At 52.4% G+C, this 69,429-nt stretch overlaps 2 protein-coding genes across 2 annotated transcripts; one reads left to right on the top strand and one right to left on the bottom strand.

Annotated features, from left to right (window-relative positions):
• The first annotated feature begins 9,950 nt into the window (after positions 1-9,950).
• Positions 9,951-36,595, top strand: SLCO2A1 (solute carrier organic anion transporter family member 2A1). Its single transcript, XM_041486802.1, has 14 exons — positions 9,951-10,166; positions 20,623-20,760; positions 22,627-22,789; positions 24,279-24,494; positions 25,576-25,674; positions 27,250-27,377; positions 28,400-28,481; positions 29,377-29,541; positions 29,848-30,037; positions 31,039-31,198; positions 31,535-31,698; positions 31,851-31,915; positions 32,016-32,139; positions 32,235-36,595. The coding sequence occupies exons 1-14, from the start codon at positions 10,077-10,079 to the stop codon at positions 32,353-32,355; spliced, it is 1,905 nt and encodes a 634-aa protein (XP_041342736.1). The 5' UTR covers positions 9,951-10,076; the 3' UTR covers positions 32,356-36,595.
• LOC121363982 (ovotransferrin-like) lies at positions 35,240-57,156 on the bottom strand. Its single transcript, XM_041486790.1, has 25 exons — positions 56,999-57,156; positions 54,843-55,006; positions 54,556-54,664; positions 52,932-53,123; positions 52,614-52,749; positions 51,991-52,046; positions 50,792-50,961; positions 50,485-50,671; positions 49,399-49,553; positions 49,181-49,274; positions 48,496-48,525; positions 47,687-47,845; positions 46,440-46,584; positions 45,911-45,975; positions 45,615-45,799; positions 44,733-44,919; positions 44,297-44,330; positions 43,670-43,724; positions 41,675-41,885; positions 41,452-41,546; positions 40,554-40,631; positions 39,421-39,503; positions 38,754-38,890; positions 37,832-37,886; positions 35,240-37,093 (listed from the first exon to the last, which is right to left on the bottom strand). Exons 1-25 carry the CDS (start codon positions 57,039-57,041, stop codon positions 36,877-36,879), a joined length of 3,042 nt encoding a protein of 1,013 aa, XP_041342724.1. The 5' UTR covers positions 57,042-57,156; the 3' UTR covers positions 35,240-36,876.
• Positions 57,157-69,429: the final 12,273 nt, after the last annotated feature.

Raw genomic sequence — 69,429 nt, 5'->3', positions numbered from 1 at the left:
GGGAAAACAGGCAGCTTGCTCCATGAGCTGGCAGCTCTTGAAATGATTGATTTTGGGAGAGCTTCAGGGAACCACCACTGACCACATCCTTTTTACACTGGGATGTATCTCCCCTTACAGCTCTGTGCTGGCACGTCAAAGAGAGCTGGAGAGGGGTCTCTGTCCAATGTAGATCCAGCTGGTGGGATCTCAGCTGTGCCTTTTGCTCTGGAATTCAAACCTTTTGACAGATCCTTCATCTGACTGCCAGCGGTCAGATACAGATGAGGAACACAATGTTCCTGACTCAAAACAGTTTCTAAGGTAAGTAAAGTCAAGCCCATCAGGAAGACATTTGTTCAGAGGAGTTCTTCTGGGTGGGAGTGCTCCACCATGGCTGTCAGAACAATTTACTGATTTCCCTGTAGAAATAAACATCTGCCTCATTTTTTAGGGTGAGGCTGAGCAGCCGTGGCAGAGGCTGAGGAGTCACTCAGTCACTCTCTCACTCACCTGGCGGGTGGCTCTGAAGTGGCTCAGGTGGAGTGTGAAGGCAAAATGTGTGTCACGGGAGCTGGCAGCTCCTCACCACACCTGCTGCTTGCTCCAGGCTCACTCCCTTGTGTGACCCGGGTCCTTGCTGTCCTTGGAGCAATGGGAACAGTCAGGTTCCCGTGCTGGCACTGCAGTGCTGACACCCCAAGCAGGGACGGTGTGGGCTGGGCTGGCCCAGGGATGTGGCTCCTTCCACCAGCCCATCCCAGCAGTCAGGGGGACACAAGGTGTGGGGTGGTCTGGGAGCTGAAGCACCATCTCCATCAGGATGTTGGATCATGGAATCACACAATGTTTGGGAAGGGACATTGAAGCCATCCAGCTCCACCCCTGCCAAGGGCAGGGACTCCTTCCGCTATCCCAGGTTGCTCCAAGCCCTGTCCAGCCTGGCCTTGGGCACTTCCAGGGATCCAGGGGCAGCCACAGCTTCTCTGGGAAATCTGTGCAGGAGCCTCAGCAGCCTCACGGGGAAGGATTTCTCCCCAGTATCTCATCTAGCCCTGCCCTCTCTCAGTTCCAAGCTGTTCCCGCTTGTCTCATCTCCTAAAGGAGAAGAGGAAAGAAAGGATCCTCTTTCCAACACGTTTGACAGGAATACTTTGATTTTTTTCCGTTTGTGTTAAAAATTGTTTCAGAAGAGGAAGGGAAAAAGGGGCACCTTTTGTTTCAAACCCAAAGCTTTTCACAATCATTTAGAATGTGGGGGAGGGGGGATGAGGGGAGGAAGATGTTTCAGAGTCCTCAGCCCATTTTTGAGAGGAAACAGCGGCAGATTATTTTGCTCAGAAATGATTGTTTAGGAATTTGACCTAATCACATAGTGCTAAAAAAGGCATGATCTAAAGGAAATGTTTTGAAATTGTGGAAGGGCAATGCTGCAGCCAACCTGAGACTGCAACTTTCTTCTGCTGATGAAGCTTTTCAAGAACAGAGTTTTTGTCTGGATTGGAGATGGGAGGGGTGGGAGGTTCCTTGAGTCCTCCAGGTATGAGAAACCTGAGACTGCAACAAAGCAGCACTGATTTCTCAGCTGTTACCTGTTTTCCTTCCATTTCTCTATGGAAAACTGACAAAACTGGGGTTTTGGCTTCTCTCCAGGGCTCCTCCTGTGCCCTGGATGTGGGTGCACAGGGACTTGCTCCCACCCAGCCCACAGAGGAGATGCAAAGAGGCCTCCTCCTCCTGTCAGGTAGAAATCAAGAGCTTTAAAAACCATCCCCAGGTTTACCTATTCTGTGATATGTCACATTTCAGAGCTGTTTTGTCCTAATTTGTTGGCCTTCCCCCAAGGTCTTATGGCTCCTCAGTCCAGAACACATCCCACTGTCTTGCCCTCCATTTTCCACATTAAAAGAGATGTTTCCATGAGCTGTGCCCACAGGGACTGCTTGGATGGCTCTCCATCTCCCTGGATGGGGTGGTTGGATGGCTCTCCTCTGCTCCTGCATGTGGCTCCATGGATCCCTCCTGCTGAAGTGGGAAGGGTCAGAGAAGGATGGAAACTGTGATGGGACGACTCCTGTGTTTATCAGCAGAAAAAAAAAAATGTCATTTCCATTGGAAAATATTTCAAGGTGTTGCAGCCTTTCAAGATGAAACTAAATCTTTCCTTGTGAGATGTCGATTCCAGCCATTGTTCCAGTTGGACTTGCCTGTTCCAAGGAAAACAAATTTCACTCGCAATGGCTCATGCCGATAGCAGCTCAAAATCGGCTCTTCCCTGCCCGCACTCAGGGCTTGGAGAGGCTCTTGTGATCCAAAAAACCTTTTCACTGTTTTGATCCCAGCTTCTCCAAACAGAAAGTTTCCAGCGCCTTTTGGACGACGGACATTGCAGTTTTCCATCCTGCCCTGGGCGACGCCCGCGCTCTCCTCTCGGAATGACGCCCGGGATGGAGCCAGAGCTGCCAGCACCAAGGTATGGCCAAACCTTCACCCTAATTTCGAGATCTGAGCTGCTAAATCTCAGTGCTGGAGGGAAGCCCACGAGAAGAGACACCCTCCAAAGGTGTTTTGTGTGGGGATGTAAAGACCTCCTAGCAGCGGCCAGTTTTTCCTCCTTGGAAAACCTCAGAGGAGGAATAAAGAGATCCAGCTGCTCTGGGCATTCAGGAATGGGTCTGTCCAACCCCACTGCCAGCTGGGCTCCACTAAACCCGTGTCAGCAGGGCTCGGTGGCTGCCAAACCTCGGTGCTTGCTCGGGGCCAAGCAAAGCAGGTTGAATGGCTTGGTCCTGGGGCGTGCTGGTGAGTTTGCTGCCTGAAATCCAGCCTGGCTGATGCAGGGGGTGACCCTTCCCTGGTGACAGCCAAACCATGCGGTGACACCCCACAGCGTCGGGGGGATCTGCAAGATTTCGAGCCAAACAAGGAGTTTGTGTGAAACTTCTGAGCAGTTGAACAACAAAATGGAAAAAAACATAAAATTAAAAAAAAAAAAGAGATGATTGCACAACTTTGTTGGCACTCCTGTTGCCATCATCATTAAATAAGTCAATATATACTATAATAAAAATATTTTGCTGCCTATTAGTGGAGACTGAAGCATTTTCCTTGCAAACACATAACTCTCATTCCATATTTAACAATGCCCAGAGCTTCAGGACTTGCAGCAGTGTGAGTGCAGAGCCAGAGATATTAGGAATGAGATGTGCTGAATTCACTCTCGCTTATCCTCTTTTTATTGAATTTAACCTTTTTTTCCAGAGGGAAGCCTACAAGCATCTAAAGTTTGTGGTTTTACTGTCCTTAGAATGGCTTCAGGAGGGATCAGATCAGAGCTGTGATCTTTGCACAGTGCTTGGACCAGCTTCTGTCATGTAATGGGGTAAGAACCATTAAAGCTTTTGGATATTTTTCTTTTTTTTAGTTTAATTTCCATTCAGTGGTGGCTGCCAGAGCACTTGGAGATCTTTTAAAGGAGGCAAAGCAGCTAAAGAAAATAATTTCCAAGTTTAAGGGCCATAGAAGCTGTGGTTGCCCCATCCCTGCAAGGCCAGGTTGAACAGACCTTGGAGCAACCTGGGATAGTGGGAGGTGTCCCTGCCCATGGCAGGGGGTGGAATTGAGTGGGCTTTAAGGCCCCTCCCAACCCAGACCACGCTGTAATTCCATGATATCCCCAACCAGGATCAGCTCCTGGAGGAAGTGAAGGTTTGCAGTGGGATGTGACCAATGTGGGCGCTCGGGAGTCCCATGTCCGAAACCACAGAGACCCTCCCACCCTTCTGGCCCTTCCTGGGGTGTCTGTGGGGACTCTGTGCTCACGTCAGTCCCTCGTGTGTCAGAGAGCACACACTCCTCACCCACAGTGAATTAGAGGGTGTCACACGGTGACACATCTCACACAGGGATGTGTCACCTGCCAGGCCTTCCCAAGGGAAGAAGGAGGCTGACACCTGAGCTCTCCGTCTTCTCCTGGGATGGCCAGTGCAGCTGGGTCACAGCCAGCTGGGAGCAGGTGATGCTGGCATGTCACCACCTCCTTCCCTGGGCTGGGATGAGCCCCTTGCCGTGGGGAGTCCCTCTGGATAGAACCCTCCTCTGCAGTCCCACACCTCAGCCCTCGCAGCTCTGCAGCCCTGCAGGGATTCAGGATGCTCCTCCAAGCAACTGCAGGACTTGGTGCTGCTGGATGCACCAGCTTTGCCCTGCAACCCATTCTGAGGCAGAGGAGAGCCTGGAAAAGTCTGTGTCTCCAGGGTGTGAGTCCATGGAGGTGTGGAGGTTAGGGAATTTTACATAAATATTTGACTCTACCTTTCAGGCAGCAGAACCCTCGCTTAGGGGCACTGTTCCTGAAATATTTACCAACTGTGCAGTTTATTGGCAGTGGGCAGAAGTAATTTAGATTGTCTCATCGTGATCACTCGAAGCAATCTCAAGGAAATGCAATCCTGCTTTGAATGGCTCTGTCAGATCCTTGTCTGCCTCCTTTAATTGCTTTTCCTACAGGATACTGATGCTTTAGATTGCAAATCCTCCGAGGCAAAGACTGTCTCTTTGTTCTGGAGTGCAGAACACATCCTGCAGGGAAGGCCGGGGCTCTGCCTTGGCTACAGACATCTGGCTGTTTGAAATGCTGTGCTCAGGGAGTGCCAGGAGGGTGTGAGGGCTGGGGGGGCTGTGGGTGCCCTGTGGGTGCCGGGTGACCCCTGGCACTCACAGCACCCCCACGGCACCGAGGGATGCGCGTCAGCGCCCGTCCTTCCAACTGCCCTTGTGTATGGCACAACACAGGGGGGCAGGGCGTGGGGTAAATTATCTTAATTCCAACCTCCCACCTCCTCCTTTAACCAGCCAGAAGAGTTTCTCCTCTGGAATGTCCTGAGCTGAAGGCCCCACATGTGACACCTTGGGGCTGGCATCTCCAAAAGTTCTTGGGGAGAAAGGAGAGGTGGGAAAGGTGTCAAGGAGAACGGAGAGTTTGTCCTCCCACCAAAATAATCCACCTCTCAGGTCATCTCCAGTTTTACTGAAGAGCCTCTGTTGTTGTTGTTGTTGTTGTTATATTTATATTTATATTATAAATATTTAACTGAAGAGCTTCATGGCATTGTCATAGCTGATGGTGAAACTCAAGTGGCCTCAGAATAAACAAGAGTTGCTTGAAACAGAAAAGGCAGAGGAAAAGAAAGTGGTTGTTTTATGAGACACAAAGCACAACCAGGGCTCTTTTAAAAGCATTTTCTCCATTGCCCTGTTGGCTCTTAAAAGTGGAGGAGCTTCTGCCGTCCTCTCTGCTCTTCCTAAAATCTCAGCCTCCCAAAATCACAGCCTCCCAGTTTCCATCCTGCAGTCACAGCCTGGCAAAACCTGCCTTCCCATTTATTCCTCCAGAATGCAGCTTGCTTCTGCTGCTGCCCTGCAAGAAGTTTGCCTGCCTGGCTTTGGATTCGGGCTGGAGCTGCTTGACGTATTCCTTAGTCAGCCCCACGGGAGGGAAGGTCCAACCCTGACACGCAGCTCCCGAGGAGCTCCCTGCCTCCATCCCACCTGGCCTCACTCCCAATCCCGGGCGTAGCTCTGGCTGCCCTGCAGTGCTGGTGGTGGCCTCGGATGGAGGACAGGCAGTGTCACCTCCTGCTCTGGGGCTCAGCCGTCGCTTGTCCCAAAAGCAAATCCCCTATGGCCTCTCCAGCGTGGGGACAGCAGTGTCCCCTCCGCAGGGATGGACACCCCCGGGGGAGCTGGTGGATCACCTGCCCCTCACTCTCCGTGCCCAGGACAGTCGGGCTGTGAGCCAGCCAAGCCTGTTCTTCAGGTGCAGCTGTGCACTTCCCCTGAGCAGTATTCCTGCTCCAAACACACGGTGCTGCCAGACCAGACCCAGCTCTGTCATTCCCAACCACGGGCACTGGCAGGAACCACTGATGCCACTCCGGTCCTTGTTCCCCCTGTGCCACACCACCAGCCCTGGAGAATAAATGGGGGCTCAGGGGGGGGTTGTGTGCTGCTCTGCACCCCCAGGGGCTGGCTCTGGTGACCTGGAGGGGGTTCTAAATGCACATTCCCAGCACAATGTTTGTACTTGCAGACGTGAAACCTCCTGGAAGCCCAGGGGGCTCTGTGTTTGCTTTCCCAGCAAATTAATTTTCATTCAATGGCAGCTGTCAGAGCACTCTGAGGTCTTCTAGAGGCAGCAGAACAGCTAAAGAAAATAATTTCTAAGTTTAAAGTTCAGAGCAGCAGTGGCTGCCCCTTCCCTGGAAGTGTCCAAGTCCAGGTTGGAGGGGACTTGCAGCAAGCTGGTGCAGTGGAAGGTGTCCCTGCCCACGGCAGGGGATGGAACAGGATGAGTCTTGAGGTACTTCCAACCCAAACCTTTCCATGATTTCTGTGTTTTTAAAGCCCAGTTGGCAACAAATAATTGAGCAGGACAGGTTGGAGATACCACAGAGGAAAAGTGAGGTGCTTCAGTCCCTGCCAGACTGAAGGTGGGTGGTGAAGCAGAGTGAGCCTTGTCCTCAAACAAGGATCAGCCCACCACTCGGTGGAAACTGAGGAGGGGGATGTGGCCAAAGAGTCTTCTCTTCACTCATGTAGAAGCAATTTGACCCAACCACCTCCCCAGCAGAAGGAAAGTGGCTTCAGAGGGTTCTGATGTTCTGTGAATAAGGTGAGCACCCCACAGAGGGACTTGTCTTAGCTCCTGCACTGCTGCACCAGTGAAAGTTCACCCTGGCCATTGGAAACATGCTGCAAGGTGGGCATGTTTCACATGGAGACAAACCATTCCACTTGTTCTGGATGAGGGAAGGGGCTGGGTTGGAGGGTGAGCTACTGGGTACGTGGAGAGCTGTGGGCTGAATTAGCTGATTCCCTGTCAGCAGCATGAGGGTTCTCCTTCCCCTGATTCCTTGCCAGGGGAGCATGACCACTGGAGGAGGAGCATGAAGCACAGCCCAGGAACCCTGTAAAACAAAGCAAACCCTGTAAAACAAACCAAACCCTGCCATGGGGGATCTCTCCTGCCAGGCACTTTAACATCAACCCTATCACCCTGACCAAGCACCATGAGAAGAATGTGAAACCCAGCTCTCCACCATAAATCCTTCCCTCCTGTGCACTCATCTTCAGGATGAGCCACTGCTTGCCAAGAAAGTGAAATTCAGTAGAGAAGCCTCAAAAAGAGGCAAGAGATCCCCATTTTCTCACCTGCAGCTCATTTTGTTAACTCCTGTTGCACAATCTCAAGCCTGTGATTTAAAAGCAGTGTTGGTGAAGGAAAGCTGGAGATGAACCTGTGTCCAAGGGCTGGAGTTTCTCTTCCGGCACGATAAAAGTTTGGGAAATGTCAGCAGTGCTCTCTGATGGTCAGAGATGACTGGACTTTAAACTCAGACTGTCAGCTTTTATTGTGTCACTATGGCTATTTAAGCTGCCATGGCTTGGGCAGTGCTCCCTGCTTGGGAAAAACTGGGAGCTCTTCCTGGAGCACAGGCTGGGATGGCCTGGGAGCTCTTCCTGGAGCACAGACCAGGTGGGTCAGCAGGGCGTGCAGCCCCGGGGGGTCCCAGTGCAGTCTGTGCTCATGGCTGGGCATGAACCAGCTGTTTTCTTGCCTTGCCTGTTGCAAGAGCTGCACATTGAGAAATACAACGGCAGCATGCTTTGCCAGCATCATTTCTCCCTGCCCTCCAGCAAACTGGCCCCGCTGGGGCGCTCCCCATGCCTGAGACCCAGCAGGGGCTTGCTGGGGGTGCCCAGACCCGGGCAGGACAGTGGTGCCTGGGGGGACAGGTCCTGTGCTGCCCAGCACAGCTGAGGCTGCTCCAGCCACTGAGGGGGCGTGTGGTCAGTTCCCACCAAGGATCTGCATCCATGAAGAGTCTGGAGCACCAGGAGTGGCTGAGGGAGCTGGGAAAGGGGCTCAGCCTGGAGAAAAGGAGGCTCAGGAGGGACCTTCTGGCTCTGCACAACTCCCTGACAGGAGGGGACAACCATGGGGGTTGGGCTCTGCACCCAGGGAACAGGGACAGGATGAGAGGGAACAGCCTCAAGCTGTGCCAGGAGAGGTTTAGATTGGATATTGGGAAAATTCCTTCCCAGAAGGGGTGGTCAGGCATTGGAAGGCACTGCTCAGGGCAGTGGTGGAGTCCCCATTCCTGAAGGGATTTACTGAGGTGTGGACGTGGCACTTGAAGACTTGGGTTAGTGCTGGACTTGCAGTGCTGGGGGAACAGCTGGACTCCATGGTCTTAGAGGGCTTTTCCAATCTAAACAATTCCAGTGGGGCAGCAACATCCAGCCCCCACAGGGGCTCACCAGAGGCAGATCCAGAGGGTCCCGATGCCTTTTTGACCCACCAGAGCCTTTTGCCTCCCCTTGTGGGGGTCACCATGCCCCCTCCACGGGGTGTCCAACCCTTTCCATGTCATGGGCCATCAGGGCAGGGATGTTTCCCTGCTGCCAGGCGGGGCTCAGACTTGTCAGGCATCTTCCCCACTCTGTTTTGCTTTGTAGAGACAAATTTGTAGGGAAAAGCTGGAGTCAGTGGCCAGAACAGCTGCTACGTGAAGGGGTTGTTATGACAAAGTGAGCCTCACAGCTGCTGCAAAATAAACCCAATGGGGAGCGGGTCAGGCACTGCCTGAAAAATTAGGTCAGTGGCACGCTGGGCTCCCAGGGAGGATGGGAGAGGAGCAGAGATGTTGGTTTGCTCAAGCTTTTCTCTTGGTGAGGCTGAAACTTCCACGTCTTGCCACAGAATGTTGGCTAAAAGGGCTTGGCTAACTCTGACAGGGAATAAAGGGTCTCTTCATGCCATGTCCTGGCCCCAGATCTGGCAAATTCAGAGATGGAAGCTGAAAAAGAAAGCTGGAAAACAAGGATGCTTCTTTTGCCACCCCAAAGCCAGTGATACCCACCCGTCCTGGGACAGGCTTCAGAAACTGGGAAGCTGGCAGCCCAAATGAGCCCTTTTCATCTTAGCAGCGCTGACTGTCACACTGGCCCAGGCAGGTCACATCCCGAGGGTCCTCACCGGGGGTCGGGCGGCGGAGAGAGGGAGGGAGGGAGGGAGGGAGGCAGTGCCCGGGAAGCCGCTTCCCGCGGGCTCCAGGCACCCTCTCGTGGTGATCACCCACGGCCGGGTGCCACCGAGGGGGGCTCGGTCCTTGGCACCGCACAGGAACCCCCCAGCCCTCCCGGGAAACCCTCCCGGGAGCTGGGATTTATTTCTCCAGCCTCAGGACAGCGCAGGGTGGGCCCCACTCTTTGGCGTGGGGTCCCCCTGCTTTACACAGGGAAGCGGTAAGGAGGACAGAGCACCTGAAGCTGGTTTCTCCTCCGGCTGGATCAACCTGCCCTGCTCCTTCTGACGCGTTTCCCCCTGTCAGGAGCTTGCAAAATAAATCAGTGCTTTGCATAAACAAAGCCCCGAGAGGTGTTGGTGAAAAAAAACAGAGCTCATGAGCTTCACGAATGCAGCTTTTCCTGTAAAAACAAACACCGAAGTTTCTTTTTTCCCTCCAAAACCCCACGGCCCGGGGAAGGATTTCTCCATCTGTCCGCCCGGTTTCCCCCTCCCACCATCTAGGAGCCAAAGCTCAGCTGCTGAAAGGTGCCTCCCTTTCTCCTCGCCCCTTCAGGGGACCTTTGGATTAAAATCCCAGTCGTTTTCCTCGCGGCAAGGCTCCACTGCCGGCGCGGTTTCCTTGTCCAGCCACGTCCTGCAGCCGGGCACAGGAGCCCAGAGGCGGCTCGGGGCGCTGGGTGTCCCCGCGGGTGGGTGTCACTGTCACCCGGCACAGCCCGCACTCCCCAGGTGTCCTCGCCCCTCGCTGCTCCATGCTCGCTGCCTTTGTTTCCTGCGACTTTAAAGTTCCCTCGGCGCTCAAAGCGAAAGAGGGAGGAGAAAGCGTTTCATCATCGCTCCCGGGAGCCGACTTATAAGAACTTGGCGCTGCCGCTGCCGGGCTCACTCGCAGCCTCGCAGGGATCCCGGCACAGTCCGTGCGGCCGGCGGGACGGGCCGGGCCGGACAGCGGCGGAGCCCACGAGCAGCCCAAAAATCCCGGGCTCCCCGGCAAGCCCTCGCCATGGGAGTCCGCCCCGAAGTTGGCAAATCCCCGGTTGACATCCCCAAGAGCTCCAGCACCTGCTCCAGGAGTTTTTTCTGCAACATCAAAGTAAGGATGGGGCAGGGATGCTGGCGGGGAGGGAGGGGGGTTCCTGCCCGGAGAGGGAGCCCAGCCCACCCCAGGCATCCCCGTGTTCCTCGTACGCACCGCGGGTGAAACGAGGGGTGTTTGATGATGCAGAATTTGAACATCAGCTCCTGGGGCAGTCCTGGGGAATCCTGCCTGGGCAGGGCCGGGGGGCTCTGCGGGTTCGCAGTGATGCCCTGCACGGCACGGGGGTGTTTCACCCCATGGAGCAGCTCTCCGTGAGCTTCCCCACGGCGTCTCGTACACGGTGTGCTGCTGCCTGGGGAATGATTAACCACATCCTGGTGTGAAAAGAAAGCCCTGCCTTAGAATAGCACGCGCTTGCTTTAAAAAAACGTGTGTGAGCAGAGGTTTTGAGTGGCAGAAACAAAAGCTCGGTGGGCTGAGGTGGTTTCCCGGTGCTGCCTGCCCAGTTCCTCACCTGCTGCCCCGAGAGCCGGCCCCTGCCCGAGCTCCAGGCTCCCGAGCTCGCTGCCGGGGGAGGACACACCGCTCCCCCCGGCCGTGTGTCACCTTTCCCATCCTGCCTTCACACCAGCCCTCACCTGGCTTTCCCCCCGCCCCGCTCTTTGGTTTTTGGATGCGCACCGAGGCTGCTGCACGTGCTGGTCCCTGTCCCCGGGAGATCCGCCGGGATGTCCCTGGAATGGGGGATTTCCGCGCCTCCCTTAGCAGCGCCTCCTCGCACGGGCACTGGAGCAGCCGGGCGCGGTGTTTGGGAGCGGCTCCGGGGATGTGCGGGGCAGGACCCTCCGTGCCGGCGCTGCCGGGGCTGCCAGGGCCGGGCCGTGCTTTCCCACCGCTGCTCCTGCTCTGCTGTGTCCGCGCCTCCCAGCCCGGGGTTCTCAGGATGCGCGGCCGTGGAGAAGGTGTCGCGGTCGGGATGGGTTTGGGGTTTGTTTTTTGTTTGTTTGGGGTTTGTTTGCCATCACGCTTCCCTCGCCCTGTCTGGAGGACGGTGCTGCCCGCTGCTCCCTGGGCTGCGCTGGAGTGCTGTGGGAATGCTGTAGGGTACCACGGGGCTGCTCCTCCTCACAGCTCCCAGGGCTGGAGGCATGATCCCAAATGATGCCTCCCAGTCCCATATACCCCTGAAGGTCCCCACTGCCTAGGCTGGGCTATTCCAGCAGGTGACTTGATGACACTTTTTGGCTGCGGGCTTCAGGAGAAAGAGCTTGAGATTACCCTGGGTGATTTCTGGGCTACACTGATGTTCCTCTGCAGGGGACTGCTGACCTGTCCTCTGCTCTGCTGGAGGTGCAAAACTTGCCCCCAGCCCCCTCCAGGCTGCTGTAGTACTAACCCTGAGTTGGGGTGAGTAAAGTCACCCAAAAACCGAGCCCTTCCTGCAGTTCATGCTCTATTCTGGCAACTGGCAGCAAGCATAAACAGCCTGGAGTGAAAAAAACATTGCCAAGCCCTCTTGCAGGATGTCAAACTTTCGGATTAAAGAACAAAAGCCCCAACAAAATAAATGCTAGTCCATCTGTACACCCCAGAGGCAGCCGCAGGGTGCCCCACAGTCAGGCTGGGTGCTCAGCACCCCACATGCCCCAGGGCACTTGCATGGGACCTTCTAGGGGCAGATGACTCGGGAGTGTCACTTTGCTAGTGGCAGGAAAACCATTGCCTGAAGAAAAGCTTTAAAACTGCTTTTTCAAGTTTTTGTTTCAAAACTTCTAGTTCAGAATTGTTTCTGGTTTAGCAGTCTGGCAGTGGCACCGTGCAAGCGCGTGAAGGAACAGTTTGAGCCCTACCCAAAAGAGCTCCTTGGCATCAGAGGGATGATGTGCTCCATCTCGGATAGTGGGCAGTCAGGACGCACATCCCTTAGAGAAATATTCACTCTTTTAAGAAAAAATGTATAAACTGACAGGCAACAAGATCCCCCACCCTTTCTTGACCTATTCACTCTTCCTGTCCTGTGACAGCTGCATTAAAAACCTACACATTAACAAAAGAACTGCTTCAGGGTCAGAAAGGATTAGCCTGTGTGCAGTGTCAGTGCCCTCATCCCCCAAAAATGAGTAGGATGTCAAAGGGCCCCAGTGGAATTTCCAGGTTTGGGGAGTTTTGGAGTGAATGGTCATCAAAGTATCACAGTGGAATTTCCAGGTTTGGGGAGTTTTGGAGTGTGGTCAACATCTGGCTTTGAAAGGGTTTGTAGCTCTTATTTGTACAAGAAGCCACCGGTGCTATGAATGATGGATTATAAAAAAGCCTCATCCAGCCCCAAATTTTATGGGAAGCTGCAGGCATCACCCTCCCCAGAGCCGTCAGACACAACATCCTCACACAGACAATGACAGGTTCTGATGGGGACAGTATTTCCAACACAACAAAATTCCCTACATTTAGCAGGCTTGGAAGGACACAATTAAGACATGGAAGAGTTAATCACAAAGCTCATATTTAATCCCCAAAACCCATGTGATGGGATCATATCCAGGGTGTCTTTTGCAGGGCTGGGGCCGAAATAACAAATTATTTTTCCATGTAAACCATCTTTCCCCTCCATGATCCCTGTGACAGGGACCACCACCCCCTGCAGCAGACCCCATCCCTCCCAGGGTGTTTTCCAGAACTGGAGCCACCTTTGGAGGTGTGGGAACACAGTGGTGCCAGGGATGGGCATCAGGGAGGGAGAAGTCCTGGTGGAAAGGGGCAGTTTGAGGGATTCCATGGGATGGGGTTGGAGTCCTGGGGACACGGCTGGGGATGCAGGAACACTTCAGGAAGCAATTCCCTGTGGATGCGGCCGTGGGCTCGGACAGGCGCGGTTCCAGCTGCTCGCCGTTCCCTGTGGAGCCCGGCTGTGACAGTTCCGTGTGGAGCTGCGAGTCACCGCCGGTCACACGCGGGTCTGCGAGGGCTGAGGCAGTGACACACAGCGGGCTCGGTCCGCGCTGATACCGCGGGCTCCGCCTGGCCCGGCCCCAGCCTGCCTGCCGTGCCTCCCAGCTGGAACCAGCCCAGCCACTGCTTCTGGTTGGGGTGCAGGGCTGCCGAGCCCTCTGCCCACCGCTCCCACCCTCATCCCCACAGAGGAGACAAAGCAGAACGCAAAACTCCTTCAGGTTTCGGGGCTGGGAGGTTTTGGGGCTGCTGAGCTCTGACCTCGGCCAGAGACCTGGAGCATCCCGGTAACCCCGCAGCACTGCTGGGGATGGGGGTGATGATGAGATATTTAGATGGGATATTGGGGAGAAATTCTTTGCTGTCAGGGTGCTGAGGCCCTGGCACAGGTTGTCCAGAGAAGCTGTGGCTGCTCCATCCCTGGAAGTGTCCAAGGCCAGGCTGGATGGGGCTTGGAGCAGCCTGGAACAGAGGAAGTTGTCCCTGCCATGGCAGGGCGGAACAGGATGGGCTTCAAGCTCCCTTCCCACCCAAAACTTTCCATGATTTCTCTGATGAGCAGGGACATCCCCCTGCCTGGACGCTCACCAGAGCTGCCAGGGCTGTGCTGACTGGCACGGGGCTTTGGGGACGTGCAGCTGTGCTGCTCTGCAAGAGCAGCATGAGCCCAACCTTCAGGTGGATGCCAGCACCTGGTGGCACTGGGGACACCGGGAAACTCACAGCCTAAAGGATTGAAACAGGTTTAAAAGGTTGGTCCTTTTGATACCCACACATGGCCAGAGACCCCATCAGTGTCCCCCAGTCCAGAGCCCCAACCATGTGGTTTAAGCTCATCTTGGGCTTGATGATCTTGGAGGTCTTTTCCAACCTTAATGAGGCTATGATTCTATGTCCATTTTCTGCTCCCAGACAACCACTGGAGAAGGATTATTTCACAGGAATTCTCTGTTTACAGAGCCTCAGATATTTTGGCTTCTTCGCCTTTACTGTCTCATTCGTGGTTTTGAACTATTTTAATTGATTTTGGGATCCCCAGAAAGATGACAAGGAGGAGAGCTTTATAAATATCTTTTGATTTAGAGGAGCTGGACTGGTTTCAGCTGGAAGCTGGAGAGCACAGAGGAGCAGTGTGAAAGTGTTGAGAGTGCAGGCAGAGGGAGGCCTTTTTTTCCATGCCTGCAGACCGCCTGGCATGGAAAAGGCAACAGGAGGACAACAGAGAATTATTCTCATTTATCAGCCGGAGGTGATCCAGAGAGAGATTTAAAAGCCTTAGGAGAGGTTTAAATTGGGTGTTGTACTGGGGCAAGGAGAGGGAGGGAATGGAGGAGGGTAGGAGAGGGGACAACAAGGTCAGGAGGAGACTGTGGGCTCTCAGAGTGTGATAAGGCTTGGAAGCATCCTGGGGTGAAGGTGTTGGGAGCACACAGGGAGCAGTGAGCAGGAGCAGGGAGCTCTCCTCCCTGGGGAGTCTGGATGCCTCCTGCAGAGGAAACGGAGCCGGGCCTTGGGGTCTGAGGTCCCAACAGCAGCAGGGCAAGTTTTTTGTCCCTTCCTTCCAAGGGACTAAAGGAATTTGCTGAGGAGTGTATTCTAGAAGCCTGGAGATGTACCAGTTGTGCTCTCATATCCTGTTGGAAAAGATTATTTATTGCTTTGTTTAGCCAGAACAGGAGATTTATCAAGTCACAGATCTGGAGGCAGTGTGGCTGTAGGTTTGGAGAGGGAAACGCGGAAAGGAGAAAGTCATGGCTGATTAGAGCCATTGATTTAAGCAGGAAAATCAAAGCAGTATTGCAGTTCTGGGCACTGTGCAGGCAGGCACGGCGGGCTGGAAGAGTGTTTGTGGCAAAGACACAAGGAGGGTCCTTAGTGACATGAGAAGAAGGACCAGGATCTTCCAGCATTTGTGGTGATGCTGCTGGCACCAGACAGCACAGGTTGGGTTTGGATGGTCCAGCACCGCTTTGGTGGGATCAGGCTCCAGAAGGGAAGAACCACCTGGGATAAGGAAAAAGATAGGCAAGGAAAAAGATAGGTTGGAAAGTTTAGTGGGATCAAGGTCTAGGAGACCAGAGACAAGGTAATTTTATGAGGGGTGAGGTGGTTGGGTGCCCAAACACAAGCAAGGAGTGGTCAGTATAGATAAGATTATCGGGAGCAGGACGGGAGAGGAGTGACGCTGATAGGGAGCACGAGGCTGGCCGGGCGGGAGCAGTGTTTGCACACACTTCTGGGTCAGGCAAAACATAGCCAGCCTGGACCTGCCCTCAAGGAAACCCTCGTCGGATCCTGATGCCCCAGAATGAAAAGAGACCTTCAGGGAGGAATGAAGGAAGACCAACCACCCAACCTGCCGGAGGGAGGAAAGGCTGAGGGATGCCCGGCATCCTATCTTGAGGGCGGTATTTTCTTGGGAAGCATCCCACACTGAGGGTCCACCTCAGCAATCCTCTGCAGCCGAAGACCCCCCTTCCGGGCAAAGCTGGGCTCATCTGGGCCTTGCAAAGGGATACAGTGCCAGGAAATCCCATGTCTGTGTTTGTTGCAAAAAAGAGCAAATATTGTCTTTGCACGTGACAGCCGGGGGTGTAAAACGTGCGTGGCTTGGCAGTAGACAGTCGTCATTCCAGCGTGCTTCAGGCAACCCCTGATCAGGTTAATTTTCTTATTACTTTATTGTTTGTAATAGAAATCCCACTGAGAAGCCAGCTTCTGCCACCAGACCAGGCTCAGAGGTTTTGTGCTAAAGAATGGGCTCTGTGCAGGGTGTTTGGTTCCCTTTGTGGAAATGCTGTGCTTTCTTTCATCTTTCATGGTACTTTTTGATCTACAAATCCAGGCAGCTGCCCATAGGAAAGTGATGCCAAGGAGGAATGTATTTCCCCACTCTATTTAACCCTAACCCTAACCCTACACTTTCCATGTCCAGCTGATATATTTCTTTTGGACTGAGTGACCTCAGCTGTCCTACTGCAGGAGGATCTCCCAGTGTAGTAAGAGTTATCTTACTACTCTAAAGTAAACACTCTGTCTTCTCCCTCTTAACATTTTGGGGCTATTCTTATTAATTCCTTGAGTTCCCCCGTCCTTTTCCTTTTTTTTTTTTCTCTTGCAAGCTCAGGAGATTAAAGTGGAGGGAGACTCCAGAGGTGGGCAGCTTGGAGTCTCCTGCTTTGGGAAGAATGTTCCCTGATTTTGGGATGAAAGTCTTCTGACTTTCCACTTGGGTCAAACAATTTTGCTTTGGACTCAACTCCAACTGTACTCTGCAGAGGGAAAAACAAATGGAGCATCCTTTCTCCTAGTCCTTTCCAAAGGTTTACTCCAGCCAAATTAATTTTGCTCTTGGCCACGTCCTACTTTGGTGTCACCCATCACCTGGGAGCACTTGGATAAGTTCTGTGAGGGTCTGAAGCTCTCCAGGCAATCCTTGTGTCCACCTAATGAATACAGCCCTGGCTCTTTCCATCCCCACTGCTGTGGGAAAGATGCCGGACACAGCAGAGATTAGCACAAGTGCCGTCAACTTTTCCACCCTCTTCATCTCCAACCAGGGCTGCCATGGGGAAGACACTGAAAAATGAGGTGAGAGATTACTTGGGACATGAACTGTGGAAGCAGAGCAGGGAATTAATACCCTTATTAATTAATACCCTTAACTCACTCCTCCAGGTGGAGCAATGGCCATGCCACATGTAGCAGGATCCTCCCAAAGCTGTGGTCCCTGCAGAGCAGAGTTAGGCTCCCGCCTGGAAGAGCCTTATCCTGACTCCTGGAGATCCCTGGGGGCTCCATAGAGATGGTTCACACCTATGAAATGAAACCTGAGTATTTGTTGGACACATCTCAGGCGGAAGTTTAGGCTGGGATTGGCCAAATCCTTGCGAGTTCCCCATTGTCCAGAGCATGGAAGGACCAGTCCTCCCCCTCCTCTGCCATGGGATGGGTTTCTCTTCCTTTGGAAAAAGCACTGCCCTGGGAGGTGCTGGTCCCCACGAGCTGGGTGGGGGCAGCAGCCTGTCTCCCCCAGGAGTTTGCTTCCCTTCTAAACGCAGCTCCTTTTGGAAAGGAGTCAAGTGCCTTGTATAAACAGCCTGGGGTCAGGATTGCTCCGAAACGAGGGGATTTTGGGGGGGTCCACGTGGGTGCACGCCTTTGGCCTTCCTGTGCTGCTCCCTGCCTGTCTGCAATCACTCCTTGCCCGCGGCTCCAAAAATACTCCAGGCTCCCGTGGGAGCCTGTGCTCCGGAGGGTCAGCACTTGGGAGTGCCCCCGGCTCCTCAACCTCCCACCGTGCCTTCGCCCTCGTGTCGGCTTTGCGTCAGCGAAACCTCCCTGCGAGTGAGCTCGGCTCTTCCTTAAGAGCCCCTTCGTGTCATCAGGGAAGATGGATTACGGCAGCTCCCTCCCCTCCTGGGGCTGCTCGGCGGGAGCGTGGGGCAGCACAGCACATCTGGTGCAGCTGGAAGGGCCAGGCCAGGGCTGGTTTCCATGCACCAGCAGGTTGTGGGTGGTCAGCATGCACATATGGGGATGGAATACATGGGAAGAGAGACAGGGATGGGAGAGACCCATGAGGACCTGTGAGGGGACACAGGAGAGTGGTGCCCCTCATGTCCACCAGCCTCAGGGGGTGCATGGACTCCTTTTGGGGAGCCCTCCAAGTAAGGCCCTCTCCCAGTTTTTTGCACGCAGAGCCTTCAAGGTTTGGGATGTCCTTACTATAATTAAAACGGTCTGCTGAATTCAGGGGAAGTCTTGAAATCAGGCCTCATCTCCCCTCCAGACACTTGGAGTGTGTCTGGAAAATCCACGCTCCAGCCGCACAAGTCCTGGAGCAAAGGTTGTTTTGCCTTTCTCTGGCTGTTTTGGGTAGCAGGTTCTTCCCAAGGAAAAAAAAATAAATCACCCCTGCCCTTCCCCTCCCATTCTCTGGGCTCTGCACATCCGAGGGCTGAGGCTGCTGTGTGGTCTCAGGGTGGGATCACATCCCTGGAGGATCCATCCAGCTTTGCCGCCTTTCCGGTTAATCCTGCAGACAAGAGCTGGATTAGGAGGACCCATGGGCAGGGGGAAGCAGTCACACCCCGAGGTTTTCCTCTCCCTTTGCTGGTGCTCTCCAGCTGCATTTCTCCCACCTCATCTTCCCTCCTGGCAGGCAGCCCCAGCTTGTCCCCAGGCATCTCTGGATCCAGGGCTCCGTTTTGGCCATCCCAGGTTATCACCAAGGCACAAACACATCTCAGACCCTCTCCTGGCAGCTCTGCCTCTTCCTCCCTGCCCTCTCCACCCATGGCTTGTCCCTCTCTTCTCCTGCCGTGGTCCCCATCGTCCTTCCATGCCTCCAACCCATCTCCTGCCACCCCCAGCAATCTGGGGAGCCAGCCTGCTCATCTTCCCTCCGTGCCAGCATCCCCTCTGTCCTCGACAATCCATGTCCCCATCTGCCCTGGGGTCAGGCTGACATTTGCTGCGCTAAATTGGGCCTCGGTGATCCACCCTCTTCCCTCCCTGTTGGTAAACAGCTTTGCCTCTGCAGCTGACGCCTGGCTCCAGGAGAGCCCTGTGTCCAGCTGCTCTGCAGCTCGGGCGCTCCCGGAGCGCTGCTCTTCAGCCGGCGCTTCCTTGCTCCAGTGGCTTCTGTAGAGTCTGGCCAGAGACTCTAATTGATGTTCTCTGGCCACAAGATCCCCTCTCCAGTTGCCATCCTCACAGGAGCCACCGCTCTGCTCCAGATCAGCCCGCAATGATTCCAGGTCAGGCCTGGGCAAGGTGGTGGATCCAGCTTCCATCCACAGGATTTTGTCCTGGAATGGGATTTCAAGTGTGGGAGCTGATAGTGGGAGGATGGAGAGGTCATTCAGCTCCAAGAGTTTACTGGCAGATATTTCACTTCCACTTTGGCCCTGTCTGGGAGGATTTCCCACGTTACACCCCAAATTCCTGTTCTGCAGCTTTTTTGTCAGGGCAAAGTCCCGGCTTGGGAGTTTGTCCTCTCCTGGTTATCGCAATGGCAATGCAGCCTGATGCCAGCCTGTCTGCTCTCACCCCTCCCAGATGTGGCTGGGGACTCCGTGATGGCAGCTTGTGCCTGTGATCCTTCTTTCCTTGTTTTTTGGGTGTTTGCCTTCCTCCTTCATCTTCCCCATGGTCTCCAGGTTTTTCCAAGCCTGCCCTCACACTGCCAGGGGCTCCATTTTCTCCTTCTCCTTCATCTCCATCCTCTTCTCTTTTTCTGTCTGTCAGCATCTCTCCCATCCCTTTTGCTTTTAGATTCCCAGCCACATCTTTTGGCTGGATCTCTCTTCCTTCACAGGAGAAGACTCCCAAGAAACCATTTTCTTGCCCATCTTCTACCTAAATTCTGCTACAATTGCTGGGCCTGGCCATGTATCATCCCCTGCTCCCTAAACACAACTCCACCCACTTATGGAATTTGCATCCTCCAAACTGGTCTTTTTTGATTTTTTTAAAATCATTTAATGGGTCAGGGCTACAGGGTGCTACCGCCCTTCCAGATAAATACTCATAAGGACTATTGCTGCTGTTCTGGCCAAAAACACCAGGAATTTGTCAGCCCTGCAGTACCTTTGATCCCCCATCCATCATCTCGCACTTCCCGACGTTATCATTGAGGGACACTCTTCCGGTATTCAGCAAATATTTGATTTCCTGTGAATCTAAATTAAAAGACCTTCCCCCATTTGTATTTTTTTTTATATTATTTGTTTGTTGGGATTTTAAAAAATTGATTCTAAAATGCTTTTGGCACCGTGTGGAAGCATTCCATTCCAAGAAAAATAAAGGAAAACTGTTCTGACTAAATATAGATCAAAAGACACTTGTGAGCTGCCTCTTGCATCCCTGGCTGAGAGCACTCTCCTCTCGCAGCCCACCCGGGCTCTTTCAGCCAGATTTCTCCCAAACTCTCTGTATTCCCTCCTCTGCCTCTGCTCAGCTTGGCTCCTGGCTCAGCTCACTGCCCAGCTCAAGGGAAGATGCTGGGTTTGGAATACTATTTTGGAATCTTCCAGCAGTGAGACCACGCTGTGCATATTTCATCCTCTCCCTCTGGGGCTTTTAACGCCCTTTTTCAACTTTTTCTAGCAACACCCCTTGGAGCAGGTTCAGTTAATTGACTTTCCAGCTGAGTGAATCCCAGGATGCTCCATGCCAGAGGTGCAGCCTTTGGCCAAAGCCAGCTGGAATACACCCCTGCAGGATGTGGTCACCAGCAGTTACGCAGCAGCAGGGCACTGTGGTCTCATATGGCCTCAAAGGGTGCATGGAGAGGCTTACATTGGATATCAGGGAAAATTCTTCGCTGAAAGTGGGGTTAATCATTGGAACAGGCTGCCCAGGGAGGTGGTGGGGTCACCATCCCTGGAAGGGTCCAAACAGTGAGTAGATGTGGCACTTCTCCATATGGTTTAGTGGGCATGGCAGTACCTGGTCAAAGGTTGGACCCGATGACCTTGGGGGTCTTTTCCAGCCTTAATGAGTCTGTGATTCCAGCTGGGTCCTCACTGGAGTGGCACTCTCTGTTTGCCCACAGGTGTTTGTGCTGTGCCATGGGCTCCTCCAGCTCTCCCAGCTCCTCTACAGCGCCAACTTCAAGAGCAGCCTCACCACCATCGAGAAGCGCTTTGGGCTCTCCAGCCTCTCCTCAGGTTTCATCTCCAGCTTGCACGAGGTAACCGGGAGAGGAGCACCCAAAGGGTGGGCAGGACCTGGGGGGCACCTTTCCAAAACAGGGTCTCAGGGCTGTTCACACCCAGGGCTTCCTCAACCTCCGTGTGCTGGGAGGAGCAGCTGTGCTCTGGGACACCTTGTCACACCTTGTCACACCTTGTCACACCTCGTCACACCTCATTCTGCTCTGCCACCTCCAGGGGGGGAACGGGGAGGTCCTGTGGTGATGGCTCTTGGACAATAGCAGACTTACACTGGATGGAATTACAGAATGGTTTGGGTTGAAGGGGTCCTTAAAGTTCATCCCATCTCATTCCACCCCCTGCCATGGGTAGGGACACCTTAAACTAGTCCAGGTTGCTCCAAGCCCTGTCCAACCTGGCCTTGGACACTTCCAGGGATCCTGGGGCAGCCACAGCTGCTCTGGGAACCCTGTGCCAGGTACTCAGCACACTCACAGGGAAGAATTACTCCCCAGTATCCCATCTTACCCTGCCCTCTGGCAGTTTAAGGCATATTACTGAGCTGGCTGAGGATTTTCTCACTTTCTTATCAAGAAATCCCTTGGAATAAGTTTCCTCATTCACATTTTTAGGAATTCTGTCCTTCCTAGCAGCTCTTCAAGGCCTGACAAAGGCCAGGAAAAGACCTGCTGGCAGAGACTTTTTTTGCTGACACCAATTGGGCACACACTTTTTTGTGAGCTCCCTGGTGAGCACAGGGGATGCTCCACCAAGAAGCTGGACCCTGGGAATCTTCCTGGATCCCCGGGGAAGTGGATGCCCAAGTCTTACCTCAACCAGCATGGACATTTGGTATTAAAAAGATGTCTCAGGGCCCACTGAGACTTCCTGCTGTCTGTGACTGTGTGAGGTGCCCTGCCTGTCCAGGACAGCAATCTTAGTGCGTTGGTGCCTACAGCAATTCCAAGAACAAAACCCACAAAGAGACAAACAATGGAGCCCACACAAACACAAATACAAAGTTTTCTTAGCCATACATAGAATCACAGAATGGTTTGGGTTGGAAGAGACCTTTAAAGGCCATCTTGCTCAACCCCCTGCAATGAGCAGGGACAGCTTCAACATGCCAAAGTTAAAATGATGTTTAGAGCTGTTAAAGCCCATGTAATGGGAATTTTGTGGTGTTCACCCACTTGCCTGAGCGAGCTGTGTGGTTTCATGGCTTTCTAGTTGATGCTGTCTGCAGCTGCAAATGCCCAGGGTCATAAACATTTGCAGTGAGCTGGACTTTGTAGCAGGCTCATGTCTGTTTGAGTCACAGGAATGGAGGCAGTATGTTTCATTCCTTGCTGGTTTTGGAGGAATTGTCAGTTTATGCCACATTGGTCAATCTCTAAAATTTCTTCACTGAAAGGGCTGTCCAGCCCTTACACAGCTGCCCAGGGCAGCAGTGTAGTGCCCGTTCTTGGAGGGGTTTAACAGACGTGTGGATGTGGCACTTGGGGACATGGGGCAGTGGTGGCCTTGGCAGTGCTGGGGGAGCAGCTGGACTTGATGGTCTTGGAGGGTTTTTCCAACCTAAACAATTCCCTGATGACTATGGGGTGAGGGGCAGGTTTGGGTGCTAAAGAGCCTCAGACAAATCACAGGGAGGCTGTGATGTCATTCATGCCAACAAGGGATGCCCAGAGGTGGCCGAGGCCAGGGAGTGACCCTGTGGCTGGAGAAGAGAAGGGAGCACTGAGGCGCTGTGAGCACGCAGAGCCAGGGGATGCTCCTGCTCCTGTGAGCGCCAAACTCCTCCTGATGAGAGCCCTATCAACCCACCCAGACACAGCCATAGGGCCTGGATGTCCTCTGTGACGTCTTCTCACGTTCCTCCCTCTTCTCTGTGCCTTTTCCAGATCGGCAACGTGGTGCTCATCATCTTCGTCAGCTACTTCGGCAGCCGCGTGCACCGCCCGCGCGTCATCGGCGTCGGGGGGCTGCTGCTGGCCCTGGGGGCCTTCCTGGTCACCCTGCCCCACTTCCTCTCTGGCCCCTACGAGTACACTGCCCTCAGCACGGGTGAGTGCCCCCCAGCTGTGCCCCACAAACCCAGATCCAGCTGCTCCAGATGGGGGCATGTGACCGCCCCCAAAAAAAGGGGGTGTTTCCAGGGCACGGGTGATTCAAACAGTGGTTGAAGGCAGAGCCTTAAGGTGGGCAGTTGCTGGTTAAACCTGACATTGCTATAGCTTTGGAATCCTTTCTGAATGCAAAAATTATGTGTGGGGTTTCTTCTGCTTCTCCTGCACATGTTATTCCAGCTGTTGTTACAGAATCATGGAATGGTTTGGGTTGGAAGGGACCTTAAAGCCCATCTCATTCCACCCCCTGCCGCGGGCAGGGAGACCTTCCACTGGCCCAGGCTGCTCCAAGTCCATCTTTGAACACTTCCAGGGATGAGGCAGCCACAGTTTCTCTGAGAGAGAGTAGGTTTAGATCAAATGTCAGAAAGCTATTCCTCCCTGTGAGGATGCTGAGGCCCTGGCACAGGGTGCCCAGAGAAGCTGTGGCTGCCCCTGGATCCCTGGAAGTGTCCAAGGCCAGGTTGGAGAGGGTTTGGAGCAACCTGGGCTAGTGGAAGGTGTCCCTGCCCGTGGCAGGGGGTGGAATGAGATGGGCTTTAAGGTCCCTTCCAACCCAAACCATTCTGGAATTCTGTGATATAGCAAAGCCCCCCTGTCCCCAGGGCCTGCTCTGGCCAGGATCCTGATCTGATCCAGTCCAAGGTAGGCTGCTGCTTTAACTGGGAAGGCTTTGGGAACAAGCTCATGTGAACAATGACAGCTCTATTTTCCATGCAGAATGGAAATGACCCAAAAGTTCTGCACAGAACACAATTCTTGCAGAGCACCTTTGCTAAACTAAACAGGATTAGAGATGGACTGTAAAAACAGATGGACAGGGCAGAGATATTGACATTATGAGGAATGCCTGATGGAAAAGAACACACTCAGTCTGTGAACAGCCCCTGAAGGTACTTCAGTCCTGGTTGGAGTTTCCATGGCAGTCTGGAGCAGGGTGAAGACCCCCGGTGTCTGGGCTGTATCAAGAGGCAAGGGCCATGTTTTGGAAGGAGCTGGGCTACTCCTGAGCCATGGTGCAGCAGGGATTCAGGGCAGGGTGTCCTGCTTAGGGCAGCCAGCTGACCCCAGAGGGCATCGCACCCTGTTCCTGCCTCTCCCTCCACAAGGGAGCAGAGACCACAGACAGAAAAACCAGCCATGGGTTAAGTTTGCCCTCATTAAACCCAGAGCACCCTCACTCCATGGCATGAACTCTTTGAAAGTGTGATTAAAATCACAGCCTGGTTGTTTGCTGACCTCAGTATAATACTCCAAAGGAAGGGCAAGGCGATGAGAACTGCTGAAGAAAATGAGCAATCCACCCAAAATCCAGCAGTTTGTGCTTACTCAGTGAGTTTGGGAGATTCCTGCTATTTGAGGATTTAGTGTGGGAGGAGGCAGGGGATGTACCCAGTGTTGAAATGCTCATTTTTTTCCCCTTCCAGGTAACAAAAGCCAGGGGCAGGTTGAGCTGTGCTATGCAGAGAGTAGATTTGTGTGCTCAAACACCACCCGGGACCCCGAGAAGGAGGCCAGCAGTGTGTGGGCCATGATGGTCATTGCCCAGCTGCTGGCTGGCATCGGCACCGTGCCCATCCAGCCCTTTGGGATATCCTACGTGGACGACTTTGCAGACTCCAACAATTCCCCACTGTATGTTGGTACGTGGGACCATTGCTGCACACTGTTTTGTTTCACAGAATCCCAGGTTGGTTTGGGTTGGAAGGGATCTGAAAGCTCATCCAATTCCACCCCCTGCCATGGGCAGGGACACCTTTCACTAGCCCAAGTTGCTCTAAGCTCCTACATCCTTGTCTTCCCTCTACTTCCCTCTTCTTTCCAATGAATTGTCCCACTGATCCCTTAGAATTCTCAAATCTGCAAGGAAATTGAAGGAAAGAGGGCTGAAGGAACCTGAAAGGTTCTGAAGAGGAAGGAAAGTGGGATTGGTGTGTTGTTTTTAATATAGGTGCTCCCTTCAGGGCTGTGGGAATGTCTGTCAGGGTGGATGGTTCCAGGGTTGCCTCAATATAGCAGAAATTCCTTCTCCTCAAGTCCCGTTTCATTTCATGTCTGATGCAGCTCAAGCTCACTGCCTGCTTTTAAACGTCTTGAGAAAGCTGTGTAAAGAGTTTCTCTCAAGGAGGGAACTTGGATCCTGTCATTGCAAACAAATGAAAAGAAAATGTCCCGACCTTATGGGTTATCTATTTTGGAATGGGAGGGTTCAGTTACACCCGGGGTGGTCTGGTGGCCTTTTTGTCCTCAGAATCGTCCACCTCACCTGATGTTTGAACCAAATATTTTGGTTCAAATATTTTTCCTTGGATCTGAGGATTAGGATGTGTTTGTTTCCTCGGCATCCTAGAGGACATGAAGGTCTCAATCACCTGTGTGAGCCCTGGATGTCAGTGCCCTGCTGCTCCCTGGGGTTCCTGAATATCATGGAGATTACTGATGTAGCTGACAACTTGTATTTTGTCAGCAAAGCCTTGATGGCAGCAGAGCAGGGGGACTTTGTGCACAGGCAGCTGCCTTCCCCCTCTGTTCCTGTCAGATAAACACCACCTCCAGTGTTGGGGCAGTGGGGACCTTCTCACCATCTGAAGGGTGATGAAGGGTGCTTTCTCCCCTCTGTGTGTTGTGCCACCATTCCTGCATTTCCTGGGAAGACAGAAGCCATATCTGCATGGAAACTGCATTTCCCTGCTCACAGGGGCTCTCTCTGCTCCCTTTTCCCAGCCATCCTGTTTGCCATTGCTGTGTTTGGCCCTGCCTTTGGATACTTGCTGGGATCCGTGGTGCTGCGGCTCTTCGTGGATATTGGGAGGGTTGACACTGGTGAGTATTGCTCAGACAGCAGACGTCCTAAAGACCCTCTGTGGGTCAGAAGGTCACTCTGAGATGAAAGGTGACAGAAGCCACCAGTCCTGTGACCCATAAAACCCACTGCCCTGGAAAGATCTGACCTGGAAAAGCACCCCCAGCATACTCCACTCTGTCACCCCATAAGGACAGATACAGGTGGTCCTGACACCACCACTGAAGCAGAGCCCCGGGGCAGGGACATTCCAATGCCCAACTCATGGTGCTGCACTGGAGGGCATGGCTGGGGTCTACCCACTGCCACAACACTGAGGAGGTGTCCCACAACCCCTGCGTGGTGGTGGAGAGGAACAGGGAAATATGAGGAATCCAGGGAAGGAGAAGACAACCAGAGAGAAATCACTGCCCTGTGGATAAAAAGAGAACTTGAGTGTACTCATCCTCCTCCCCAGAACCAGCACCTGAGAGAGAGGGGCTGAGCTGACGCCACCACAGGGATAATTTGCTTTATCCATGACATGTGCTTATTATTTCTGGTAACTTAATCACTAAAGAATTCTCCCCAGCTCCATCATTAACGTGGCTTTTCCTGTGTTTCCTTAGAGAGATCAGAGCCTGCCTGACATTTTTGTCCGGTGCCTGATAAGAATAATAAATGAACGTGGGCAGGAAATGCCAAAAAGCCTTGGCCCACTCCCCGTGGTGGCAGACGGATTTAGCAGCCTCTGCCTGGTCGCTCCATGATGACATCCAAGCTCCAGAGTGGAGTGGTCCTGTTTGGGGAAGTGGGCTGATTGTTTCAGTGGGGTGTGGGCTCCTCTCCTGTCACCCCTGGCACGGAGCTCCCACCAGAGCTGGCCGTGGTTCCTTCCCAGCCGCCACATCCCGGCTGTGGGTAGCCGTGTCCCCAGGCCAAGCCAGGCAATCTGTCAGACCTCCCGTGAGCATCACTTGGCCCAGCCAAAGGATGTGTGTCCTGGAGACACAGTGGCTCTCACCTTCTCCTCCTTTTTCCGGAGAAGGCGCCCGGAGTTTGGTCCACTCGGAAACCGGGAGCTTCTGCCAGCACAGGGCCTTCCCTCGGTCCCTGCGAGCAGAAAGTGACCGAGCCTGGAACAATGGAGAGAAACTTTTTCCAGGAAAGCAGCACAGCCTTTCCCAGTCCCTGTTTTGGCTCAGCATCTCTGTCAGCAGCATGGTCCCACCCACTGTGTTCTCCAGGCAGAGGATGGAGTCAGGCCCCCATAATCTGTGCCTTGCTGGCTGGCTCGGGACTTAGAGTGAACCTGTGCCACCAGCGTGCTTCCATGCTGACCAAATCCATCCTGCAGTCACCTGGGAGGCTCAGTACAGTTGGGATGAGTGGCAGTGGTTGTTTTCCTAGCCAGGGAAGACACAGGTCAAACACAACCAGGGCCGGTCTTGCCAACACCGGTGGGAGTCCCACCTCCATCCATTTGCTGTTACATGCCAGAGGAGAGACCCTTGGGTTGTGCCCACAGGGACTCTTCATCCTCCACCAGTCCACATTTTCATGGAGATCTGTCCCTTGGAGCTCTTACAGTGTGTCCTTGTGTGTTGCAATGGCAGTGGAGCTGACGCCGAGCGACCAGCGGTGGATCGGAGCCTGGTGGCTGGGGCTGCTCATCTCCTCGGGCTGCCTGGTGCTCACCTCCATCCCTTACTTCTTCTTCCCTCGGTACATGCTGAAAGGAGAGGTGAGACCTCATCTCCAGAGGCTGGAACGGCCTGGAGCCAGGGATGTGTTCAAGGAAGGAATACCTGTCCTCAGAGGAGAGGGGTGGGAGGGAGGAAGGCAGTCCAGCAACTCTGTCCCATTAAAACAAATTTTAAAAGGTGGAAAATAATTAACATGTATCATTTTGGTGTTTTCAAAGCCAAACCCCACTGGTTTTGTTACAAAAATACTTTAGTCCTGTTTTGAAATTGTTTATTCATTGATTCTTTAAAGGTAAAATTAAACCCAAAATATTTCACAGTTATGGCTAAAGGACTCACCAGACCTGAGCTGAATTATCTCTAACTTTCATTTTCAGACTTTTTGCAGAGTTAAAAGGGAGGTATTTTGTCAGGGTTCAAGGGAAGAAAGATTTCAAAGTTCTTACAACCTGCCAACAACAAGCTGTTGTCTTGCTGCTCTGCTCAGGGGCTGCAATGATATTTGAGATAATTCACTCCTTTAATCACAGAATCCTGGAGTGGTTTGGGTTGGAAGGACCTTAAAGCTCATCCTGTTTCATCCCCTGCCACAGGCAGGGACACCTTCCACTAGCCCAGGCTGCTCCAAGCCCTGTCCAGCCTGGCCTTGGACACTTCCAGGGATCCAGGGGCAGCCACAGCTGCTCTGGGCAACTGTGCCAGGGCCTCAGCACTACAAGAATTTCTCACCAATATCCCATCTAACCCTAATGGCAGTGGGAAGCCATTCCCCCTTGTCCTGGCACTCCAGGCCCTTGTCCCAAATCCCTCTCCAGTTCTCTTGGAGCCCCTTTAGGCCCTGGAAGGGGCTCTCCCCAGAGCCTTCTCCTCTCCAGGTGAACACACCCAGCTCTCCCAGCCTGGAGAAGTGCTCAGGACACGTGGGACGGGGCTTTGCTGTGATCGTCAGGCTTGGCTGGGGGTCAAAGGCCCCTGGGACAGACCCTGGCCCTGCTGAGCCTCCCTGTGCCAGGACAGTGCCAGCCCCTCTCACCGCAGGCTGCTCCTCTCTCCCTGCCAGGAGCGGAACACCGAGGCCGGGATGCTCAGGAAGATGGAGACAGGAGCTGCTCAAGACACCTCCCTGCTGGAGTTCATCAAAAGTAAACTGCTGGGGGTGCAGGAGAGGGTGGACGGGGATGCTGGGCCGTGCTGTGCCATGGGGGGTGGCGGGTGGGGACCACCACAGCAGCAGGTTCACACCAGGGGGGCTTCTTGGGAGTCCTGGGGAGCCCAGCACCGCGTGTGGAGCAGCTCTGGCACCACGAGGGCCTAAGGACCAAGGGAAGGTGGGCACAGCCTCCCTCTTGAGGCCCCTCTTCTTTGGGGCCTGAATTGTTTCCGAATTTTGTGTTGAGGACCTTAAAGTGGTACAGTGTGCCAGAAAAGGGTCTCTGGGAGGTTTAACCCCAGCTCCAGGAGTGGGCATGGCGCTGCCGGCGCCACCAGCTCCTCCACGAGGTCACTCCACTGCAGCTGACCCTGTTTATGTGGAGCCAAAGAGGCTTGAGAGGGATGTCACTGCTGAGGGACCAGATTAATGACTCTTTAGCTCCAGAGGATTTCTTCCCAGATAAAGCCCCTCCCTCCTTGCCTCTTCCTCCACTGCAGTCACATCCTGGAGCTGTCAGTTCCCTCTTCTCCTCTCTTTGGCCTTTAATGGATGCTGGCTCTCCACCACTCTCTGCTAATTAGAAAACTCATAAGAGACCAAATAAACAGAGTTGCTCCCAGGGTCCATCTGCCTCTGTTGATGGGGCCAGAGGACACAATGTCCCACCAGGAAAACACATCCATGGTGCTGCCAGCTGCTGGGACACATTAGGGTGTCTCCCCTCCTGCTTTCCCATATCCACAGACATCTCCAGTAGATCATCATCATCATCCCACAGACATCCTTACTGGGAACAGGCTAAGGGTGGGCGTTTATTGCTAGTACAAATTGCTGGCGTAGGGATCACATGGCCAAAAGACATTTTTCCTACTGTTTCCCTGTAGGATTCCCAAAGATCTTCCTCAGGCTGCTGCTCAACCCCCTGTTCATCCTCCTGGTGCTGGCTCAGTGCAGCTTCTCCTCCGTCATTGCGGGTCTGGCCACCTTCCTCAACAAATTCCTGGAGAAGCAGTACGGTGCCTCCCCCTCCCAGGCCAACTTCCTTATAGGTGAGCACAGAGGGAAGCAAAAAATATCCATCAGCAGGGAGCCAACTGCCCATATTCTCCAGGCTCTTAAAATCCTGGAGATGAAGCCTGTGAAAGCTCATTTTTGGATGAGACCTGGGGCTCACCTTGGGATAGTGGGTGACTTTCCTGACCTGTAGTTCCACAGCTGCCTTGGGTTTGGGCTGTCTTGGACAACAGCTGGATCTGCGGGTTCTCCCAACTCCTGTGGGGTCCAGAGAGCTGCCCCCTGCCCATGGAGGGGTTCTGGGCAGGCAGGACCCCCCTGAAGGCTCCGTTCCCCTGCAGGAGCTGTGAACCTGCCGGCAGCAGCACTCGGGATGCTGCTGGGAGGGATCATCATGAAGCGCTTCTCCTTCTCCCTGCGCGCCATCCCGCGCTTTGCCGTGGTGGTGCTCGTCTTCTCCATCCTCATCTGCCTGCCCATCTTCTTCATGGGCTGCTCCACAGGGCACATTGAGGGCATCTACCACCCCAGGTAATGCAGGTGCTGCTCCCAGCTCCTCGTTTCTCCAGCTCTTATCCGTGGGGAGGGACACACGCAGGTGGAGAGGCAGAAGATATCACCATGCTGCTCCTTGATCTGCACTGCATGGAGGAGATCCGGGTGCTCCACGGCCCAGAGAGCTTGGGAGGGCGTTTATCCATGATTTTCTGGGCCAAACAAGCAGGGTGTAATTTTTCACTCTGGATTTTTAGGGGAAAATTAGTAACATTGTGTCCACATCACTACACACGCTCCCAGTGTTCCAGCTGGACATCATCTTTCTCCTCACCTCAGTGCATATTTTTAGCTCTTACCATGACTTCCTAAGATAAAAATTACATTTGTGTACGACCAAGGCTTGATGTCAAGTGCATTGAGCTCATTTCCCAGAGCACTGCCAGCAAGGAAGAGACTTCTGATGCCATCTTCCCACATGGGGTGGAGCAGCCTCATCCCACCCTACCCATGGGCAGCTCCCCAGTGCCACATTCCTGCCGGATTCAGGCTGTATGACTCCAGCAGATGGGGGAATGAGGGAAGACAGGGCAGATTTGGGTTTGTCCTCTTCACTTCCACAGCCATCAGGCTTGTTTGGGAACATGCCCACTTTCAGTTTGTGTCCATGTGGTGTTTCCAGCTGTGGCTGTTCACACATCTGTTTGTGCAGCTCTGGATGAAGCCCAGGTCCATTTCTACAGGCTTTTGGCCGATTAATTTTCAGCTGAGGAAAACAAAAAAAAAGAAAAAAAGATAAAAGAAGTGTGTCAGTACTTGTTTGTAGACATAACATAATTCCTGTGACATTCACTGCACGCTTCCAGAGGTACCTGCAGGGATCAGGGACTGGCAGAAGGCCAGGCTGCTGCTGGCAGTGTCCCAGCCCAAACAGGAACAGGAAAACTGCTCAACTAGTAAAAGGGATTTTTTTTTTTTAATTCCTCCTGTCCTATTTCTTAATTTTTTGCTAATTTCTCCCCCCTCCTTTCTGGCAGCACACCCAATTCCCAGCAGCAGGTTAAGGCACGGGTTGGGTGCCAATGCTCTAAGCAGATCTTCCACCCCGTGTGCCGGAAAAACACCACGGAATACATCTCACCCTGCTTCGCTGGCTGCACCAACAGCACCACCAACCCCTCCAACCCCAGACAAACGGTGAGTAAAGCAAGTGGTTAGCAAAGCAGCCTTGTTGGGAATAGTGGAGTGATGCTGCAGGAGCCCAACAAATGCAATAAGGGGGTGGAATCTTTTCCACATGGTGTGCTGAGCCCTGGGAGGGTGCCCTGGAGAATTGCTGTAAGGCCCTGGGAATCTGCTTGGAGGAACAGGGATGGTGGTAAATCCCATTACAGAATGCCATGGCTGTGCCTTAAAACTGGAGCTGGTGCTCTTATGGGTGTCCTGCACAGGGATGTGGGATGATTCGTCCTGAGAAAGCTGCTCCAGGCGCTGGGAGTCTGACGTCTGTTTTGTTCCAAACGTTTCCAACAGATCTACCACAACTGTTCCCTGAATGGGAATGAGCTGTTCTCCACCTACACGGGCTCTTGTCCAGTCAGCTGCTCCCATATGCTCCTTCCTGCCATATTCCTCATCTCCTTTGCTGCCCTGGTGGCCTGCCTGTCCCACAACCCCCTCTACATGATGGTGTTACGGTGAGTGGTGTGCAGGGTCCTCAGTCCCGGGGGAGCCGATAGGATGGCTCCCCATGTTGGGATCAACGGGATGCCATAAACGTGCAACCAGCCCAAATCTTGGCCAAATCCAGGGCCAGCAGCTCTGACCTCCTGTGGCTTCTCCCCTGCAGGGTGGTGAACCAGGATGAGAAGTCATTCGCCATTGGAGTCCAGTTCTTACTGATGAGACTGCTGGGTGAGTGTTCGTCTGTGAATGAGGCTGGGGAGCTGCTGGAGCTGCGGGAGGCACCGAACCTCCTCGGGATCAGCACCTGACTCCATCTCTCTCCCACCAGCCTGGCTGCCGGCCCCAGCCATGTTCGGAGCCCTCATCGACTCCTCCTGCATCTACTGGCAGCAGCAGCAGTGCACCCCGGGCCGCTTCTGCGCCTACTACAACAACGATTTCCTCCGGAACAGGTACCCTGTGCCCCGGCCCCGGGCAGGGCAGGGGCCCCAGCCCAGCTGGAAGTGCCAGCTGCAGATGTGGCATGTCCCCGCTCTTCTCCCGGCAGATACCTGGGGCTGCAGGTGGGCTACAAGGTGGTGGGCACCGTGCTGCTCGCCCTCATCGGCTGGAAGGTGAAGAGGAGCAAGGAGTACAACGTGCAGGAGAAGGCGGCGGGGCTGGTGTAGCCCCCGAGGACTGACTCGCACCCCCATCACCCACTGCCACTACTTTGTCTTGTTTGGGTTTGTTTTACTTCCCACGGGAGCGACTCCGCAGCTCCGAGCTCCCCTCCCGCAGCCCAGGTGCTCCCGGCGAGGGATGCTCCGGGCCAGCCCCGTCCTGGGAATGGCATCGCCCGGGCTCTCCAGCCGCGCTCGCCCGTCTCCCTGGGGAGGGGCAGCCCCGGCCAGCTGAGCAGGAGGCAGAGGGGGCTGGAACACAGGGACCCGGAGAAGTGCCTGCTGTGGGCGATGGTCCCGCTCCGGAGTGACATTCCCGGCCGGGAGGTGCCTTCCCGGCTGGGACAGGAGCAGGGGAGGTGGCTGCCAGGTGTCCCCCCGGCCGCAGCCCCCACGGAGGTCAGCAGGGACACCACACACGTGTTGGGACAAGACAGCACAAGGGGTTTATTGCAGAACATCTGGGGTTTGTTGCTCTTTTTATTTTTTAAATAAAGGTCACTTTTCCAACCGCGGTGCGTTCTTGGTCTGCCCCCACCAGCAAGGCAAGCCCTGGGCAGGCTGCAGCTCACAGCCTGGCCCGTGCTGAGCACATTCCAGCTGGGAAAGGGGAAAAAATGGTGGCAGAGGGGGACATTCTTCTGAAGCTCCACCGGTGATGGGGGAGGGCTGGTAGGGGCTACACGGAGCTCAGGGATGGCTGAGGAGCCCTGCCTGCAGTCCCACGGAACCTGCCCAGCCCTGCCTGCAGTCCCACGGAACCTGCCCAGCCCTGCCTGCATCTCCCTGATGGGCACAGGGATACAGGCAGGGGCTGCAGGCACAGCAGGTTTTACCTGAGGTTCTCATCCCCCATGGGTTTGTTGGCACAGATCAGTTCTGGTATTCAGCTGCCCCTCTGGTGCCTCAGAGGAGGGATCATGAACAAAGAAATGCCTGGCAATTAAAAAGCTTCATACCCTCTCCCTCACACCACAGTGCAGAGCAAGAGCCTGGGGTCCTTCTCACCCTTCACCGAGTTGCTGTTTTGGTTGTTTCACACCCCTCAGGTGGGTTTGGGTGAGGGTTTGGTGGGTGGGTTCTGTTAGTCCACACTGATGGAAGCCCATTCTGTGTTCCAGTACACAAACCACAATCTGCTCCAGCATTTTAAAGTAATATTTTAACTGCAGCTTTGCCTAGTCTAGCTATTATTAATGATCTTTACAATTATTATTGATCAGATTGTCAGCTCCTGGTTTCCTTCTGATCCATCTCTGCCTGACACAGCACAGCCTTAGGGTTCATATCAAGTTCGACCCATAGCCTAACAAGTCCAGCTACTGAGTTACTTAAAAATCCTGTCATTTTTTCAATGCAGTGGGCTCTGGGCAAGGTGCAGTGGGTTTGGGGCTTTGTTTCAAGGATTTTATGGGTAGAATGTATTCAGGCCCTGCTGTCCTTACCCCATAGCTTTTCCCTGTGGTCGTGGCCCTGCTGCATCCATGTTCATGGAGAGAGCCAAGGGAAAGGAGGACAGGAGCAGACCTGTCCTGGGTTTGCTCTGGATCACCAAAGTCTTCACAAAAAAGAGCTCTCTCCATGTTAACCCTATTCCTGTTCCACCTCTACCTGGCACATTTCCCCTGAACACCCACCTGACCCTCCATAACTTTCTCCACTTCTTTCACACCAGGAGTAACACCCAGCAGGATAAACCCCAGGAGGGGATGGTCACAAAGGGCACGAGGTGGCCCAAATGGGGCCAGAAGCTCCAGAAGCAGAAGCTCCTGACCACAAAGGTGTCAGGGTGGTGGCTCTGAGCAGAGGGAAGGTAACAGCTGGAACACCTGCATTGAGGAGCCCTGGGAACCACCCCCTGGATCCTGATGTCCAGGCATTGTTAATTTTGCTTTTCTTTGCCTTTCAGCAATCTCTCCTCCTCTTTCAGGTTTTCTGCTATCCCAGTTATCACTGTGCTCGTCATTCTCCTCCAAAAACATCTGCCTTTTCCAGGGGAACAATTTGGAGTACAATCCATAGCAAAAAACATTGACCAAAAGAGCTTTAGTACAGTGAAGCCTCAGTCCCTGGGGATGTGTGAACACAGAGGGTTCCTGACTCAGGGTCAGGCAGCTGCAGCAAGAAGGGGCTGAGTTTATCACATCCCACTGTCCTGCCAAAGCCATCCCAACACAGCCCTACCGAGCTGCAGCCTCAGGAGCAGCACTCCCAGCCAGCAGAGCCACGGGCTGGGAACAAGGTCAGGAGAGCAAAGAACAAAGCACAGAGCTGACTGGGGAATCAAGAAAAACAAGAAAACAACACTCAGAGTTTCCAGTTCTGCTCTCTTCCCTCAGCCACTGGGGAAAACCAGCCCTGAGTATTTAAATATTTAAAAAATCACAGTGAGGCCCAAAAAACTCCTGGAGTTCTGCTCTGTGCTTCAGCACGAGTGGCTCTGGGCACAGCCCCAGCTCGGCCATGGCCATGCAGCCATTCCCCAGCCCAGGAAAGCTGAGGCATCTCATCTCCATCCAGCACAGCCACAGGGTGCCACAGCCACCTCCAGGGCAGAGCAGTGTGCTCTGCCACCACAGCAGGCTGGAGCTTCCCTGTGCACATCACCAAGGTGCCTTTCAATTATGATTTGTGGGCATTTTTTGCTAGGTGATTATCAATTTCTCAATTAGTCGGACCAAGAAATACAAAACCAAAAAAAAAACCTCAACCCCAAAGCCCTCTGTGTGCAGAAAACAAAGTTTTTTGACAACACAGACCTGGCCACAGAGCAGGAAGGCTGATACCCAGCACTGTGCTGAGCAGGAGCAGAGCCCCATCCATGTGGATCTGACACCCTGGGAAGAGCCAAGCCAAACACACAGACTGAAGCAAGACTTGAGAACAAACATTTAAGCATAAAAGAATTTACTTAAGGAATACTTTTAAAAATAACTTAAAACCCACCATGGCCTCATGGTACCTCCCCCCACTTAAGCTGAGGCTGGTGCTTGGCTTCTGCATCCTTGCAAGAACAATCACACAAAGAAACAGCAATTTTTTACCCAAAATCATTTCAGCATTATGGATTTGAAGCAGGCAGCCCAAGACCTCCAGCTAAAGGAGTTCAAAGCATGACAAACATGCTCCAACAGGACTCTGCCTGCAGGAAACAGAAGAATGTAACATGTTTGGTAAATAAAACCCTCCCCACCTCCTGCACGGATGGTTCCTGAGGCTGGAAATGCAAGGACCAGCTTCATTACAGGCACAGGGCTTTGCTGAAGGCTGTTCCTGCTCTTCCCAACACTTGGCAATACTGCAGGGAGGCAGGAAAAGCCCCAGAGAAGGAAAAGTACACAACAGATGAGTTGAGTGATGAAGGAGGACTCAAACCACAGGGGACAGTGGGCTGCAAACTACAAAAAGGGTCTGCCAGGAGCCAGCCACCCCCCAGCCCTAAAACAGCAGGGGAAGCTACAAAGGGAAAATGTCACTGCACTGGAACCCTCCAATGCGCAGTGAGACACAAAAGTGGGAAAGTCTCCCCTCTCTTTCCCCTGTTCCTTGAGCACCCCTGCCACAAGGAGGAAGCCACAAGGAGGAAGCACTCACGTGCTGGCAGCTCCTTGACTTTCCCTCTCACTCAGCCCTAAGTGCTGACTAATTAATTACACACAAAGCAAGTCCTTCCTGCAGCCAGTGCAGCAGGAGACTGCACAGCAAATGCCTGGCAGGTCCCAGCTGCAGGTACAGATCTGGAAGTGTGCCCATCTCACAGCTTCATGCCATGATCCCCTGTAGCTCTGCCACTCTTAGAGTGTTTGTTGCTGGCTGTGGGAGGAGAGCTTGGAAGGAGAAGCAGAGTGAAGCTTCCAGGACACAGCCCTCAGCTGAAGAAAAACTCCCAGGAGCTGATCAAGAGAGGGAATCACCAGACATGGGCACAGAGCTGAGCCCAGGGAGTAAAGCAGGGCAGGCAGTCTGGTTTGGGCATTTCACACTCCTCCTGCCCCACAGAAATGGGGCTGCACCAGTTTGGAACAATGGGAAGGCAGACACAATGAGGAAACCAGCTTTTTATGCTCTCTCAATGCCTGCCCAACTTAGGGAGCCTGTGCATGCTCCCCAGCAGCCCCAACCATGAGGTGGTCAGTGGCTCTGAGAGGCAACAGGGGTGTAAACCACGGCAGGAAAGGACAGGCTCACTCCAGTCTCTAAAACTCACCTGCCAGTGCACTCCTTCCTAATTTGCTTGGCAACTACCGGATGAAAAGCCTAAAGATTGAGGAAAAGAAAAGCCCAGAGGTTCAGCAGCCCAGAGGAGGGCAAGGGAAAAGGGGAGAGGATAAAAACGTTGCAGCATGAAGGGACAGCCAGAGGGAATCACACCAGCAATTGTCATGTCTCTCCCAAGCCCATGAGCAGCAGAAGAAGACACCACAGTGCTGACTTCCAGCTGAAGTTCCTTCTTTTCACACCAAGATGATATTTGAGTGCTCCAGACCATCTTTTTCCCTTCAGCCCCCCAGCCCTGTCCATCTCTCTTCAGGCCACCTTCACCAGCCACTTCTCGAGGCCCTCCAAGTCAGCCTCTCCCTCCTCTCCCTTGCTGCCCCGAGCACTGCACTCCACAAACTCCACCTTCATGGGCAGCTGGGAGAAGTCGAAGTCCTTGCCCTTCTTCCCCAGCTGGGCAGGGCCCCCTGTGGCTGAGCCATCCAGGCTGGTGGGGGCTGCAGAGCGTGTCACCCGCAGGGTATTGCTGCAGGGAGAGAAGGGAAAGGGTCAGGAACTGGGGAACAAGGGAGCATCACCTGCACCAAGGCTCTGGGATGTCTGGGGGGTCAGCAGCATGCCAGCTACACCAAGGACACAGGGCCCAGCTCTGCCCTGTGAGGCTCAGCCAGGCCTTTGGCCACTGTTGGAAGGCACAAGGGCAGAGGCTCAAGGGAGTAGGAAAGCACTCAAGGAGAGGTGTTCAAACAGGTTTAGTTTTGTAATAAAGGACAGCAGAAGTCAGATGATGATGATGATGTCCTTATCCCAATTTGCCCATGGTAAACACTGGAGTAACAGTGCCTAACAGGCCACAACAACTACCTAGAAATCCAACACCTACACACAGGTAGTTGGCAAATGCTCAACATCAGCACAAGCAACCCCTATTTTCCAGGAGAACGTGAATGTGTGGCAACTAACTCCTCTGCTAAAAACCAGGAGGTTGGGTATTCAGCCTGGAGGAGGCACAGCACAAACACCCCTGCTGCCGTCTGCTGGCCAAAGGGCTCATAGATCCAGGGAATCATTTAGCTTGGAAAAGCCCTCTAAGACCATGGAGTCCAACTGTAAACCCAGCACTGCCAAGCCCCAGACCAAACAGACTGTTCCCAGCTCCACAGGGAACTCAGACACGGCTCAAGGGAGCTCACTGAGCACTGAGGTAAGAGAAAAAGGACAAGAAGAAAAGCTCAGAGGGATTGAGATCCCATTCCATACTTACAGCTCTTTCTCCAGCTGCTGCTGGATGAGTTTTGCTGATTTTGCCATTGTGACATCTGGAGAGAAAATAAAGAAATCAGCTCTTTGGTTGTCAAAATTCACAACCTGGATCCTCCCCCTAAAGTAAGGCCAGTTCATACTGTGCCCTCACTGGAGCTACCAGGACAAGGACAGCCGTGCCTGCAGTGGGATGAGGGATGCTGCAGCTCTGGGATTGCAGGCATGAATGGGAACAACCCAACAGTCTGGTACAACAGGGAATTAACTTCTTGCTGGGCAGGGAGATACTTCAGAGGATGGGTTTGAGGAGATACTTCAGAGGATGGGTTTGAGGAGATACTTCAGAGGATGGGTTTGAGGAGATACTTCAGAGGATGGGTTTGATGCACCAGCACTCCCTCCTGTCCTGTGCTTTCCACCCGTGACACACAAGAGCCATGAAGGCCTCAGGCAATTCCTGACCTAGGGCAGGAAATGACTACAAAACCCAGATCTGATAGTGCCCCAAAAAACCCAACTGTTACACAGGGACCCACACTTTCACTGTAGAACTTGAAAATCGAGTCTATTCCAGTAGCTGGGTATTCTGGTTACTCCAGAAAAAACATGGAACCGTGGCAGCTGGATAACTTTGAACTGCTGAGTGTGTAGGGATAGTTCATTATGCTCCAACTGATCCTACTTCCTGCTGCCTGGAGACCGAGGAACAGCTCTGCACAAAGCCAGCAGAAACAAAAAGCCACACAAAATCCCCCTGCATCACCTACACCCACCCAAAGAGCTGCAGCTCTTCCAGGCAGTCCTCCAAACACTCCAGCTGAGCAGTCAGAGTTTAAACCTAAATCCCAGCCTTCCCAGCTGCAATCCCAGGCTCAGGAGGTGTGGCAGAGCCCTGCAGCAGTGGCCAGGCCCAGCCCAGGTACCTTGCTTGTTGCAGGCGATGAGCAGCGCGGGCGCGTTCCGGAGCACGGTGCTGTCCACCAGCACCTGGTACAGGAACTCTGCCACGTCCTTCACCTCCCGCTGGAAGGCCACGCTGTCCACCACAAACACGATGGCCCTGGGACAAGAGGGAAGGACAGGTGCTGGGGATGAAGCTCTGCAGTCACCTTCCCCTGCAAGTATTCCAGCCTGGGCTGAGATTTTCACATCTGGTCCCAGCCAGCCCAAGGCAGGCTGGCAGCACGGATGAAATACATCCCATGAAATACATCCCATGGCCAGCCCCAGCTCCAGCAGGAATTCTTCCCCTGTGTGCCCCAGGATATCCCACAGCCCCCAGACCTCCCTCCTGCAGAGGCTTTGCCTCCTGGTGCACCACAAGCACAGGAAGAGGGAATTCATGGTGGGATTTTTGGGATTGTCCTGTGCAGGGTCAGGAGCTGGACTCGATGATCCTTGTGGGCCCCTTCCCAATCAGGATATTCTATGAAGGCAAAGCAAAAATTAACCAGCAGCACTCCACAGCAGAGCTCTGACTCGGGGGGCACCACCAGCCCAGCTCACAGCATTCCCAGCACCATCATTTGGTTTATCCCTTTCCAAAGGATCACCTGCCCCCTCCTGCCCTGCTGATCCCCTCCAGGTTACCTGGCTGCAGCCTTGAACCTCTCCAGGAACTGCAGCCTCAGGCTCTCATGGCCTGGAAGGTCGATCAAGGTCACATTAGTGCTCTGGAACACAGGCAAGAAGGAATTAACAACACCTGATCTGGGGGTTCCTGTGATCAAGGACTGGGGAAAAGCAGTCTGACCCTGGATTTGTGTCCTGAAGGCACAACCCCATCTGCCCTGACACAGAACATAACAGCCTCACCTACTCACACACACCAAGCCTCCCCAAATACTCCAAACCTCGCTGGGAATAACACAAAAGTGTCTTTGAAAGAGCCTTTTTTAACTGGAGGCTGCAAAGGTTTCCCTTGCCAGGAAAGGGAGCAGCCAAAGCCAGGACATGGGAGAGAACACACGGCCGAGCAGGGCCACGTCACTGCTCCCCAGGCAAGGCTGCAGGAGCCCCTTCCTTGGATTTCACTGGAAACCTTGGCTAGGATTAAAAAAAGAACCAAAAAAGCACTTTGCAAATAGTTGTCTGCTCAATTAAAGAGACACAAAAATGGGGAAAATTTTTCAAATATCCTGCACATTATTTTACAAAGTTTTTAACCTTTTTATCACTGTTGTTAATAGTGACTGAGAAGCTGAAGCCACAAAACCTCCCTCTACTTTCACAATTCACCAGCAGTTAAGGTGCTGCCAGCATTCTGCTCTCCCTGCCACGTGTGCATCCAGCACAGGAGATTTCCAGAATGAAAGAATTGCCAAAAACTGAAAACTACCAGATCTGTGGACCTAAAAATAACAAAATCCTTTCTGAGACCATATAAAGTCCAGCTGGAGCCTCTGCTCAAACCTGCTAAAGCTTTTAATTTCAGGTTTTCTTGGCAGAAACAGGAATTACTGCCGAGGAAATAGCAACAGAACAGTGAAACCCCCAGATCTCCCAACCCAGAGGTGTGGTTTTCAGTCAGAAATGTTTCACTATTTTACAAGCAAAGTGAAAAAGAACCCGTGGAGCCCAGTAATACGTTATACATCTCAGTGTGCACTGCCTGGAAAAATCCTGCCCTGCACTCCAAGTGCGGCCTGAGCAGCTCAGAAGTTTCCCAGGTTTAGCAGGGGGAGCAGGAAAAGGCTGTCCCAGGGCTGGGGCAGGGCACTCACCTTGTCCTGGCTGAGCCTGTAGACGGCAGAGCTGTCGGTGATGGAGGTCTGGGTGTCGCGGTAGCGCCCCGACAGCAGCTGGGGGGAAGGCACAGCGTCAGAGCCAGCAGCCCCAGAGGCTCCCCAGCCCCAGCCCCAGCTCAGCCTCCCCAGAAACCAAAATGGTCTCACTGGGGTAATGGCAGCAGGGATCTGATGGCAGTTTCCTGCAGGAAACCACACCTGGGGTCACTTTCCCTGGTTAGTTAATAAACGGTCATGAGGAAAATGAGTATAAATTTATATTGTGAATCTCCACTGAAACAAGAAGGAAGAGAGTGTGCCTGCAAATCCTGCAGAGTTTCCAGCTGGGACCATGGTAAGCATGGCTGTGTCCCTTTCCTTTTCAGACTTAGCAGTAACAGAATATCCAGGGCTGGAAGGGAGCCACCAGGACCATCAGCACAACCCCTGGCCTGCACGGACACCCCAACAATCCCACCCTGGGCATCCCTGAGAGTGTTCTCCAAACTCTCCTGGAGCGATGGCAGCCTCGGGGCTGTGCCCATTCCCTGGGGAGCCTGGGCAGTGCCCAGCACCCTCTGGGGGAAGAACCTCTCCCTGATGTCCAACCTCAGCTCCCCTGGCACAGCTCCAGCCGTTCCCTCGGGTGCTGTCCCTGGTCCCCGAGACTGGAGCTGCAGACTGCGGTGAGGTCAAGTATCTCTAAAACTTTTACTACGACAAATTCAAACCAAGACACAATTTCTTTGGACACTCCGTGGCGGACAAAACTCGCCCTCCATCCCTCCTTACAGCTATAAACCCCACCTTTCAAGCTTCATTAAAAGATTAAAAACCGAACTAAAGGGAACTCCATCACCTCCGTACAAGAGGCCCCCGCGCCCTCCCCACTCACCCGCGCGAAAAGCAGCGTCTTCCCCGCGTCGCAGAGGCCCAGCAGCAGCACGGCCTTGCGGCTGCTCTTCCTGCCCTGCACGAACCGCCAGATCACTGCGGGAGAGAGGAGCATGAGGGTGAGGACGAGGATGAGGAGGGGACACCCGAGCCCGCCGCTGCCGGCACCGTCGCGCCCTCAGGAGGCCGCGGGGCGGGAGGAAAGGGAAGCTCCCGCAACTCACAGAAGGTGATGGCGACGGCGATGAGCGCGACGAGCACGGAGAGCACGGCGGGGCCGCCCAGCTCCCGCCGCAGCGCCTCCAGGTGCGGCTCCAGCCCGCCCGCCATGGCCCGCACACGTGGCCACGCCACACTTCCGCTTCCGGCTCCGCGGCACGCCGGGATTGGCGGCGCGCGGGGGCTCATGGGAGTTGTAGTTCTCTCCTGAGGAGCCTGGAGAAACACGGAATGGTTCAGGATGGAAAAGCTCTCTGACCCCAGCGCTGCTAGAGCCATGTCCCGAAGTGCCACCTACACAGGGCTTTTAAATCCCAGGCAGATGTGCCAGGGCTCATTCTACAAAGAAATTTTCCGACCTGAACCTCGCCTAGCCCAGCCTGAGGCCGTTTCCCCTTGTCCTGTCCCTGTTCCCTGGGAGCAGAGCCTGACCTCCCCCAGCTGTCCCCTCCTGTCAGGGAGTTGTGCAGAGCCACAAGGTTCCCCTGAGCCTCCTTTTCTCCAAGCTGAGCCCCTTTCCAGCTCCCTCAGCCCCTCCTGGTGCTCCATTCCCTTCCCCAGCTCTGTTCCCTTCCCTGGACACCTCCAGCCCCTCCATGTCCTTCCTGAATCGCTGGGCCCGGAGCTGTCCCCAGGGCTGGAGGTGCCTCACAGGTCCCAGCACAGAGGGGCAGTCACTGCCTGGGCTGCTGGACCCACCATGGCTGGGACAGCCCAGGGGCCATTGGCCTCCTGCCCACCTGGGCACACCTGGGCTCGTGTCCAGCCGCTGTCACCAGCACCCCCAGGGCCTGTCCCAGCTTTCCAGTCACTCTGTCCCCAGCCAGGAGCATTCCATGGGGCTGTTTTGTCCCAGGCTGTTCGTACCAGGCATCAGGAAGCAGAGCCAGACTTCCCAAAGTGGTGCAGGGTGAGGAGTAACATTAATAGATGGAAACGAGACGGGTTCCAAGTGCATACGAGAGGAATGTTCTCCTTTGGGGGCTGCCCGGAGCAGGACAGCCTGCCCAGGGAGGCTGTGGAGTTCCATCACTGGAGGTCAAGCCCTGAGCACCCTGGCTAATCCCTGTCCTTGAGCAGGAGATTGGACTGGAGACCCCCAGAGGTCCCTCCAGCTTGAGTGATCCTTCCTTTTATCCTTTAATGCCTTCTGCTGATGGTCAAGACCTTGCACCTCACAAGAAATGCAGATGGTGCAGCTTTTTGGGGGGAAAGTTCTCTAACTGTAGCCATACTGAGTTGTAGAAACAGCCTGTTAGAGGCACTCTTTCTTTGCTCGCTTTTAAGAATGGGTTATAAAACCACCTGTCCAGTGTATTCATCCTGCATAAACGGAGGGGCTACATTTAATCCTTTCCTGTCACACTCTGCATTTCTGCCATCCAGGGGGATTTTCAGCCAGGCTGCTGGACTTGTCACCACACTTAGCATATGCATCCAAAAATCATCAAAATATTCATTCCCTCAAGGCCAGGAGCTCTGTGCTCTCAGCAGCTCCTCCACACCTGCCTTGACACCAGGACTGAGACATCCTGGATGAGCCCAGGCTGTCCCAGGATTGCACACCCTGGATGAGCCCAGGCTGTCCCAGGATTGCACACCCTGAATGAGCCCAGGCTGTCCCAGGATTGCACACCCTGGATGAGCCCAGGCTGTCCCAGGATTGCACGCCCTGGATGAGCCAGGCTGTTCCAGGATTGCACACCCTGAATGAGCCCAGGCTGTTCCAGGATTGCACATCCTGGATGAGCCCAGGCTGTTCCAGGACTGGGACATGCTCCATGAGCCCAGGCTGTTCCTCTGGAGCACAGGGCTTCATCAGCCCTTTTTGCCTTGCCTTTTTATTTTCACTGTGGCTCAGAACCAGGCAAAACAAACTACCTGTTTGTTTTCAGGTCAGCAGCACAAAATCAGACAGGCTGCCAAAACAAACACATTTCTGAGCAAATCCTAGATTTTTCCAGAAAGGAAACCCAAGGCTGGACTCTCCCCATCAATACATGTATGCCCTCAATGAGTCCTGCCTGCTGGAAGGGCCTCAGGGCCAGCTGAGATCTGACACACAGCAGCTTCTGTTCACACCTCCCATCTTACTCCCACTGTATTATTTTGGTTTGGAATGGTTTTTATTCCTTCTTCAGCCTTCAGCTTCCCCAACACAAACACTCTCCCTCTTCCTGTGTCCCAGCCACACTGTCCCAACCCTCACCTGCCCGGGAGACAATGGGATAATCTGGGCAGAGCAAAAGCACAGAGAGTACAAAGCACCTGTTAATTAGGCTTCAGGGTGTATTAAATCCATTTTGATTTGGCAAATGGTGCAAGAAATTTCCCTAAAGGGCAGCAAGAGCCATGCTGGTGTCTGTCACTGTCCTACAGCGAGGGGCACTGAGGAAGGAATGGGCTTAAGGACCATTTTGAAAAATCTCAGGACACCTGTTTAGATTTTAAATTTTATTTTTTGCTGTGCTGGCAGCAGAGAATTGTAAAGTGTCAAAGAGCTACTTTCAGAGTGATGAGGGAGGGCTGAGGAAGCAGTGAAGGCAGAGGGCCCTCTGTGGGTCAGTGTTCGCTGCTGAGGGCACGAGAGGAGTCATGGCTTGAGGTTTTCTCCCCCACCTCACTACTTGTCTGCAAGGAAGGTGCACACCTGGAGAAGATCTGGAAAGGGAAAAAGACAGGGAGAAGTTCAGATCCTGCTTTTAAACACTCCCGTCCCACCAGCACACACCCAGCCATGCCAATGTCACACCATGGAAAATCCACAGTGTGCCACAAAAAAAAAGCTTTAACCACAAATCCCACACTGCTGGGTCCTGTGGGGGCTCTCTGTGCTGTTTCTCAAAGTCCATATTTTCTAAAGGTGAGGAAAAGTCTTTTATTCACATTGCTGCCAGAACAGCAGATTTTAAGTCTGTTCTCAGTTCACCCAAGGAACTTTGGAAAAGAATATTGGCATTTTCTTCCTTTAAAGGCATGGAATGGACAGTTCCAGAAGAAACTGCTCATGCCTGCAAGGTAAGAACTGCAATTCAGGACTTCCTCTGGGGCTGTTCCAGTTACCTGATGGATTGCAGGTGTTGAGGCTGGCAAGTGAAGCATAGTATTTATCTCCAAGGAATTCCTTGTACGATATTCCATCACGAAGCTTGATCAGGCACTTTGTCCGGTCTTTAAACAGAAGATCCTTGGATTCATATGCAAACATATTGAAATCATCTTTCCTGGTTCCTTTTGGTCCAAACAGCCTCTGAAATAAAGGCACAAAGAGGAGAGAAGTAGAAAGCTGGCCTACTTCTTCTTCCTGGTTATTCACCATCAGCCTGGGAAGCCCCAAGCCAGGCTCTAGATTTAGGATTGAACCTTCTGTCTGTGTGCTTAGAGGAGGGATTGCTCACGGGGAGGCACATTTCTTGCCCCATTTTAACACGTCCCTGTGTGCAGAGATGCTGCCAGCAGCACCTGTAACTTAACCATGAGTAGAAGCAAAAGGCCCCAGGTGCCTCTGACCAGGCCCTGATGGTGGAGCCAATATTAATGTTTGCAGGGAGAAACAGAGATGGTTCAGCCTGGTTCTGCTCAGCTGTGTGTGTGTGCAGGGAGCCTGCTGCTGGGGCTGAGCCTGACCCAGCTGTGGCACAGACCAGGCACCACAAAGGAGTTTCTGAAACACCCCAGCAGGAGCAGAGGCCAGAAAGGAGGCGACAAACTCATGTCACACAAGTAGAGTGTGACAGCAGCAACAGCTGCAATCCCACTGCTACCTAAAGGTGTGTTTGCCAAGGTGGAAGAGGAGAAAGAGCACTTGGGAAGGGTTAGAGGAAGGGGGAGGCCAAGGGACAAGGCTGTCACCCCGCAGCAGTGAGGTAAAAGCTTCCACCCATGCTGACTTGGGGAAAATCAGAGCAACCCCACGATATTTTTCCTACTCTCAGCACTACAAACCTCTTGGTTCTCCAGCATCTCACGGACTTGTGCTGCTTTCTCAGGACGTGCCATCACAGCGTGGGTAGGGACTTTGGCCAGGTTGCATCTTCTGTAGTCCATGACATTTGCCCGCTGGCCGTCAGTGCACAGCAACTCAAATTGGTCCATTTTCAGATCTTTGGCCCAGCTTTCTGTGTTTTTGCCTTTAAAGAGAATGGGTTTGGAGATTCAGAGAGCTTGCGTGGCAGGAGAACATCAGCCTCAACACCACCTAGGCAATCATGCAGATGGGGAAGGCAGCCCTGACCACGTACCATCAGTGTTCTCCTCAACGATGGAATGCTTGATAAAGGCCACATCCCCCTGCTCAACCAGACACCTGGGAAGTAGAAAGAGAGGCCAGTGATGTAAATGCTTGAATCCTGTCCCTTTCCCACAAATTTAATTTAGACTTGAGTCTTATTCTGTACAATTAATCTCCAAGGACATCCAGGTTTAGGAGTCCTGCCACAAATATTTTAAATATATCTGAAACACAGCCTTTACACTCCTTATTTATGCTAAAAGAGGAGCACTTCTGCCATTGTGACAGGGCTTGTGCCTCTCCAGGTTTGCCCGGAGGCACCAGGACATGAATTTTACAGAACAGGGATATTTCACATCAATTTTCAGAAAGCAAAGAAAAAGCACGTGACACATGTGTAGTATTACAGAGATATGTCCTTTCAGTGGTGTGCTGGAAAAAAAGAGTTAGTGCCGCCATGAGGCTGTACTTCAGCTGTGCCCTGGCCTCTGTGAGCAGCCCCAGGACACGGAGGCAGCCTGGCTGTCCCCAGCACGTACCGTAAAGCTCCGGTGTAGCCGTAGTACTGCTCGTGGCTGCTGGCAACGCACTTCTCCGGAGGAACCCCGCCTGAGCCCTTGCACAGCTGGCAGAGGCGGGAGTTGGGAGGAGACCCGGGAGCACAGCCCTGGCTGAAGTATTCATCTGGAGGCAGGGATAGGAGAAATTCACTTTTCCTGCCCTGAAAAGTTAGGTTTTATTGTAATAACACGTTCTTGCTCACAGGGGGCTGGGATAAGGAGCGTGACTTAGTGGGCAGCAAATCACATGCATCCAGCTTTGACCACGGAACTCAGGTCCTGCTGTTTTTGCTAATTATTGCTATTGTTGCCCAGAGAAGCTGTGGCTGCCTCTGGATCCCTGGAAGTGTCCAAGGCCAGGCTGGATAGGGCTTGGAGCAACCTGGGATAGTGGAAGGCGTCCTCATGGCAGGGGGGGAAGGGGATGACCTTAAGGGGCCCTTCCCACCCAAACCATTCCTTGATTCTGTGATTCTGTGATGAAGCAGGGCCTAAGGCTCAAGTGCAATAGGCACTATCTTGGCATAAAAAGAGGAATGTTTTTCCTGCAAACCATTCCCAGCTCCCACAGAGCCAGCCCGAGCCTCCACAGCCTTTATGGGTCAGCAGAGGTGCAGCAGTGTCAGAGCTCTTGGGGTAGAAGGGACAGTGGGAAATCAAGGCAGGAGGATAGAGAAGCCAAGAATAAAACTTGCTAACACTAATATCTTCAATCTTTTAATAATTATATGCTTCCTTTGTCTTGGTTGTTAACATTGATAATGTTTCCAAATTATTTTTGTTGGACCATAACTCTCAATGAAGTCTCAGTAGGATTAAGTTTCTTAAGATCAGCCTCTGCCCCCTGTTCTCAGCCCTTCCCCTCCTTTGAGTTTCATCCTTTATCCCCACACCACACCCTGCACAAGCACCAGGCCCATGTGGGGCAGCCCACATTCCCTTTTCGGGAATACCTCCTGGGCTGCTGCAAAAGGAAGGGGAAAGATGTGGGAAAAAAAAGCAAAGACCCCCAAAGCAGCTGATGTGCTATATCCTACTCTGAAACAGATGCCAAAAGCCTAGAATTTTGCTCAGTGAAACCTTAAAAAACAGCATCTTCTCCATTTCCTCCCTCCAGAAGGGAATCTTTGAGGCACAAGAAACTTTGAAAATCCGATGAAGGATGGTAAAAGATTTTTTGTGAGCTGGTTCCCGCCCCAAAGAAATGGATTCCAAGCTGGACTCACCGAAGTTGCAGTTGCCTGTCCTGTTGTGGATCAGGCCCATGGGGATGTTCCAGCCAGCAGTTCTCCCCACGGCTGTGTGGCACGACTTCTTACCCTGCAGGTTGTTCCAGTTGATATCCTTGTTAGACTTCTTCACAACAGCCACAGCAAAGTAGGTTGCTTTCAGAAGATAAAATAGAGAAGAAATGAGGCCTGGCCCAAGGATCCCTTAGGAGAGAGCACTGGCTTCCCTTGGGAAAGGGCACCTACGAACAGCACTGAATTACTCTGTGCTTATAAGTACTTGGCCAGGCAGCAATAATGGAAGAGTTTATAGATGTGATGGATCTACTTCTACCACACCCCTGGGAAATTATTATCCCTGACATTTCCCTGCCCTCCAGAGCTCTGATACATGGGTACAGGAGAAGGCTATGAGAAGGCAAGGCACATGTGAGGATTTTGTGTTCACTCCTGATTTCTTATTCTCTCCTTAGCAATGGACAAAACCCTCCCCTCCTCTCCCTCTTTCCATTTCTAAAAAGAACAATTTCCTAATGCTGCAGCCCAGACCCTCTTTCTCTGTTCACAGCCCTGACAGTTACAGTGTGACCTCACCAATCTCTGCCACTACCAAATGCTTCACCTTGATCTTATTGCAGCCCCTAATTTTCTCTCCAACTGCTAAACCTCTCTCCCAAAATTCTAATGTCTACACTGGACACTCTTTGGGTGGAGACTGGCCATTTGTTCTCCACTCATGACTCATATCTACTTTTCTACTTATATCCCTCTGGACGGTTTTCTGTCCCTCTGTTGGCAGTAATTACCTGGTTCTTCTTGTGATTCACAGTGATTGTCTGTGAGAGGGGAGAAGAAGAAAATTTTAAGTTAAATACACCTCAAATCCAAAAGAAGAATCAAGCTCACTAATTTCTGGAGAAACTCTGTTGTAAAAGTGACCATTTCAAGTAACACCTTGTGCATCAGCAGAACAAAGCACAGCCTCCATCTGCTCCTCTGAGCTAAAACAAGCAGTTTTACCAAGGCTGGTCTAAAGGACTAGGGCATCCTAATTAACACAGAGTTCCTGACTATCCATGCCTGCTCCACCAAGGCTGTTCAGCTCTCATGGAAAGACAAGGCATGCAATGGTGAGCAGAGTTGCCTCAGAGCACCGTGTGTTAGGTTGGGTATCAGGAAAAGGTTCCTCCCCCAGAGGAGTGGGGTGCTGGACACTGCCCAGGCTCCCCAGGGAATGGGCACGGCCCCAGGGCTGCCAGAGCTCCAGGAGCCTTTGGACAACGTTCCCAGGCACAGGCTGGGATTGCTGGGGGGTCTGTGCAGGGCCATGAGTTGGATTATGATCCTGGTGGGTTCCTTCCAACCCAGGATATTCTGTGATTTCTGCAGGATCCAGCACTGCAGGTGCTTTGTAGGATTCCAGAATAGAACCGACACTTTGGCACCAGCCCATTCCCCACCACCTGGACCCTGAGAGAGAGCTGTGCTTACCCTCATAGCTCTCTGCCATCACTGGCACCAAGCCACACATGCCAGCAGTGTAGACAAAGCCTCCATCTAAGCTGATGGCATCTGCTTCACCTTTCTGAAAGGAAAAGGTGCAGAAATGAAATGCTGCACGTCCCCAGGCCAGTGCTTTCCATAGCTCAGGTGGTAAAAGAAGCACCTGAGAAGTTCACAGTGAGAAGAAAAGGTAAAAAAAGCTGTACCATGATCTTTGTGACACATTCCTTGGTGTCCTCTGCCACAACACACTCCACATCCCCGTTGCTCATCACGCTCCAGACGTCACACTTCTTCTTCTCATCCCTGCCAATGGCACACCACTGGATCTTGTTGTCCCTGCGGCTGGGGGTCAGGCGGTCTGCACAGGCAGCACAGGGAAAACAGGGGTGAGCCCTGCAGAGCCACGTCCTGGTGTGAGGGACTCAGCCACAAACCACCTGTACACACCAGCCTGCTGCTGCTCAGGGCAAGGAGTTCTTGTTAATTAAGCCCTGGGCTGGCAAGAGTAGAAAAAGTGATTCTTGAGCTGAAAAATCAACTTACAGGTCAGAAAGGTGAATTGCTGCATAACACAAGCCATTCAGGCAGATTTCTGTTAGCTAAAACAGCATAACCATTAAATACCTGTGTGATAATAGCACTTGGAATGGCTGCTTGAAATATGTCCCACATTTCTGCACTCCTCACAGCCCAGACAGCCATGAGACTAAGACCACACTGAACTGGAAACCCAGTTATGTTTCTGTAGAACAGCATTTGAATAATCTGGTTTAATGCTATGTGAAGTCCATTCACCCCTTCCATAAATATCACTTAACAAAAGTGCTTTATGAATTCTAAGTGGATTTCAGAGATCATTTGTGGGATGTTTGACTGTCAGAAAGCTATCACAAAATGCTTGATGAGTCTAGATGGAAATCAAGGACACTTTTTCTCTCAAGTGTCTGAACCTGGTGTCCTGGGACGTTCCTTTTTTTTTACAGCCAAGAAATGGTTTTTCTAAGCAGCAGTTTTGACCATGCCCAATCTCTACCACCAGCTGAATAACTGGTGTAGAGTTTGTGTAGATTTTCCATATTTGCCAATGTGGTAATTTGGGTTTGGATACAACAAATTCCTGTTGATGTAAGTGAAGTTTGTGAAGGTTCTGTGATTTCACTCAAAATATTTTGCAGATGATAGTCTGTGTCTGAAAAAATCATGTTCCTTTGGCCTGGCTGTATTTGCCAATGCCAACTCCTCCACACAGCCCATGCTGACATGACACTGGTGTTTGATGTCCTGCCTACCTTGCTGGAGGCTCTGGACAGCACTGTAATACTCAAAGCCCAGGTAGAGCTGAGAATCCATCAGTGGTGGGATTTGCTTCAGCTGTACTGCAGAGTCTTTGAAAAGCAAGTCTTTGAGGCTGGGGTCCTTCTTGCCAGGTGGCCCAAAGAGGTGGAAGGTGCTGGTTGTGCCCACACCAAATTTTTCCTGCCAGAAGGGAAAAATAATCAGCAAAGAACCACACCAAAACTCTTGGAAAGCTGGAGAGAGCAATCAAAACCAGAGGACAGGGGATGTTAGAGGAAGGAGAGGAGAGATTGGTGGTACCTGTGCTTTGGAGAGGAAGTTCCAGATGTCATTGACCTTGCTGTCATCTCGAGCCACCACGGCGTGAGCAGGAACCCTGGCCCAGTGACAGGCCTTGTAGTTGTCCACGGGCTGGCGGGTGCCGTCCAGACACAGGAGCTCGTACTCGTCCTTCTCAGCTGGGGCATTTTCTGAAGGAATGGAGGAACCATGAGTTGCACCACCATGAAAAGAGACAGAAAGGCCAGTTTGGGAAGCTCTGTGATTAACTGATTTCTGTTGAAGCTCTGGGGGGAATTCTTTGCAGAAGACAGGTTGAAGGCACCCCCCTTGCAATGGGGTCATCTTGGGCATATCAAGGCAATGCCTTTGGAAGAGACATCACCTCAGCCTCTGCCATAACTAACCCAACAGTGTCAGGATTTATGCACAAAGGGACACAAATAGGTTTACAAATTCCGTACAGATGGATTGAGCAGGTCAGGAGCTGCACATGGTCAGTGAAGGCCACAAGGTGACTAATGTCAAGGCTGCAGACAAAGCCCAGGACTGAGATCACAAGGCTATATGAGAATTCAAGACTTTTGAAGATCCCTGGTCAAGGCAGGGACAGAGCAGGATGTTCCAGGTACATCTTGAAACCCTTCAAGGATGGAGAGTGCACAGCTGTCCTCGACAACCTGTCCCAGTACCTCATTGTCCTCAAGGAGAAAAAAATTCCCCTTGTATCAGGTCCCCAGGCTGATCAAGCCTATCCCACAGAGCAGCTCCTTGCAGGACAGTTATCCCTGCCCCATGACCACCTTGGTGACCCTCCACTCAGCTCACTGCAGGTCCTGGGTGTGCCAGGCCATCCTTGGTCTCCACAGACTTAGTGAACTCTTGCTGTGGGCTGAATTCCCTCCAAAATCCCTTCCAGAGGGACAGGCGACCTGCTCATTTTATTGCTCACATTACAGCTGGCTCTGAGATACAGCACCAAGCAAGTTTTCCAACTACAAAGAAGAACCTCAGAGAGGAAAAAGTGGATCCACCATAATTCCCATTTGTCATTAGCAAGGATGAGTCAGTTCACAATGTGCAAAACTTTTTTCAAGAGATGAAAAAGGCATTTTGGCCTGGAGAGGAATGAAAGCTGCACAGTGCAGACAAATTGTAGGATGGAGTGGCAGCGAGAGGTGGGACCAGAAAGAGGAGAAATGAGGGATCTTGCAGTGTACCTTGAACAGTTGTGTGTTTCACAAAAGCCACGTCTCCTTTGCCATCTTTCAGACAGCTGCAGGTGGGAGAAACAGCAGTTAGAAAAACAGACATTGTGACTCCCTATCTCCCGTTTCAACAAATTATTTTTGGCATAAACTGCAACCACAGAGTAATGGTCTTCCCCAAAAAAGCTATGCTGGAAGGGAAGAAATTGTAATGGCAGAGAAGTAATTCAGTCTCCTCAGGACCCATTGTCACCCTGACTTTTTTAAGATTTTCTAAGCCTTCTGATGTTTACATTCATGTAACGAAATTTCTCACACACTTTATGTAAATAACTTATTGTTTTGCATTCTTTTATGGAAGAAAAAAATTTAATAGACTGTTAGTTTGTCCAGTGTCATTTGAGAGGTGACACTTTCACCCTCCAATCCACTGTCACTTTTAGAAATCTATAAATGTTAGAGACAAAAAATAAACTTCCCCTTTTTACCTTGAAAAGAACAGCGAGTCCATGTGGTGCTGTTTTGTGTCCTAAAGTAACAACCCATGATTCCAACACAGCCCTCCTTGGTATAATAAAAAATTGCATGTGTCAGGGCTAGAATGTTCCCCCAAAGGAAAAATAACTCTCACTCACTGAAAAGCTCCAGAATATCCAGAATAAGGTCCCGTGCGGGACATTTTGGTCTTGGCATCCCCCTTGCACTGGCGGTACAGTTTGGCTTCAGTGGTGACACCAGGAACACAGCTGGCAGAGAAGAAATTGGCCACAGCTATGGATGAGAAGGAAGCAACAGTTGGTCAAAAATTCACTTTTAGGAAGACTTGGAAGGGAGGGGATCCACATGAAGGGAAATGTCAGTGCCCTGCGAGCTACCTCCTGACCCCACAGAAGGTTGGGCAGCAGCCCTTTCACCGTGCACCCGCCGTGGCTGAGCTCCCAGCGCAGTCTCACCTTGCTCGATGGAGCCCGAGTCTTTGCCGTCCCACTCGATGGCCCTGCGGTGGATGAGTGTCCCAATGGGGATGACCCAGCCAGCCGACCTGCCCAGCCCCGTGTGGCACGAGGTCTTGCCCTGCAGCTCATCTATGGAGAAGCCTGTTCCTTTCTTCACAACGGCCACGGCGTAGTAGCTGGTAGTGGAGCCTGCAGTGCAGGAAAAAGAGATTAAGCAATGGGAGAAGAGGACTTAGGGACATTTCAAATCCTGCTAAACCCCCAATATCAGGGAACAAAGTGCTGTGCTTCTAAACAATCAGCTAAATTCGTTGAACACTTGTGGTTTTCTCATTTTCTTGGGGGTGAGCTAATGCTGCCCTTATTGAACTAATGCTGCACATTACAACTTCCAGTAAGTGATCTGAAAATGCTATCAGCATTTTCTCTTCTGCTGAGGATATTGTGCACCACCTGACACTTGGCTTTTGGGGAGCAGCAAAACACAGAGCTGTAGAAAGAACCAGAAATAAATAGTCTCAGGGAGGTAGAAAGGCATTGATGGGAGAGAAACAGCATCTCTGTGAGCACAAGGTCAATGTCATCACCCCATGAGAGGTGCCATAGCACCACCACAGTCCCTCCATGTGTGCCCCAACCACTAAAAGCAGCTGAATGGCTGCTCTGGGAGACCAGAACAAAGGTGCCATAGTTTTATAAGGAACTTCAATGAATCTTTTTGCAAGTCTCCACTGGCAAGTCTCTTCTCACATGCCATTGCTCATGAACACCTTGTGAAACTGAAACTCCATATTTAGTCTTTAGAATTTTACCCAGTTTGTCACACGCCATATAGGGATACAATGACGGAGTTTTGGGGGTGGCACAGACCTCAGCCTTTAAGGTTTAAGATCTTTTTCTTAACTACCACATTGGGAATTACTCTGCTGCGTTGCTTTGATCCTGAAACAGGCTGAACTCCAGGGAAGAGGTCAAAAGAGACTGGAGCTTTGGATGTGGTGGGGAAATGGCATCTGTTTGGCTCCCAGGAAGAAGAGGGAGAGATGAGGATGGTACAATGGGTGAATAGGGATGGAGCTATGGATCTTACTCTGATCAGAAGGGATTGTTGCAGAGCCCTTTTTATGCTTCTCCTTTTTTTCCTGGGGATTGCCTGCATTTCTTGCCTCCATGATCTCAATTGGGTGTCCCTCCCAGCCACTAGTAATGCTGTTGCCTCTCCAATCTTTTTTTTTTTTTCTGTCTTGATGACTGCGCAGGAAATCACAGAACTTATCTGTGCCTCTCAGCTCCGTGTTTTACCCACAGAGTTCACTGACAGCAGAGTTCTGGGACCAGCCCCATTTTTATGCCATGATTCAGGAGGACCATGATTTCTGCTCATAGGATCAGAGACCTGCACTGCAGCAAATGACAAGAAATGGGGCACTGGATCCTGTGACCATGGGTGATGATTCACATTTTGCTGAACTGCCCCCCATGCCTTCCCCTCTGGGAGCTGGAAATCAGGGGCAATGTCTTGGACCCCCAACCAAAATAGTTGGGAACACTGTATGGAAAGGACTCTGCACTCTTAGTTTGTTACCACCACTCAACTTAAAAATATTGCATGGAAATGTACCTTCACTGTGTTCATAGACCTCAGCAGCGATGGGCTTCAGCTTGTAGGGAGCAAGGCCTGCCTCAAAAATTTGACCTCCATCCAAGCTAATGGCATCTGCTTCACTATTCTAAACAACAAAGAGATTTCATCAATTAACAAAGAGCAGGAAAAGCGCTTCCCAGAGTCTCTCCTGGATCCTTGTGCATAACAGTGGGATCACAGGTAACAACCAGGGACTGAAACTCCATCTCCAGGTGTAACAGGCTGCTGAAACATCCCAGCAGAGGAGTTTGCTGCCCACTCACCGAAATGGCTTTTATGCAGTCGAGGTATGATGCTTTCTGCAGGCAACTGAAAGCAAAGTTCTCCTGTTGCATGTGGTCCTTCAGGCTATTGCATATTTTCTCTTCTGCTGAGGATATTGTGCACCACCTGACACTTGGCTTTTGGGGAGCAGCAAAACACAGAGCTGTAGAAAGAACCAGAAATAAATAGTCTCAGGGAGGTAGAAAGGCATTGATGGGAGAGAAACAGCATCTCTGTGAGCACAAGGTCAATGGCTCCCTGTGAGCACAAGATCACTGCTTCTCTGTGGTCATGGCTTTGGGTGATGGCCACGTGCAGGATCTCCCAAGCTGTGCAGGAAGGTCCTTCCTTTCTTTCTTGCTTGATGTGTGCCCCATCAGGAACCTCTGGGATGATCATTCCTGTCCCTGGACTATTGTGATTCAAGCAGCCTGGACTCACAGCAGCATCCACAGGATTAGCAGAACAAATCCACACATTTCAATAGAAATCAAGGTCAAGCCTTTGCAAAAATGGAGAGAGAAGTTGGAGCACTGAAGCAGTGCTCCAATAACCCCAGAGGGGGAGCAGCTCTGACCTGGCCAGGCTGTGTGCAGTGCACTGCCACTCTCACCTCCTTGGCAGCTGGATGATCTGATCTATTGAACTGTCTCTGTGTCTCCTTCTCCACTGCACCCCATGCTGCTCTGGGGGACCAGAACAAAGCCAAAGCCTCCGGTGGATGCAGGTTCATGTCTCCTCCAGAAACCTGAACCCAGGAATGCTGGAAACTTGCAGTTCAAGGATGTGGCCAGCCTGTGCTGACAATTCACCTTCACTCTGCCCTCCTGGGCAGGGCTGTGCAGACCAAGAGGCCACTTGCACCCCCCTCTCCCTCCAAACCTCGATGGCACATTTCCTCCAAACACCTCCAGATTAACCTGTGTCATTTCCATTTTCTCCTTCATCTCAGAAATAACCTCTCTTTACCTGATTCCTGAGCCTCCCAGTGGAGGTGCTGAATTTGGCCACAGGGAGAATCCTTAGCCTCAATTCCTATAGCCACCACCTCTTTTTTCATATGTTTTTCAAGTTCCTCGTACATTTTTCAAATCTTGGCTGCACAAAGCCATGGTCACCTTAACCTAATGCTGGCAAGCACCCTGCCTGGGGCAGAGGCTGGGTGGGGACCTCCTGAGGGAGTCAACCCAGCTGTACTGGTGGCACTGGGAAGGTAATGGCAGCCTGAGTGCTCCAGCCACTGTCACAGACCTTTTGGGTGACCTCTTATCTCTTTCTGTGCAGGGGAGGAGGAGGAGGAGCCATTAAAAAAACATCTTTGCATGCTAATATTCAGCAGAGGTGCTGAAGGACTACCTGATGCCAGAGGCAGAGGGAGCACTTTCTAACAGAGGACATTAATCACCACCACACTTTATGGAGGATCAGAAGATCCTACTGCCTGCTCCAGGAAGGAGATCCCTCCTTCCCTGTCCAGGCATCAGTCCCCAGGCAGGTGCAGCCAGCAGTCTCCTTAACACAGCTACCTGCTCATTGCCTGCCAGAGCTGTGAGCAGAGAAAGAGGAAAGAATCTCTCCAAGCAGAGCCAGCCCTGCAGCAGCACAAATTTGGCATAAAACAGGCAGGAGCCTGAGCAAAGTGCACAGAGCAGCGCAGGAGCAGAGTGGGAAGCACAGGGCATCTTTCGTTATTTAAGCTCTATTTTATTGTCACTGCCCTCAAGTTTAACCAAATACATGTACAAGCTTGACAGGCAGGTCTTGCAATAATGTCTCCCCCCTGGCTGAGCCCGTGCTCCTCTCCCAGCACAGCATTGGCCGGAGGATGATTTTTCCCTTCACCCGAGTGCGGAGCCTGTCCCAAGCATTCTCCTCCGTGCTGGTAGGAGCAGAGCATCCCTCCTCCTTGCAGTGTGGGCACTGCAACCCTCCCTCCATCCCACGGGCTGGCCAAAGCTGCCGTCAGTAACATCAAAACACCATCCTCCTTGACAGATCCACAGCTGCCAAAGCAAGCACCGCTTCGTGTCCCGGCTTTTCCTTAACAGCTGCCTGGTCTGGCCACAGCTCCAAAACAGCCTTGCCTGGGGGAAGCCTGGGGTCCACGGAGGTTTTGACTTCCTTCCCCCAAAGGCTGCTTTCAGCAGACACTTACCCACTATCCCGAAGGATAGCACAGTGAAGAGTGCGGGTTTCATGCTTGAGCAGGGGGTCAGATGCCGTGGGAGGGGTGCAGCAGCCTTGGTCACAGACCGTCCCCTCCAAGTCTGTGATGGCTCTGGAACCGCTTTCTGCCCCTTTTATAGAGCAACAGCCTTGGCTGTGTTTGCAGAAGCAATGACCTAACACTGTTTGTCCTTCCTTGTTTCTCAATAGCTCCTAAATCGCCCCCCTCCCTGGATCAGCCCATTTTTAGGAAGCCTTTCACTTTGGCACTGAACCCTTCCGCAGGCAGGAGTCAGAGCAGGGCAAAGCGCTCTGCATTTTACAAGGGGCTTCAGATGGAAAATTCCCAAGTTGTGACATTTGAATACTCCTGCGGGCTGAAACGCGGCAGGAGAGGCAATTTTCTTTGTGCTGCCCACCCCCTGCCTTGCCCAGAACTAATCTCAGAAAGTCCCTGCTGGATCCAGAGCCGGGTTTTGTGTGTTTGCCAGTAACTGCTGCTGAGGTGCCCATTGCCCCTTGGCTCGCAGCACCGAGTGCCTGCCCGCTCCCTTGTGTGCTCCTGGCAATGGCAGAGGGGTTGAAAGGTAGTAAATTATTCTTACACATGATCTGGCAAAAAAAGCCAACAGCAGTGACCAGACAGCTCCATAAGTGCCCTGCAGAGAGAAGGAAGCGTCACACTGCACTTTTGGTAAATGTTTGGGACGAACATGGGAAGAAATACTGAGATTAGCAGTCAGCCTCCTCCCACTTCCTCTGCAAAGCTTCTCCATCCGATTGTGTCACCCCTGGCCTGTCCCCCTAGGGCCAGAGGGCATGCCTTGGTTTATGAAGGGCAGCCCTTGTGATGCTGTCCCAGCCTTCACTCATGTCCCCATCTTTGCTGCCAGGTAGAGGACTAGCCTCAGCCTTTGGCACATACACACAAACTGAGAATTCCCTGGACCTTGAGCCTGAACAGCATCCCTGGACCACTGCTAGGGCTGGTCCACTCACCACGTCCACCCCACAGAAGCTACAGGTTTGCTGTTGGAAGCCCAGCCAGGAGGTCCACCTCCCAGCCTTGCTTTCAACAGCATGAGCCTCCCTTGGAGGGAGGATCTCCTGGATCCCCTGCACAGGTCCTCCTTCTCCTACAGCCTTCACTCTCTACACAGCTGGAGGTTGACTGGAAGCACCTGGGCTGGCTCTTGTCCCTTCTCCCAGCAGGCTCAGGGCAAAGTGACCTGCAGGTGGTGTTGGTGCCCAAAGTGGCTTCAGTACAGGGGGGAGCCCAGTGCCAGGCCAAGGATTTGGCTTTACACAGTGACCCAGGGAGGGTGGAGACCCTCAGGCAATGACCACCTCCACCGTGGTACCAGGAGCCACCCTGCTTGTGGGTGAGTGAGAGGCATTCCTGGCCACACTGGTTATTTCAGCATCATCTGTAGCACTTCCTTCAGCACGGCTGGTTCCTATTTCTCATCCCTTGCTTTCCCAGAAGAGCAGAATTTCTTGTGTCCAGAATGTCTCCAAACACACTGCAGCTGTAGGAGGACTGACTTTCCCGACCTCAAGCCTCTCCTTTTAAAAGATCTCTCATCCATATTTACTCCAGCAAGCTGTAACCTTCCAAGGTCTTTTTTCCACCAAGACAAGCAGATGTCACTGAAGTCCATCCCCAGCTTCCTGCAGGTCTCACTGATCCCTGCCTCATTCATGCAGCCTTAGCAACATCCCCATCCATGGGAAGAAGAAGCACAAGGGCTTGCAGGAGACTGTCCCACGTGGTTCTCCCAGAGCTTTTTGCTGTTTTGTTCCAAAATGCCTCTTCTAACAGACAAATTGAGAAACTGTACTTGCAGCTGAAACAACAAAGACACCTGAGCACCTAAATATTGGTGGAAATGCTTGGGCATGTTGACTCCACAAGTAGTTACAGCACTGCCCAGATAAAGATTCTTTTACCACAGGACAGATGAAGGGGAAAGATGCAGAAGAGAGCTTGGAAAACATAAAGGATCCACTCAAATAACAGAAGAGCAGTTGCTGGAAGAACCCAAACTATCTTTGCCTTCTGCATATGGTTCCCAGATCTTTTTCCATGGACAATTCACTGCTCCTCTCTCCCTTTTCACACTATGCTTGTATCTCAATGCCTTCTCTACCTGCCAAGGGGATGGCTGTGATGTGCTGATGGGATGGGTGGTGTTCACTTCACATCTCTTTCCCTTGCTCTCCCAGATGGCATCAGGGCAAATCCAAAGGTGAGGGAAGAGGCTTGGATTGCAATACCTCTTGTACTGCAGCAGCCGCCTGCATTTCCAGATTTCCAGCCGCAAGGCATCTGGAACATCACCAGCCACATGCAGAGGTGCTTTTCCTTTTGGTGCTAGCAAATCCTACGTTTCTCCATGATGATTCCACTCTCCTCCTGGTGTGCATGCTTCCTGTGGATGCTCCTTTGACAGCTTTGACTCCTGTGGCCAAGCCTGTGGAGAAGAAACTCTTCCAACACACAGCATTCCTTGGAGGCAGCCCTTGGCAGAAGCACAGCAGGCCAGGGCTGCATCCTCTAGGCCACCTGGGCTGAGGGCTCAGGCCTTGCTCTCCAAAGGACCCAACAAGGTGATTCTCTCTGAGGAGTACAGCCCACCATGGCAAGCCTTGGAAGGAAAAGGAAAGTGTCCTGAGTGGCCTTCAGCTGCAAAATGTCATTAGTTTTGGAGTCCAGGAGGGATGAACTGCATGATGCAATCAATTTTTTCCCCTAAACATCCATCAGACACCCAAATTTGCCAAATTTTGTGTCAGAAAATGCACATTTAGTCACATGGTGAATCCTGCCTCTCGCTAAGTACACTCACCTCCCTCTACAGGTTCTGTCTGACTCATACCTGGCTGCCTGGGTGCATGGTTGGTCCCATTCCCAAATGCCCGTGTCTGGCTGACTCAGCTGGGACTGAACAGCAAAGGCCAATTTTTAGTAACACTGGAAACTCTTGTTGCCCTTCAAGGCAAGAGCTCCATGCTCTGGCTCATGTGAGCAGGAGCAGCTTTACCAGAAAGGACAGAGCTAAGTCAGTGCCCCTCAGACTTTGTCCCAGTCACCCAGAAACACCCACCCTCCTGTAGTGCACATCTTCACGGAATGACCTGAATTATTGTCACACATCCCAAGTTCGTTGCATTGCAACACCGCACATCCCGGCCGTTGTGTTTTCCAAAAGAGGATGCTGCTGCTAAAAATTACATGAATGATGAAGAAATACAAATGAACACACCCTCTGCCCAACCACGGATCACTGGTGATGTATAAACACAGCTGAACCCTGGGGAAAGAACAATGCCAAGTGAAAGAGATGGTAAAGTAATATTGTTTATTTTTACATCTCCCTCATTACTGCAAGGTCATGTGTGTGCCCTGTGGTTTGTGGTTGAGATGAGGCTGCACTGGAGTTTTGGTTGTGTCTTAAGGAAAGGATGTTTGTCCTTTATCCAAAGGACTTTGGGATAAAGTTGGAGCTGGCATGGCTGTGTGGGAGAAGGCTTGGCTTTGCCACAGAGCTTGCTGCTGCCCATGGCACAGCTCATCCCACAGCTGAACGGGGCTGTAGCTGAGCTCTGGTTGTGTGTGGGCCTGTGGAAAACACAAAAAAAAACACACACACAAAAAAAAAAAGAGGGAAATAGAGACAGCTGCAATCAATGCACTACACCATCACAGGTATCTCACCCAACTCTTTGGAGCAGTTATTTCCATAGAGGTGCTCCCAGGCAGCTGTGGAAGCTTTTGGAGCTAAGGTTGGTGCTCCCAGGGGTCACCAGGCTGGCAGCTGTGATGAAAACCCAGCTCACCTTGAGTGACTAAGGAGAAAATGCCCTGAAAATGGAAGAAAAAAACCAAAGGGGAATTTACTGAACCTCAAGGTGGGGTGTGCTGAAGGAAGAGGGCAAAATATACACTCACCAGGAGTCACGGCTTCTCCAGAGTTAACTTGTTTCCTTCTGAAATAGGAATTTCCAGGTTGTGGCTTGGAGAAGGCTGGAGTGCCCCATGACAAGGATGTCAGCACAGTCAACCACAAAAGCTGGGCTCAAGTTCTTGTGCTCTCCTGGGCCTGCATGGGGAGGCAGGTGAAGGCAGGAAGAGCCTGATAGGAACACATTTTCCCAGATCATCTTCTGTCAATAGCCTGGGTGGGACAGAAGCTGAGACTGGCACTCAAATGGCAAAGGTGCCTGTCTCAAGAGATGGGAGATGGTGACCCAGGGTTGTGAATGGTTGGGGAGCATCCCTGTGGAGGAGGATTTGGGGAGCTGATGGGTGATAAACGGGGCATGAGCTGGCACTGTGCAATGGCAGCCAAGTGTCTGCAGGGCAAGACATCCAAAGCAGTGTGAGCAGCAGGACTAGGGAGGGCTCTGGGGAGACCTTACAGCCCCTTCCAGTGCCTTAAGGGACTCCAAGAAAACTGGAGAGGGATTTTGGACAAGGGCATGAAGTGATAAGGCAAGGGGGAATGGCTTCCCACTGCCAGAGGGCAGGGTTAGATGGGATATTGGAGGGAAATCTTCCCTGTGAGGGTGGGGAGGCCCTGGCACAGGGTGCCCAGAGAAGCTGTGGCTGCTCCATCCCCAAAGTCTTGAAGACCAAGCTGGACAGGGCTTGGAGCAAACTGGTGCAGTGAAAGGTGTCCCTGCCCCTGGCAGGGGGTGGAATGGGACGGGTCCTTGATGGTCATTTCAAACCCAAACCATTCTGGGATTTAGTGTTCAGGTACCCAGGAGGGGCAGGGAGAAGTCAGGGGGCTTCTGCAGAACTGGTTTACCTCAGCTGTGTAAGAACCTGGGGGAAATCCCAGCCCTCTTGCCTGATGCCAAGCCTCTCCTGGAAGAGGAAGTCACTCCTGCCCTGGGGCCCAGGTCAGCATGGGGCTCGCAGCAGCTGTAAGCAACTGCGGGAGTGCCAGCTCTGAGAGCATGGCCTTGGCTGACGATGGACTGGGACCAGCTTGGCACTCCCCATGGCTCCCAAGGCCTGACCAATACCTGGAGAGCTGTGGCTGGCTTTCCAGAAACAGGCTTGCAGGCCATGTTTGGACCCATGTGTCAATTCTGGGGCCATGCTCCAACTGCAGAGTCACTGTGCTTAGTTTATTTTTCAGGAAATGCCACAAACCTGTTTCCATGCTGGTTAAGAGAAATATTCGGTGTCAGGTTTTGACTGTATTGCAAAATGTTGTTTTCTGCCTGGGATGAGCCAAACTGGCCACTGGAGAGTTGGAGCTGGTGTTGTTTGAACCAATATTTGCTTCTAAGTATTGCTTCTAAGTATTGCCTAATTTCTAAACTGCACAGGGCAAACAAAGAGCTCTCTGTCGATTTTAAGCTGCTCTTCCCAGCTTGGAGTGCTAAGCTCAGCTGCAGACTGAGGCCTCTTGTCCAGAGCTGCTTACCAGGTCATACCAGTATAGATTTGCATTTTTAGGCTGGAAACTAGTGGCAGCTCGACAGCCAGGTGCCAGCAGCTCGACCCTCTGTGCCTTGCACGGGCGGTCTGCAGGACAGTGCCACTGCCCCACGTCCTCCCGTGCACATCCCCCGCTCCAGCAAACACCAGCTGGCCCAGCCGTGCTGAGGAAACAGGTTTTCCTGACCTCCTTTCCCAAGCAGGCCCCCATTAACTCCCCAGCCCCCTTGCTGAAGTCAGCAGTGGCTTCTGCTCCACCAGCCAGCGGTCCATGCAAAACTCACCCTCTCAGACATGCAATTAGTGCCATTCCTCCTAACGAAGGGTCTCTGTTTGCTTAATTAACCCAAAGGTTAACAGGATTACCAGCAACTCTGTGCAATAGCAGGAGGTGTGATGTTCCTGAAAGGATTTTGGAAGGGAAGGTGGTGAATTCCTACTGAAGACACTCTTGCAAGGAGAGTGGCTGGAGCCTGATAACACTCGGCCTTGCCTCCTGTATATTTTCCAAAGATCTGTGGGAACAAATGAGTAAATACTGCTATCTGGGAAAGAAATGGCAGGAGTGCCAGCTGCCCTGTGTGGCCACAGCAGCCTCTGCTCCTCTCCTGCAGGACCCCAGGTCCCACGGCAGGGCAGGCACCAGGCAGTTGCACAACTCTTCTGTCCACAGAGTGGCCGTGTCCAGCTCCCTGGGACATGCCAGACAGTTTCCACGGGGACTTGTCCCCACAGCGAGATGCTGGACCATCCCAGAGATGTGGCTGGCTGAGAACAGGAGAAAAAGTGGCTTATCCAGGAGGAGGGACCTGTGGCTCTTGTGTGATACCGTGCACACATCCAGGGATGTTCTCCTGCAGTGGCAGAGCCCAGGACTCTGGGATGGGGACAGAGATGGTCAAGAAGACCTTGTAGTGAGAGGGGAGGAACAGTGGAGGAGCACAAGGTGAACCTGGGGGTGAGCCACTGCTACTCCACCACCAAAAGGGAGCAGGGGGACATCACTGAAGCAGGTCCTGGCAGATGCAGCCAGGGGAGCAGCTCTGAGCCTGTTGCAGAGTGATGCTGGAATTTTCCTGGACCAAATTGGCAATTGACTTTGCTGTGGGCATGGAGTGACAGGCAGAGCAGGCAGGAGAGGCTGGCAGCCAAAAGGACAAAAAGGAGGAGGCAAGGGGAGACACCCAGAAGAGCTTGGGAACCAGCTTCCCAGAGCAGTGCCAGCAGTACCAGACCTGGGGCTGGAGCATTGTCCATCTGCTGGAGCAGCTCTCTCTGCTGGATCTGACCCAGGGAGCAGGGACTGAACTCTTCTCATCCTCCACAGTGCCCAGGCAGCCCAGCTGGGCTGGCACAGCCACCCAGAGCTGCACCCAAGAGCTGCTCTGGCCAGAAATGAGATTTGGGCATTAAATGAACAGGAAAGGGTCAGCTCACCAATGGGTCAAGCTGAACTCTACCACTTGCTGTTCAACCCCTTTCCAGTTAGTTAATTTATGGTAATCATTAATTCCAAGCCCCTGTCCATGCGGGAAGCTTCACAATAGCTAATTTTTAATCTGTCACCACAGCTGCACGCTGCTACATGTGTCCTGCTTGAAGCCACCTTCCCATTTCAACACTCTTACAGCCAATATAATTCCCTGCTGATTAATGGTGGTTGTTTTGAAACCACCAAAAAAATCTGTTGGCCAACATTCCCTTCCACTCTGTAGTTTTAAAGCAGCATTAAAAGGGAATTAATGGAAATAACACTTTAGAATAACAGCAAGGCTTAGTCTTTATTGCAGACCCTTTGAACTCTAGTTAAATTAATTTCCCTCCTGCTCTTGAGATTTTCAAAGACAGATCTGTCACGAGCCATGCAAACATCTCACCCTTTGGAGGTCAAGAGCTGAGTATGACACCAGTGAGCAAATACTGGCCCCAGGACTGGGAGGGCATCTCCTCCCTGCCAGCCCAGCCCTGGTGACCACCAGTGAAACACCTGCCCTGCCCAGGGCAGGCTTGACCTTCTGGTGCCTCCTCTCACTCCTGAGTGTCAGAGGAATTTGTTTCCTGCTCGCTGGTCAAGATGTTCTCATCAAGATAAAATCCGAGGGGAATGGCTCCTCCCGTCCTCACCCCGGGGCCACCCGGGGCTGGCACAGCCTCGAGGCACCCGGGGCCCTGGCTCTCAAACAACCTCGTCCTTTCCAGTAATTACTGTTTTGCAATGTGGAAAATAATAAAAGTCTTGGGACTGTCAAGAGCTCTGGAAGGAGAAGAGAGGGGGGAGCAAAAGCCCCAGCTGAGCAGATTTCAAACCCCCTCCTGAGGGCTTTTAGACTCCTGTGGCATTTTAATCCTCATTGCATTTCCAGCTGCAGGGATAAAGGAGCAGAAAACATAGGCAGAGATGAGGGGGCTTCAGGACAGAGGTCTGGCTGTGACCAGCTGGGGCTGGTCTCAGTGAGGGAGCTCTGGGCTGGGGTGGACATCAGGATGCAGCAGCACCCTCCCGGAGCCCACAGCATCGTCCACTGGGTCCTTGTCCTCACCCTCTGCTCAAGTGGGTGCTGTGGCACTGGGGAATGTGATGGCAAAGCCCAGCTATAGTGTGACATGGCTCTAACAGCTCCTGAAAACTGTTGCAAGAATAAGGAAGGAACAAGAAAAATTCTTGCTTCAGATGCTTTGTTAAAAGTTGCATAAGGTGGACGGACGTGGCTGCACTCTGTAGGTGTAATCACAAAATCCCAGAATGGTTGGGGTTGGAAGGGACCTCAAAGCTCATCTAATCCAGCCCTCCTGCCATTGACAGGGATCTTCCAGTACCCCAGGAACTTACAGTATCCAGATGGCTCCAAGCCTTATCCAACCTGGCCTTGGACACTTCCAGAGATGGGGGTCCAGAACCTCTCTGGGCAACAATGACCATTGTTGTTGTGCAATGGAGATTGATTAGTAAAGATCAGTTATGTTCTAGGCAAGGTATGGGGAGAAATCACTTTATTCCACTGCAATTCCCTTTTAATTGCAGTGGGAAAGGAAAATGAAGTCCTTTTGGGGAGTCTGCTCACTGCCAGGGACTGAGAGTCTCAGCATGGCCGTGTCCACAGCCGTGCAGGACCTGATCTGTTGCTCCCCCCTTCACCAGAGGTCCTGCCCTTCCACCAATATCCTCCTCCTGTCATCCACTGCAGGCAGCAGGTCCTGCCACACCTCTGCCAGGTGGAACCCGCACAGACACCACAGCCAGAGAGGGCCAGGCCACATGCTGGGGGCAGAGAGAGAGGGAACAAGCCTTGGAGAAACACTGGTCAGCTGTGCAAGAGACAGCCCTTACCAAAGGCATCACCTGCTCCAACAACCCCATCCTCCCTCCTTTCCAGCCTCACTGGGGACCTCCACTAAAATCTTCCAGGAGTCTGTTCATGCTCAGCTGAACATTCCCTGCCTGAGCAATGCTGGAGAAGCACTGATCTCCAGCTCCACCTCAGCTCTGCCCCTGCCTGGCCCTCTTGGTCCTGACCCCAGCCCAGACTCCTCAGCCAGACCTTGGATCTACCTGGTGGTCCCCAGGATGTCTCCAACCTTGCCACTGTCCCCAGATCTGATCCTAGGCTCAGACCTTCCTTGTCACCAACAGATCCCAGGAGATCTGGACTCTGGGCTGAGTCCAGCTACTATCCAGGGCTCATCCTGATCACTCTGGATGGAGACTGTGGGGGACAAGGATCATGCTGGGGTCCCCATTCCTTTGGGAGCAATCAGCCCTTGTGGTATTCTGGCATGCAGGCAAGAACACAGAGCTTTCCCCTGGTTAGACAAAGGAATGGGAAATAAGATCCCAACTCTTTGCAGGTCTTTGATCCCACACCTCAATCCATTTCCATCCCACTTTATCCTGGGCAGTGGTTTCTTATATGCAGCAGTAAGATTTTTCCATCAAACCAAACGTTTCTACTGCGTCCTGGCTCTCACAGGAGTCCCACAGCCCCATGCTGACATCAACACCCCCCTCATAAACATGCCATGGAGACAAACATGAACAAACAGCAGGAAAAGCTTTGTGGAGATCCTGTTACAAACAATATTTTTGTTCCTTTTGCACATTCTCTGAGGTGGGAAATCCCCGAAAAAAGACCGGGCCTTTAATCAAGGTCATCAGCCTTGTGTAATGACAGCAGGCTCTGGGGAAGTTGGAACCACCAACCTGTGTATTCTTCCTTGTCTACCATGAGGGATGCCAGCACAGATTTTCAGAGCACAGCAGCAAACAGCTTCCCAGGGGAGAGCTTTACACCAAATGAACCATCAGCTTTTTCCTCATTAGCATAATATTTCCTCTAGCAACTCTAGAAGGCTCTGCCTGTGGCAGAGGATTTACTAAACTAGAGAAAACAAAAGAAGGGAACAGGCTGCACTGGCTTAGCCCCTAAAAGATAAATCTGAGCTGCCTCTCTCATTCCAGAGTGTTGACACCTTCAGAGAGTAATTACAGTAGGGGTAGCACAGAGTATCCCCTGTTAAAGAGCACAGGTGGTGGCTCAGAGGTTATTCCCACCTTCAGCAATCCAAGCTGAATTAAAGGATTAACTGCAAGTTGAGCTGCTCTGGTTTTAAGGAGGGACTGCACCTGGAGCAGTTCAGGGTTCAGCTGTGCTCACAAACACCAAAGTACAGGCTGCTCACTTGTCCAGCAGCCACGGTGCAGTTTCTCCTGGTCACAGGTGACCAACCAAAAATAAAAGAGGTCTAAGCAGAAAGGGCACCGGAACACAGAGGATGTGCCATGGCCAGAGTCATGTGGCAGCAACATTGCCCCCAGCTGGGGCACCTGGAGTTTGGGACTGTGGCCAGCTCCTGTTCCAGTCCTGGCAGCACTCAGGGTCCTGGCTTGAGGGGACAAAGCAGGGGACAGTATCCCAACCCCAACCTTGAACATTATCATCTCCTGAAGGATTTCAGTGGGGTGCTGGCTCTGCTGAAGTAATTTTCCTCCATCTGCAATCTTCTTGGCTGAGCCAAGTAGGGAACTCCAGCTCTCAGGCACAAGACACAGCCATGCCCCAAGAACAACACATACAGCTGGATCTGGGGCTGCTCTTTGAGCTCTAACACACTGCAGGATTCCCACTTTGGGTTCTCAGTTTGAGGAACTATCCTCTCTTCTTTAACCCATCCCTTCCTCAGTTCACAGCTGGCAAACTCTCATGTTCATGTACCTCCTACTCAGAGATCTGGATGGTGAAAGGGAAGGCAGGGGACATGTAGAAGGTTTTGATCCAGAAGATTAACTAAGTTAAGGAGCAATGTAAAGGTAGAGAATGGTTTTATGCACTGTCTCCTGGTGTTCCTTGTTCAAAAGAAAATAATTCTCCCAGACTGGCTGAGGAACACCTGGAAAGAGACATCTCCTGCATCAACAGAAGGACAGTGGTCTGAAGGTCTCTGAACAGGGATATCCATTCCCTGGGGTGCAGGGGTGGTTCTGGAGAGGCACCATGCCCAACCCTCCTCTGGAGGGGCTACCACACATGGGAGCACACAGACCAACCCTGCAGAGATGGTCTGTGTGCTCCCTGAGGCTGGTGGAAACCACTGCAGCTACACAGACACTCAGAGAGCTCCTCCACTCCTTGTGACCTGCCCTCACATCTGTCATTCATCCCAAGACACTTTCAACCACTTGTATGTCTATGGCTTCCCCTTTCTGCCCTTTCAATGCCAAACAGCTCAGAGTGCTCCAGTCTCTCTCTCTGAGGGCTCAGTTCCTCATCTCCTCACTTCCCCCAGCCTGGACCTGCATTCTCCTCACTCAGAAATTGCCTTTTCGAACATGGGCTCTACCAATGGGAAGAAGAAATGGCTCCTTTTGGGATATGATGTCCCAGCTAATTGATTGCAACAGATTCTACGCCCTTCTTCCCTTCTTCCCAGCCAAGCTTTGCTGGGTGAGTATCTTCAGAATGGATCTGACAGGGGAAAGATGTCTCATGACCAGTGCCACTTGTGGTAACATGCCCCCCACGCCTGCACACACCTCTTGCTTTCACCCACGTTATGTGCCATCTGCATTCCCTGGTTTTTCAGGGAATTGGATGTTTTCCTAAGTATCAGCTCTTGCCTCCTTACAGCATCCCAGGGACAGGCTCCAAAAAAATGTATCAACTCTACCCAATTCCATGTCTGGTGGGACAGAAGCCCCTCTGAGCAGTCAGAGGTTATTGCAGAGGATACAGAAGATAACTGTGAGGAAGAACCATGAGGCAGCAAAGATAGAAATAGAACTTATCCCAGGGAAGCTGTAGCTGCCCCATCCCTGGAAGTGTCCAAGGTGAGGTTGGATGGGGTTTTGAGGAATCTGGGATAGTGGAAGGTGTCCCTGCTCATGGCAGGGGGGTGAACAGGATGAGCTTTAAGGTCTGTTCCAACCCAAACCATTCTGTGATTCCATGGCAAAAGGCCCAGATCATTCCCCCGGCCCACAGCAGAGAAAAGAATCCAAAGCTAAGGCAGCAGAGGTGAGGGGAGCAGAAGCTGTAATAGGTGATTCCTGGAACAAAGTTCAACCCACCTGGAGCCTAATGAGTCCCATCAATGCAATCAGCAGCTGCTTGCTCAGCAAACACTCCTGCCCCAGCCTTGCTGCTGCTGCCGCAGCCCTGACAGCATTTTCAGAAAAGGGGATGTTTGAACATCTGCAAAGAACTGGTATTTGGGCCACTTTTGCAACTGGGGGGGTGCAGGATGTACCTTCACACACAGCCCCAGTGCACCCCACCCCCCTCACTGACCCACAGCATATCAGAGACTCCATCCCCACCTTCTTCAGCTCCTTGGCTTTCTGTAGGACTCAGTTCCATTCCTGTGGGACAAACGTGCTCAGACTGCACAGAAAGAAAGATTTCTCCAGGCCAAAGAGCCAGATGAGACGGGACATCAGAGACACAGGGCAGGAGGAAGGAATGAAGGCAGCC

This window comes from Pyrgilauda ruficollis, unplaced genomic scaffold, assembly GCF_017590135.1.
Source record: "Pyrgilauda ruficollis isolate IOZ18807 unplaced genomic scaffold, ASM1759013v1 scaffold79, whole genome shotgun sequence".
NCBI lineage: Eukaryota > Metazoa > Chordata > Aves > Passeriformes > Passeridae > Pyrgilauda > Pyrgilauda ruficollis.
This window is presented reverse-complemented; position numbering and strand designations above follow the sequence as displayed.

What these genes read in the sequence shown, in the direction of transcription:
- SLCO2A1 (XM_041486802.1), top strand. Translation starts at nt 10,077, where the DNA reads ATGGGAGTCCGCCCCGAAGTTGGCAAATCCCCGGTTGACATCCCCAAG. An exon ending in GTACACTGCCCTCAGCACGG is followed by an intron (nt 22,790 to 24,278) that starts GTGAGTGCCCCC and finishes TTCCCCTTCCAG; the next exon opens with GTAACAAAAGCCAGGGGCAG. An exon ending in CTCTACATGATGGTGTTACG is followed by an intron (nt 31,699 to 31,850) that starts GTGAGTGGTGTG and finishes TCTCCCCTGCAG; the next exon opens with GGTGGTGAACCAGGATGAGA.
- LOC121363982 (XM_041486790.1), bottom strand. Translation starts at nt 57,041, where the DNA reads ATGAAACCCGCACTCTTCACTGTGCTATCCTTCGGGATAGTGG. An exon ending in GACAGGCAACTGCAACTTCG is followed by an intron (nt 46,585 to 47,686) that starts GTGAGTCCAGCT and finishes CCCTGCCTCCAG; the next exon opens with ATGAATACTTCAGCCAGGGC. An exon ending in CGTTGAGGAGAACACTGATG is followed by an intron (nt 45,800 to 45,910) that starts GTACGTGGTCAG and finishes TTCTCTTTAAAG; the next exon opens with GCAAAAACACAGAAAGCTGG.